The sequence below is a fragment of the Pongo abelii genome, chromosome 12 (genome assembly GCF_028885655.2).
Source record: "Pongo abelii isolate AG06213 chromosome 12, NHGRI_mPonAbe1-v2.0_pri, whole genome shotgun sequence".
NCBI classification, from domain to species: domain Eukaryota; kingdom Metazoa; phylum Chordata; class Mammalia; order Primates; family Hominidae; genus Pongo; species Pongo abelii.
In genome coordinates, this window is record NC_071997.2 from 119,001,969 (window position 1) to 119,074,057 (window position 72,089).

Sequence of the window (72,089 nt, forward strand, 5' to 3'; positions counted from 1 at the left end):
GGCATCCATACTTAGGTTAATCAGATTTCTATTGTCAAAAGTACCTCATGAGTCTCACAAAAGGCACAAGATAGGCACAGCCTGATATGTTTGACCAAGCATACAAATAGTTTGTATACAATGGTCAGCCACAAGCTTTCATACCGTCATGTTAGATGTGCAAATAAGTCATATTAAGAGAAAAGAGACTCAAGAAACACAACTTTGGTTTGTTTGGTGAAGAGGAATAATCTTGGTGTCTCATTATGTGATGTCACTAAAATTGACCTTTGTCTTAGTTTCTGGGAAACCTACACTAGTGTCACATAGTGAACTAAAAAAATTAATGATTGAGTAAAATGTTTAGACTTATATTGGTATGTAATCATAGTGATGGTGACCTTATAAGGTTTCATTCAACTGAAAGCATACCTGATAGGAAAAGAAGGCCATATTAAAAAATACTATTTGGAAAACAGGCATAAAACAGAATATTCTAATCTCTCCGACTTAGATTCACCCTAAAATAGGTAAGATTAACAGAGATGAGAAAAGATTCCGTTTATGCTGAGCATCATTCTTAGAGTAAATCTCTTTCCACACACCTACACACTTGAAGGTGACTACTTAGAAGAACATATATGCTTATAGCAATTAGAGAACAAGCAACTAGAAAGTCCCATATAGAGTGGCAACACTAACTGAAGGAATCTGATCCCACATTGCAGAAGGAGGAACACACTGGGTTATTTATAAACAATTGTTTCTTTAGGCATGGTTTATTTCTTATTTATGTTTGAATTACTATGGCACCTGGTATAAACTTTGGTCATGTTGGACTCAAACTGCACGTTTATTTTAAAAGTGTATATTGTCTAAATATCCACATTAGCTCTTGGGGGAAAAGTGATAAAGACTACTTGACATGAGGAACAGTGGGCCATTGGCTACATTGGTTATGGAGGCTAAGTGAGGAAAAACAAACTGATTCTGTTTGTTAATTTGATTCTATTATGTTATCTTCTCCTTTTAGTTTGTGTCATGGGTGGCAGTTTCAAAAGTAGTAATATGTGTTCTTGTGCAATATAAGTGATACCATTATTATTGCAACCAAACCATCATACTTACATTCACCCTGCACCTTAAGAACTGAAACCACATTTCACTGTCTACTTTAACATGATTTCTCTATTCCTCTGATTTCATTAGCATGACTTCATTGTTCTAGCAGTTTAAATCAGTACAAAAACTTCCCAAAAGATCAATCAACTTTGCAATGAAAAGCTTCATTAGTTTGCTGTGCTATAAGATTCACTGAATCCTTTGTGTCAAAATCCTCACCTTAGTGTTCCCAACAATTCTGTACTATTGTATCTTGATTTGAATCCACCTTAAATCAAACTTCCAATATCTCCATCTGATATACTGCCAAACTTTATGAGGTAACATTCCCCATGACCTAGGTCTGTAATACATGCAACTTTGACTTTTCAACAGATTGTGTTGGTAACATTTGGGGAGCCAATTTCTGACAATTTTTGAGGCCAATTTTTTTACAATTATTTACCACAACAAGCAATTCCAGTTGTGTTTCTTATTAACAATGTCACCTTTCCTTATCTTACCTAGAAACACTTGGCATTATTTGCTTTCATAGGACTAAAGTTTCCTGGTTCATATCATATAGACGAGATGCGTTTTCTTTTTTTTTCCTCTCGGGAAAGAAGAAAAACTTTTGAAAATGTAAATTTTGACAGTTAATCTTTTTTTCTCACAAGTTACAAAGGAGATATTACTGTTTGTCTGAAAAGTTAATTTCAGAACTTCTGGTTCCAAAATGGCAAAGTTCCTCTTGGATCTTCCCTCCCAGAGAGAAATATTGTAAACTTTGGGGAAAAATAATAGAATGCAAGTAAATCTGGACGGAAACAAACATTTATAAGAAGGGAAAGGCACAAGGTGAGTTTCTAGAACTAATAGCTTAAGCCTTAGAAGTGACCAAATTTAGCACCACATTGCATGGTTAGAATTTGAAAGAAAACACACAGTCTTTCTAACATGAAGAAATGTAAGTGTTTCAGGCAACCAACACCACTTAAAAGTGAGCGGGAATCTAGTAAAGGAGAAATCCAGAGTGGAAAGCACCACATGCTGTGTATGTAGATTATCTGCCAACACTTCTGACTGGCTCCTGAATCACTGCATACATGCGTGGTCCAGATTTCAAGAAATGTGCTGAAACTTGAACTGTTCTCCAAGAGAAAGGGCTTACATTTGAGTGGATCTAAGTTAATTGCCTACTAAAACAAACAAACAAACAACAATACCAATACTTTTCAGAGGACTACAACATAACCTGACTTCCATAACAAAATTTTCACAATCAACTGGATAAAATTCACAATTATCCAACAATAAAAAAGGAAACAGAAAAACATGAACCATTTTCAAAAGAAAGTAAATGGAAAGTTTGTGAATTTGTGACTATTTGAGGCTTAAAATATCTTTAAACTCTCAAAATTCTACAGGGACGAGAAGACTGAAGAAGCCACTCTGACACCAAAAAAGGGCAAATTATTTAATAGCCACATGTGATGAAACCAAGGAGGTAAAAACCTTACAAAGACACAGAGCTTTGTGTCTGATATTATAACTGGCTAGGAATTTTGAGTCCTTACTCTTGTGGAATGACATATACTCTATTTTTATTTAGGAAAACAAGTGAGCTAAATATTAGTAACCGAAAGAGTGAAATACAGTTTACTAATTATTTCCAGCTCTCTATTTTCTGAAGACATAATACAATTTCACCTCCTGGAACATTTTGTGGTTGGGTGGGACCATACACTGAATTAGTAAATGAGTGGTAGAAAAATTAGTAGCATGTCACTGAATAGATATTATTCACATATATATTGGCCAGCCCATTTAAATGCAATATAAGATCACCCAAGCAGATTTTTAGTTTTCTCTCTAGCATAGAAACTAGGAGCATCCAAATGAGTGGTTACTGTTTACTAGATTTCTAAAGGATTACAACAGAGCAGAAGCCTTCCTGTAACCAAATGGCTAAGAATTTATAGTGAGAAATGAATCTTTGTTGCTTAAGAATATAAAGTTTTTATCAAAATATCACACAGTATGTTTTTGAGGTTGCTGGTTATTTTAAAGAAACATGGATGGCCTATGCTGACCACTGAGGAAACTCAACTAACTACTTTAGTTTTCCCTGTTGGCTATTATGAGTCATTCAGCCAGGAGGCCTCTGGTGTGTGTGATGTACTTGATCTTCCATAGCTTTTACTACAACTTTGAACATCCTGCCAGTTCTCTGTCCCGCCTCATTTGCTACAGATAACCCCATCTCTATCATGACTGTCTATCAGATTTTCTTTTCCACTTTTAGTTTTTCTCATTCTAAATTTAAGAATCTACTGTCTAGATTTTTCTCGCAGTATTTCTAGCTGTGACAAATTTTCTTCATCTCTAAATAAGGGTAATAACCGATCATACATTAGGGAGTTGTTAGAGGGATTTAAAAAATAGATGTTAAGAATGTAGACATGTCTGTTGGCATTATGATCACCATCATCATCCCATCACTACCAGCATCTTTATCTCTGCGATCTTACGGCAGACATGGGGACGGTTAAAATGATTTCCTACATAATGTTAAGAACCATTGAATCACCTCAGCATTATTTCCTTAAGTATCTCACTCAGATATTGGGATTACTCTACCCTAATTTTATCAATTTTTCATTATCTGCAGGTCTTACCTTATAAACAAGGCATAAACCTTATCTGTTCAAAGATACCTTCATACTTACCTATGCATTTTCATTCACACTCCTGCTGATCTTTGTATTTAACCCAAATGAATCTAAGTAGGAAACTGTAACTGTAGAGACTCAACATGTCTACATTTTAGTCAAGGCCCATTTGAATTTTACTCCTTTGATACATGCTTGGTGATAAAACTCTTTTCTCCTTTGGATGAGAAGAAGATATTTAGCATTATCATGCATTCTCAGGTTTACAGTTTGAGGACTGTAAACTCTGAGGCCTTCCGACTTTCATTCTAATAAGTGATGCTCTGCTTTTTGAACTAAAATAAAATCTCAGTTATCCACCATAAATAAAGTTCTAGAGATCTGCTATACAACATTGTACCTATAGATATTAATACTTTATTGTACACTTAAAAATTTGTTAAGAATGCACTTATCTCATGTTGAGTGTTCTTACCACAATAACAATACTTTATCATAAATTTAAAAATCTGTAAAGAGGATAGATTCTCATGCTAAGCATTCTTACTACAATAAAATTTTTAAAATGCAGCAAATAACAACAGCATTTTAACAATACTCCTGCAGAAGGCTTAAAAATATGCATTGAAATTCACAACTCATTTTTTTTTTTAATCCGACTAGATTGTCTCTTTCTCTGGGGCAGTAAATGTACTGGTTTGTTAGGAGAAAGACCATGAAGACCATGGAAAAGGAAGGATCAATGTGAACGAGCAAAATTTCAGTTTCAAATCTTCACGTTATGTTTTGCAACACTAACAATATAATAAGGCTGAAATTTTTGGCTAAATAAAATATTCAATAATTTCAATTAACACTCTACATTTGACATTGCTAATTGGAAAACTTATGTGCTGATAAAAGCACTCTGTCCCCTACTCTTTCTATTTCCAACACACAGTGGTTCTATCACTTAAGCTCCGCACATATCAGCTACAGGCCAAAGCATTTCTTTTCTTTTTTTTTTTTTTTTTTTTGAGACAGAGTCTTGCTCTGTCGCCCAGGCTGGAGTGCAGTGGCACGATCTCCGCTCACTGCAAGCTCCGCTTCCCGGATTCACACCATTCTCCTGCCTCAGCCTCCCAAGTAGCTGGGACTACAGGCGGCCGCCACCACGCAGGCTAATTTTTTTTTTTTTTTTTTTTTTAAGTAGAGACAGGGTTTCACCATGTTAGCCAGGATGGTCTCAATCTCCTGACCTCGTGATCGGCCTTCCTTGGCCTCCCAAAATGCTGGCATTACAGGCGTGAGCCACCCCGCCCAGCCAGGCCGAAGCATTTCCGACACTCACAGACTCCCTTCCTTGTATTCCAGCCCCTTTCTCCCTTTTCTGAAAGAGAAAGGACATGCAGTTCTAAAGCTTCAAGTTTTGTTTTTCTTTCTTTGTCTTAATTTACCTTTTTTATTTTTTAATGACTACTGATATACTCTGGTTATGACCAACAATATTCTTCACCTCTGCTGTGTTTTTCTGCACTGATGTATGATTATTCTTTTTTCTATATAACCTATATTTTAAATGTGATTCAAGTTATATACCTTAAATATCATATTTATCAGTAAATTACTTATGGAACTCTTTACTTAGTATCCTTGAATGTAGAGATGGTGTCGTATAAGTTGTTAGCCCAAAAAGTGCCCAGATTCCTAAATTGACATAGAAGTATTCAAAAACGTTTATCATAAGAATTTTTCAATCAACTTGGGTGAAAAATGTTTAGAATATGGTAAATACCAATAGAAAGCTACTAACAAGAAGACTTATTCTTTTTCCCCACTCCTTTATGGTATAATATGAATATATTTTTAAAAACATATAAAAAATTCACACTTTTGTGTTTATCCTTTTGAGAATTTACAGTTTTCATATTACGGGTTTTCAAATTTCTCGATTCCCTTCAGCCAGTCTTCATATATAAATGCAGGATTTCCATAGATAGCTCCTATTACAACTAATGAAAGCTGCTTCTGTTGGCCTATCTTTTACAAGCCTTCCTTTTTAATGATAACACATTTTTTTCCTAATGGGAAACATGACAACAAAATGGCTTTGGCAATATACCTGTAGATTTTCCCCTCCGATGGCAATTTGTATAGTTTTAAGATTATAAGCAGAAGTAAGAGAAAAAAAATGGTATGCCAATGACTCAGTGGCTTTTCGTTTCATAAAAATGAATTGTGTTTGCTTCAGTATACATTAAAACAATAGCCCAGCTGTTATTTACACACATTTAAAAAATGGTGACAGGAAGTTTTAAAAATATGTAATTACCTGAGAGTTAAGAACAACCTTGTGAATCAATGATGAATAACAAGAAGTGTTTGGCAGGCCATCTAGAGTTTGAAAGAGTCATTCAACCAAGATAAAAAATGCACATCTATTATAGGAAAAAAATACAAGCTGATGAAAGCAGCTTGCATATTTTTTTTGCTAATAAACTAAATATTGCTTTAAGGAAAAAAGTGATCTTGTTCTTTATTTTGTGATAGATATTCCAAAAAGTGGTCATTTCTTACCTATTTAAGATATCCTTTTTTTGTTTTTGTTGTTGTTTTGAGATGGCGTCTCCTCTGCTGCACAGGCTGGAGTGCAAGTGCCGTGATCTTGGCTCACTGCAACCTCTGCCTCCCGGGTTCAAACAATTCTCTTGCCTTAGCCTCCCGAGTAGCTGAGATTACAGGGGCACACCACCACGCCTGGTTATTTTCTGTATTTTTAGTAGAACCGGGTTTGTGCCGTGTTGGTCAGGCTAGAATCGAACTCGTGACCTCAAGTGATCTGTTTGCCTCAGCCTCCCAAAGTGCAGGGATTACAGATGTGAGCCACCGCACCTGGCCATATGAATGATACCCTTTGATCAGCCTTCTCACAGAGCTCTTAGCAGGTCATGGACATGGGTCCGAATCCCTGGTTATGGGAACATATTTTGATGTCTCTTCAGCTAAACAGAGAAGCCACCTTTACATAGAACATGAATCTTCTATTTAGAGATCACCATGAAACTCTTAATTCCGCAAACTCACAGTTAATTATTTCTACTCTCCTCTTATTTGCATTAGTGTTTCAGAGTTGCCACTTGGAGCAAGTGAGGCGGAGTGGTAGACTCTGGGTCACACACCTGTTCCCTATTGAAGAGAACACTGGAAAAGCAAGAACAAGCTTTCTCATTTCCTATCAAGGAAGAAAAGGGAAAGGGTCTACTCCCACCAAAGTCTGTAATAACGTAAATTTTCCGTATATCAAGAGTTCAGATAGTCAATATAGCCCTTCACCAAAATGTCAAATATCAAGTATAGACATTAAGAAAATAAACAATGAATTTAATTAAACTTAGTTTCAAATCCCAGCTATGCCACCGCTTCTGTGTTGTTCTGGGAAAATTATGTGCCTTCCATGAGCATCAGTTTCAACTGTAAATATGGAGAAAAACATCTGCCCTAACTTATGAAAGTATTTTTGGGATTAAAATAATGTAAATAAAGTGCATAACACAGTATCTGACATAATTCATACTCAAATATTAATGTTAATTATGATACGTGAGGCTGTACGTTTCTCTGAAGATTTGAGGGAGGATATTGGGTATTGTGATGAAGGGTAACAGAATACTTGATGGCCAAGTTGCTAAAAGAAACACAGGTCATACCTTCAGATTTCATATGACCCAGCAATCTCACTTCTGGGTGTATATCTGATATGGTTTGACTGTGTCTCCACCCAAATATCATCTTGAATTATAGCTTCCATAATTCCAGTGTGTTGTAGGAGGGACCTGGTGGGAGATAACTGAATCATGGAGGTGGTTTCTCCCCTTCTGTTCTCATGGTAGTGAATACGTCTCACGAGATCTGATGATTTTATAAGGGGAAACCTCTTTCCCTTGGTTCTCATTCTGTCTTTGTCTGATGCCATGTAGGGCATAGCTTTGTTCTTCCCTCACCTTCCACCATGATTGTGAGGCCTCCCTAGCCACGTGAACCTGTGAGTCCATTAAACCTCTTTTTCTTTATAAATTACCCAGTCTCGGGTATGTCTTTATTAGTAGCATGAAAATGGACTAATACAATATCAAAAAAAAAAAGAAAATCAATATATCAAAGAGATATTTGCACTCCCATATTTATTATGACACTATTCACAATAACTAAGATATGAAATCAACATAAGTGTCCATCAATGGATGAATGGATAAAAAAAATGTGGTACATATACACAACAGAATGTTATTAACCCATGTGTTTGCAAGTGACAGGATCACATTCATTTTTATGGGCAAATAATACTCCATTGTGTATATGTACCACATTTCCTTTAATACATTCATCTGCTGATGGACACTTAGGTAGCTTCCAAATCTTGGCTACTGTGAAGAGTGCTGTAATAAACATGGGTGTGTAGATATCTCTTTGATATACTGATTTCCCTTTCTTAGGGTATATATCTTGCAATGGGATTGCTGAATCATGTGAAAGTTCTATTTTTAGTTTTTGAGGAACCTCTAAACGGTTCTCTACACTGGCTGTAATAATTTACATTGTCACCAACAGTGTACTTGGGTTCCCTATTCTCCATATCCTCACCAACATTTATTTTTTCCTCCAGCAAATTAAATATGTCATGCCACTCTCTCCTGGCCTATAAGGTTTCCACAGAGAAGTCTGCTGCCAGATATATTAGAGACCAATTGTTATATAACCTATTGTACTTATATTTTTCCTGATGCTTTTAAAATATTTTCCTTATCCTTGACCTTTAGGAGTTGATTATTAAATGTCTTCTGGTATTCTTACTTGGGCAAAATCTCCTTAGTGTTACACGACTTTTTGGAACTTGAATATTGATATCATTCTCTAGCTTTGGGATGTTCTCTGTTACAATCCCTTTGAATAAAATTTCTATCCCTCTCTCTCTACTTCCTCTTTAAGACCAATAACTCTTAGATTTGCCCTTTTGAGGCTGTGTTCTAGATTTTGTAGGCATGCTTCTTTCTCTTTTATTTCTTTTTCTTTTGTCTCATTTGTGTATTTTCAAATAGCCTGTCTTCAAGCTCAATAATTCTTTCTTCTGCCTGATGAATTCTGCAGTTAAGAAACTCTTATACATTCTTCAGTATTTTAGTTGTGTTTTCAACTCCGGAATTTCTTTTTAATTATTTTAATCTCTTTGTTAAATTTCTCTGATAAGATTTTGAATGCCTTCTCTGTATCATCTTGAATTCTTTTGAGATTCCTCAAAATAGCTCTTTTGAATTTTCTGTCCAATGAGTCACATATCTCTGTCTCTCCAAGATTAGTCACTCCAATCTTGGACACTCTTGAACAACTGCAAGCATCAAGACTATCCAGGAAAACATGGCTTCACCAAATGGACTAGTTTTCCTGGATGGTCTTGATGCTTGTGAATGTTCAAAAGTGTCTGGGCATTTAAGAGTTTGGTATTATTTTAGTCTTTGCCGCCTGGCTTTGGTTGTATCCATCCTTCTTGAGAAAGCTTTCCAGGTCTTCAAAGGGACTTGGGTGTTGTAATCTACATCTTTGGTCACTGCAGCCATATCTACTTCTACACAGCCAGTAGTGCTGCGGCTATTGCATATTTGTAGAGGTACCACCGTGGTGATCTTGAATAAGATCCAGGAGAATTCTCTGGATTACCAGGCAGAGACTCTTGTTCTCTTCCCTTACTTTTGCCCAAACCAACTCTCTCTCTGTCTCTCTCTCTCTCTCTTTCCTGATCTTGCTGGAGCTGGGGGATGAGTGACAGAAGCACCCTTGTGGCTACCACCCCTGGGACTGTGCTGGGTCAGATCTAAACCATCACAGCACTGGGTCTCACCCAAGGCTTGTGATAACCACTGCTTTGGTACTGCCTGTGTTCACTCAAGGTCTCAGAGCCCTACAATCAGCAGTTGGCAAAGCCAGCCAGGATCATGCCCTTTTCTTCAGGGCAGTGAGTTCTCTCCAGTTCCTGGTGGTCTCCAAGATGCCATCCGGAGCCAGGGCCTGAAGTCAGAAACCTTAGGAATCTACCTGGTGCTCTATTTTACTGTGGTTGAGGTGGCACCCAAACCATGAGGCAAAGTCCTTCCCACTCTTCCTTCCCCTTTATACAAGCAGAATAGTCTCTCCCTGTACCCACCACCACCCCAGGTTCATGGTGACTACTTCCTGGCTACAACTTGTATTCATTCCCTGGGCCTTCCCAGTTGGTGTCTCACTGGATTGCATGCCCCACAAGTCCGTGGGTCCAAGCCCAGAACAACTCCAGGACTTGTCTGAGATTGCAGTTCTGTGGCCTAGACTGCCTCTCGAGTTTATTCAGGAACCCAGAGCCCTTTATCTCATGATAGTGGGGCTAGCTAGAACTCAGGTCCCAACTGCTGAGATGAGTGATTGCCCCGTGGATAGGGCTGGTCTAATTCTCCCTCTGTGGGTGTCAGCTGAGATCTGCTTGGTGTTGCTTTCCCCTGTTACAGGGCAACACGGGGTTCCAATGCAAAGTCCCACAATTACTGTGCTCTCTCTTCTCAAAGCACTTAGATTCTCTCTCTGAGTAGCGTGGCCACTGCAAAAAGATGAGGGTGGAGTGATGCCAGCAATTCACACTGTCTTTTCTACCCTCTTCAGTGCCTCTTTCCTTGATACGATATTAAAACCAGGTACTATGATAGCTAACCTGATTTTCGGTTATTATGAAGGTGCTTTGTTGTGTGGATTGTAGTTCAATTTGGTATTCCTGCCAAGAGGACAATCTGTGGAGGCTTTTATTCACTCATGCTCTGCCTCCTCCGGGATTTTATTTTTTTTAATTTTACTTTAAGTTCTGGGATACATGTGCAGAATGTGCAGATTAGTTACATAGGTATACATGTGCCATGGTGGTTTGCTGCACCTATCAACCCATCATCTAGGTTTTAAGCCCCGCATACATTAGGTATTTGTCCTAATGCTCTCCCTCCTCTTGCCCCTAACCCCCAAACAGGCCCTGATGTGTGATGTTCCCCTCCCTGCGTCCATGTGTTCTCGTTGTTCAACTCCCACATACGAGTGAGAACATGTGGCGTTTGGCTTTCTGTTCCTTTGTTAGTTTGCTGAGAATGATGGTTTCCAGCATCATCCATGTCCCTGCAGAGGACATGAACTCATCCTTTTTTATGGCTGCATAGTATTGCATGGTGTGTATGTGCCACATTTTCTTTATCCAGTCTATCATTAATGGGCATTGGGTTGGTTCCAAGACTTTGCTATTGTAAATAGTGCTGCAATAAACATATGTGTGTATGTGTCTTTATGGTAGAATGATTTATAATCCTTTGGGTATATACCCAGTAATGGGATTGCTGGGTCAAATGGTATTTCTGTTTCTACATCCTTGAGGAATCGCCACATTGTCTTCCACAATGGTTGAACTAATTTACACTCACACCAGCAGTGTAAATGCGTTCCTATTTCTCCACAGCCTTGCAATCTACCCATCTGACAAAAGTCTAATATCCAGAATCTACAAGGAACTTGAACAAATTTACAAGAAAAAAAACCAAACAACACCATCAAAAAGTGAGCAAAGGATATGAACAGACACTTCTCAAAAGAAGACATTTATGCTGCCAACAAACATATGAAAAAAAGCTCATCATCACTGGTCATTAGAGAAATGCAAATCAAAACCAAAATGGGTATTCTTAACATGAAGAAATGATAAATGTTTAAGGTGATGCCTGCCCCAATTACCCTGATTTGATCATTATACATTGCATGCTTGCATCAAAATATCATATGTATCCCATTAATATGTATAACTATTATGCAGCCGTAATAATTAAAATTAAAAATTAAAAAAATGCTCATAATTTGGGAAAATCTTTCTCTAAACCAGGTTCCTTTCTCAATAATCATACTCTAATGAAACAAAAAGGCTATTCTATGCAAAGATTTGGAAAATCCCTTAGAGTTAAGAATAATTTTATCACATTCCCACAAGATAAGTTCCAGCCTTAAACTGAGAGCAAAACCAACTCCCCTGGTGTTGGAATGGTTTGTATTGTACCATAGCATATTATTTTGATTATTTCTAAAGTAGTTAGAATTTAAATGAATCATGAAAATGCAATTAAAACACACTATGGTTATAAAGATTTTTTTTTAATCTAAAACTTAGATCTTATATTTAATTGATGATTTGTCATTCTGTAATTTTTATATTTTCCTTGGCAAATTATTATAGATTATCAAAAATTTAAGTTATCCACAATTTGACATTTAGGAAATATATTTTATTATAAAGATATATTTTCTTAAGTTGCCAGCATTTTAAAAAACTGTCAGATGTTTACCATAATGGTAGCTCAATTATACATCTCTAATGACCGATATTCAGCCTACAGCTCCCATGAATTTCTCAATAAGCACTACCATTTAACTTTAGTTTGAAAGCCAAGAATGTTGTCTGCATGCTATTAGTTTCAAATTTTACAGGACAAAATGCAATATCAGCTGTCTCACTGAGATTAGTTTGCGTATCTCATTAACATTGTATTTCCACAGTGTACACTCTTAGTAAGGTGTAAAACAATGTGTTCTATTATTTTCATTAAGTTATTAGTATTATGTCAATTTTATTCAACTTTATTTGGCAAAGTTTGCTCTGACCTGGCAAAAGCAAATTTTGTCAGTATCTTCAAATACTTCATAAACTTTGTGATTTCCAAATAGCTGTATTTGAATTATTACAGTCAACTTATTTTCAGCAGGGAGATAATAGTATCACTAAATTCATTAATCAATATAAATCAAAATCTGTTTCACGTCATTGTTTTCAGAGCCTTTATTTGCACTTTCCATATTTATTTCTCTGTCCTTTCTCTCTACCCATATACATATTAAATGTGTATATAACTGTATCTGTGCAGGTATGCCATACCTATTTATATACTAAAACATACACACACAACTATGTGTAGGTGCACACAACTTACACATTCTATACATGCACACACTTATTATCAGCATTATCAGATGGGAATTGTAAATTGTTCAATATGTATAGCTTTGTTATCTTAAAAGGAACACATCCTCTTGAACATTTTTGTTGTAACTGTTGGTCTCTAAGCTACCTACGATGCATTTCAGCTTTATGTGAATTCAGATCAGTTCCTTAACCTCTCACGGCCTCAGTTTGATCATCTGTAAAAAGATCATAATTAAAATTTATGCCTCACATTCTTGTGAAAATTAAGGTAATTATCTTGCATAAACTACTTAGTTCCTTACTTGCCCCTTGCTTGGCAAATAGCATGTACTCAGTAAATACTATCAGTCATTTTCAAACTCTGTATTTCATAAATTTTATGACAGCAAATTCTTCATTTTCTCTCTGATTTCTGTATCAATTCTTAATTATTTTTCCCCATGGACAGCAGCCTCAAAATAACAGGCCCCTCTGCACTCCATCTACCAAGGTAGTAGTTATATTTTTAGATTCCATGAACAGTAAGTTAAAAATGAGAACTGTGGCATATTTTCCATATTTATGACTTTTTCAATTAATGTATTTTCCACATGTGCACATAAATGTACATATTTAAACTCCTGCTTCATCCCTGATGTTGAAAATAAGAATCAAGGAATAAAGGAAATCAATTTAATTTCTGTCCATATATGCAACATATATTATAGGTACATATAAAACATTTTATGTTTCCAGTTCTCTGGAGTGAAACTATCATTTTTATAAATATAATGATGGGTTCAATGCAAAAGAGACAATGGGTGGAATAGAGTCCAGTGTCCTTGAATTAACTGGAAAAAATAACAAATTAGTGATAGACATTCATACTGAAGATGGTCTGTCATAGTCAAGATTTGTTGAGTTTCATCCAGAAAAACTGCATGGTTACCCAGATGATAGCAGTCTTGTAGGAAGAAAAAACACACAGCCTGCTTATTTGACTTTCTTTGTTTTCTTTTTTACAAAATTAAATTCAAAGTTCTGATTGGCAAACCTCTGAAAAAATGAAAATAAAAAAGAGAAATAAATAAGAGTAAAGAAAAGAGCACCTGAAATTTTAGTAAATGCATTACATTTTGGGTCACTGGAAAATAAGTCAATATAGCTTCTCAATAAAATAACTGAAAATTGTCTGTAAACACTCTGGAAATCCATTAAAAATTTTATTGTTAAACAAAGTCTACTTATACTGGTAAAATAATATTAAAAGCACCCCCTAAAATATTAAATTCTGGTATGACCACATAAGGAGCTCTGCATACCCATTCTCCAGTGAAACTGGCAAAAGCTATCCATATCTCTTCTTTATAGAGTCTCTTAAAATCTTTGCCCATTTTGTATGTTGTTTTTATGTTATCATATTAAAAGAGGGCTTTATATATTTAGGATACAAGTCCTCTTAAATATGTGTTGCAAATATTTTTCCAAGTCTCTAGCTTGCCTTTTCATTTTTAATAGTGATTTTCAAAGAGCAAATCTTTTTCATTTGAAAAAATTTCAATGTATCTTTTTTATTTCAATATATGCTTATTTTTGCTAAAACATTTTGTTTTTATTTTATTATTATTATACTTTAAGTTTTAGGGTACATGTGCACAATGTGCAGGTTAGTTACATAGGTATACATGTGCCATGCTGGTGTGCTGCACCCATTAACTCGTCATTTAGCATTAGGTATATCTCCTACAGCTATCCCTCCCCCTTCCCCCCACCCCACAACAGTCCCCAGAGTGTGATGTTCGCCTTCCTGTGTCCATGTGTTCTCATTGTTCAATTCCCACCTATGAGTGAGAATATGTGGTGTTTGGTTTTTTGTTCTTGTGATAGTTTACTGAGAATGATGATTTCCAATTTCACCCATGTCCCTACAAAGGACATGAACTCATCATTTTTTATGGCTGCATAGTATTCCATGGTGTATATGTGCCACATTTTCTTAATCCAGTGTATCATTGTTGGACATTTGGGTTGGTTCCAAGTCTTTGCTATTGTGAATAGTGCCGCAAGGAGAACTACAAACCACTGCTCAAGGAAATAAAAGAGGATACAAACAAATGGAAGAACATTCCATGCTCATGGGTAGGAAGAATCAATATCGTGAAAATGGCCATACTGCCCAAGGTAATTTATAGATTCAATGCCATCCCCATCAAGCTACCAATGACTTTCTTCACAGAATTGGAAAAAACTACTTCAAAGTTCATATGGAACCAAAAAAGAGCCCGCATCGCCAAGTCAATCCTAAGCCAAAAGAACAAAGCTGGAGGCATCACACTACCTGACTTCAAACTATACTTCAAGGCTACAGTAACTAAAACAGCATGGTACTGGTACCAAAACAGAGATATAGATCAATGGAACAGAACAGAGCCCTCAGAAATAATACCGCGTATCTACAACCATCTGATCTTTGACAAACCTGAGGAAAACAAGCAATGGGGAAAGGTTTCCCTATTTAATAAATGGTGCTGGGAAAACTGGCTAGCCATATGTAGAAAGCTAAAACTTTTTTTATGCTTTACAACTGCAATAATTTTCACTGCATTTTCTTCTAGTCTATTAGTTTTTCTTTTACATTTGTTGATGTGGTCACAAGTGTAGCCACTAAATATAAATAATAGTAATTATTACTATTGACTATTTGTCTGCTAGATACTAGCACTCTGCAAAAGTACATAAGGTGCTAAAATACTATAGAGAAACCAATAAAATACATTTAAATGCTCAGAGATTTCTTCACTAGAAGGTAACTTCTGAGCTGAGTAATTAGGGAAGAATGAAATTTAACCAGGCAAAGATGAATAGGAGAGGTTTAAATATTCAACATAGAAAATGCCAAATGCATAAGCCAAGAGGGAACAGAGGGTGGTAAGTGTTGGCAAGAGCAGGTTTAGCTTGATTGAAACTTTGCATGTGAGGGAATACAAGCTGAGAGACAGATCTGAAATAATTAGGAAAGGTTAGATCATAAATGTCTTACACATCCTGTGCTATGGAGTAGAATTCACAATGAACACAATGGGAAACTATTGAAATGTCTTAATCAAGAAAGGGATCTAACACATTTTAACTTTGGGGGGAAAAAAGCAACACAGGCTGTCATGTTCCACATGGACTTGAGACAGAATAATATAAAGAGTTATATTAACATTCAATGATAGAAAACATAGGCATCTATAGATAATTTGAGGAGATGGGGTCTTGAGATAATTGGGAGAGATATTTGAGAACACCAAATTAACTGGATTTTGTCACTGACTCATTATTAGGCAAAGGGATGAATAAAGGTTGACCTGAGCAAATGTGTGAATACTTCTAACATTCACCAATATAAAAAATACATAATGAAACACAGATTTGAGAGGGAAAACATCATTGATTTATCATGTTTGAGGTAAAAATAAAATATCTTCGTGGTGTTGTATTCAGCAGGTAGCTGATAGCATAGGTACGAATCATACAGTAATACACTTATGTGTACACATAAATTTAGGAAGTATCAAACATATCAATGGTGTTTAATTATTTGAGAGAAGACTATCAGTATCCCTTTGCTTGAGTGCCAGAAAAACCTGCACTTACATGGATTACATTAATACGGTGATAGTATTTACATGTCTGTTCAGAGCTATTTTAACTGCATCAGGACAATCTGCTTCAACTTTTACATTACAAAATTATGAGTTGTTTTATAGTTGCCATGGACTCTCAGGTTGAAGGTCATGCAACCTGATCACACCCAGATGTAGCAAGTGTGCAACCACAGGGGGAACCTAAGTGCTCAGTCTGAGGAGTGCGGACTGAATTTAGAAATGGACACCCCATGGGAGGGTCCAGGATTCAGTCAGATCAAGCTCTGGTGTAATCTCATGGCAGGACCAGTCAGATCATGCCCCTCAGCACCATCTCATTATAAGATCCAACCAGATTACATTTCACTATCCTATGTTTATAAAAGCTGACCCAAACTCGAGCTTAGGGAGACAAATTTGAGCCTATCCTCTTGTCTGCTTGCCAGTTGACTGGAAATAAAGCTTTTCCTTGGTTGAAAGCCCATGCCATGGTATTGGCCTCTATGCACATCAGGCAAAGAGCCCGTTGATTGCTTGGTAATATTACGGCTCTTTCAACATCACAAAATGTAACAGATATTTGTTTGTGTTTGCTGCACAAATAAACAAATTAGTGAGTGAATGAATACATAAATAAATGAGACATAAAGAGTCAAAATGCCCGTTTTATGATATAGCCTCAAAGTCTCACAGCATGACTTTAACTGCAATCTATAAGTTCCTAACAGCCCAAATTCAAAGGGAGAATTAGACTCCACATTTTTATTAGAAGAGTCACATATATGTACATGGAAGGACAGCTGATATCAACCAACTATGATATAATATATTATACTAGTTTACTGTGGGTCCAAAAAATATAGGTCTTCAATAAATAGAAAAAAGGAAAACACACTTGCTGATATGCATTTCAGTAATCACTGAAAGTTGGTTCCTGGTCTCCTTGGCAGCTGATTCATGAAGATAAGTATGCTTGGCCATTATTCATCAACACACACTTCCAAAGTGATTACTTCAACTGAACAGAAATACTACAATGCATTTTTAAAATTCACTGTATCTTTGATCATTGATTTTATGTTACATGATAAACATACAATGTGGAGAGGTCTGAGGTCAATTGCTTTAGAATTAAATTTATATGCTAAAAATAAGTCTACAAAAGAAGATACTTCATTCAGAATTGATGCCTAAGAAAAGGATCCAGTACAGAGAATATATTATATTTAGAGGTTAATACATTTGTTTAAAATTAATAAACGAAAAATAAAAAATTGCATGTTTGAAGAAATCACATATATAATAGCTGGGACAGATCAGACCATACCAATAAAATAGTGGATAACTCTCCTTTAAATATTTTGTATGCAAGTAACAAAAAAATGTATACTAAGCTTATAAGATTTTTAACAATTCAATTTAATGTATGGTCTAACCTTCTCTACCAATCATGCCTAAAATGACTTTCGGTAGTTTGTGGAAAGTCTTAATCTATGCTACTTGAAGGGCAGTTGATGGGCTATGCCAGCCTAGGAAAGGGTCGTTTTCAGTCTACAGAGATGTTTAGAAACTTTTATAGCAGTTGACTTTCTCATAATAATAAAAGATGTAATCAGTTATTCATTTTAATCATATTTTATAAAAGGGTTGGCCTGCAAACTTTTAAAATTAAAAAATAAAGTGTGTGTCTTCATCAAAGACTAATTTGAAAAGCATTACATCTTGTCTACATTTTATACGTTAAATACACTCATACCTTTTTACTTTACATTAGTGGAACTTACTGTATTTATTGCTATGAAACAACTCTTACACTCACAATTAACCTTTTTATTCCATAAGTTATTGGGGTTCAGGTGGTATTTAGCTACATGAGTAAGTTCTTTAGTGGTGATTTGTGAGATTTTTGTGCACCCATCACCCGAGTAGTATACACTGCATCATATTTGTAGTCTTCTATCTCTCACCTCCGTACTCTTACCCCAAGTCCCCAAAGTCCATTGTATCATTCTGATGCCTTTGCGTCCTCATAGCCGAGCTCCGACATATCAATGAGAACATACTATATTTGGTTTTTCATTCCTGAGTTACCTCACTTAGGATAATAGTCTCCAATCTCATCCAGGTCACTGAAAATGCCTTTAATTCATTCCTTTTTATGGCTGAGTAATATTCCATCATATCAATATACTACAATTTCTTTATCCACTCATTGATTAATGGGCATTTTGGTTGGTTCCACGATTTTGTAATTGCGAATTGTGCTACTGTACGCATGTGCGTTCAAATATCTTTTCGGTATAATGACTTTTTTTTCCTCTGGCTAGATACCCAGAAGTGGAATTGCTGAATCAAATGGTAGATTTACTTTTAGATCTTTAAGGAAACTCCACACTGTTTTCCATAGTGGTTGTACTAGTTTACATCCCCACCAGCAGTGTAGAAGCATTCCCTGATCACCACATCCACGCCAACATCTAGCTTTTTTTGAGTTTTCAATTATGGCCATTCTTTTAGAAGTAAGGTGGTATCACATTGTGGTTTTGATTTGCATTTCCCTGATCATCAGTGATGTTGAGCATTTTTTCACGTTTGTTGGCCATTTGTATATCTTCTTTCGAGAATTGTCTATTCATGTCCTTAACCCACTTTTTGATGGGATTGTTTGTTTTTTTCTTACTGATTTGCTTGAGTTTGTTATAGATTTTGGATGTTAGTCCTTTGTCAGAGGTATAGCTTGTGAATATTTTCTTCCATTCTGTGGGTTGGCCCTGTGCTCTGCTGACTGTTCCTTTTGCTGTGCAAAAGCTCTTTAGTTTAATTAAGTCCCAACCATTTATCTTTGTTTTTGTTGAATTTCCCTTTGGCTTCTTGGTCATGTAATTCTTGCCTAAGCCAATGTTTAGAATGGTTTTTCCAATGTTATCTTCTAGAATTTTTATAGTTTCAGTTCTTAGATTTAAGTCTTTAATCCATTTTGAGTTGATTTTCGTGTAAGGTAAGAAATAAGGATCCCTTTATGACTTGCCAATGTTAATATAATGTAATTTTATTTCCATTCTTTATAATTGGTGCATAATATTCCATTGACTAAATATACTATCATGTATATAATACAACTCTTCTATTGAAATAATTTAAATATTTTCCAATTTTTTTATTGTGGAAAAATACAGTAAAAACTTTCCACATTTGTTTTCATACATATATGTGAGTTGTGTTTAGGACAGATTTTAGAAGTGTATGTACTAGCTTAATATATGCACATAATTAAAAGTCAGTCAGATAATGGCCAATTTCCTCCTAAAAATTGTTTATCTTTCAATTCTGACTATGATTAACTAGTTTGCAGCACAGCAAACTTCACAGCAGGAAGAACTAGAAAACTAGACATGATTTTAAAAATCTATTTAAAGGCATTGGAGAGAAGTCAAGGTGGCCAGAGATGTGGCAGTTACTTCCAATCTCTGGGAACACCCAGAGGATAGAATATTCATTGAAGTGATTTCCTGAATTCTACAATTGTGTTTTCTTTTGAAGCATTATCTTATTCATAAACAAAACTGAGTATAATATAATGTATGTTATTCTTATTCTTTTCTATTGATTATGGTTTTAAGTCAAAATAAGGGCCATGTCTACTCATAGCCCATTAGAGAAGAGAATGTTGTGTGACTCCAGGGTCTGACACTTATTAGTTCTTGAAAAATTGGTCAATTTCCTTCAACTCCAGGAGCCTCGCCTTTTTCTCTTGTAAAATGAGGATAATAAAATGTAACTCACAAAATTGTTAGGAGGAAATGCAGTATGAAATGTAAAGTTATAAAAGTTCTTAACTCACGAATAAGGGTCACTCAGATAACATTAACCCACTTCCTTGTCAATTTTTGGATTTCCTTTGACTTTGTTCAAACTGATTTTAGGTCTTCTTTCTCTCTGCAGGACAGTGAGCTGGACAACATTGCCTCATTATTTCAGCTGCTTGTGAAGGAGGTAAGTTAAAAGCCTTCCAGGCTCGGTTGCTTTCTCTACAAGGAGCCTGCTTACTCAGTCTTAGTGGGAAGTCTGTTTCATGGGTCAATAATGGATTCTGTTTTCCTGGAGTTTAGTCAATTGCCACAGGTGCGAGGCAGTTTGGACCTTGATGTCAGTGCTTTTATGCTCTGATTCTAGCTGGTGAGCTTGCCTGTTTCTTACTTTGTAATCTTAGATTGTGGAGTTAAGAGATAACACATATCTCTAGGAGGCTCAAGAAAACACTCATGCTTGTTTGTGACCAGTTGGTAGTACACGACAGACATTTCTCCAGCCCCCACAAGTATCAAGACACTAGGGAACTGCATGGGTCCTTACAAAATCTTCTTACCCAGCTCGACCCAGAAAAGCATGTTGCTTACTTGTCTTGCCACTCTGCGTCTTCTGCTAAGCCCTCTAAGTAGCCAGTGGTTTGCTAGTTTCCTGCAGCAGCGTTCATGTGTTCTCAAGGAACCTGAGAGTCCACGATCAATGCCACTAGCCCAACCCCAGGTAAGATACTGTCTATTGACTTTCCAGTCCCATTTCAAAAAACACATGTATGGTTGTCCTTTGTGCAGAACCTTGTTGGGGAGTACTGGAATTATTCACTGATTGGAAGAGTCAATGACATTGCCCCAAGGAATGAAATTAATTAGGGTCATTTTTAGTTACTGCATTTCTGAAGCATGTCACCTTCTTTAATATGAAGGAGGTAAAATGTGATATGATGTCACATTCTTTAATATATCCCCATGACGTAATTTCTCCAAGCCTTAGTTCTGCACTGTCAACTGGCTCTTGCAATGTGTGTGGCTTTTCCAGCATTCACCTCCTGCAGCACCCACAGCTTCCTCAGTGCCAAGTGTCTGTAACATGGGCAAAGTTCCGGCGCCAGGCTCTAGTAGTGTGTGCGGTTTCTCCAGTGCTCAGCGTCTGCAGTGCTCAGCAGCCACAAGCTCCTAGGGGCCAGAAGCTGTTATCAGAAATCCAGATGACCAACCATACTGGTTTGCTCAAGACTGAGGGTGTTTGTTGCATATGGGACTTTATACTTTAAAATTAGGCATTTTTGGACAATCCAGGACAAGTTAGTCGCCCTATGGAAAACACTCCAGCCCTTGGTAGTTTAGTAGCTTCTGGTGAGACAGGGATACCCCATCCCCCACACCATGAAACCTTCCCCAGAACCTTAGAAAACATGTTTAATTTCTGCTAGCACAGTGACTTTTCTGCTATACAGTGGGCCTTGTTTATGACCTCCAGACTTTGGGGTTGGGGGCCCAGGCTTCTTGGGCACACTATCTCAGCCCAAGATAGAGTGATGGCTTCTTATATCTGCTAGCCCCACACTGCTTAGGGTTCTCCTTACTTCTTCTAGCCAATACCTCATTACTCCAGTTTTCTATTATGGTTAAAAACACTTTGTATGAAATCTTCTCTGTTCAAATTTCTGTTTCATTTCTGTTCACTGTTTGTACCCTGACTGATACAGATAGTATATTCATTTTTCCCTCGCTGTATTGAAGAATACTTGGCAAATAAAAATTATATATATTTAATGTATACAATGTTTTGCTATTTTATATATAAATGTATTATTAAATGATTATAACATTCAAGCTAATTAAACATATTCATTCACCTCATATAGTTAGGAGTTTGTGTGCATCAAAACCACTTTTTAACTAGCACTGAGAATATTTCCTGGCACATAAGAGGTGCCAAATACACATTTCTAACTAAATATATTAACCTGTATGTGATGTTGGTATCAAGTTTACCCATACCTCTCACATAATTGGACAATAAGAATACATTTAAAAAATTGCATGAAAATATAGAACTTTTTGTAATCAGATGATACTACACTAAACAGAAGAATATAAAAAAGCAAGAATCGTGCATTATTTTTTTTCCATCTTGTTGCATTCCAGGTGATAAAATTTTTGTCAGAATCTGAGACAATAAAATATCCTGCTTAAATATTGGGGGGGGAATAAAGACTTTTAAAAATGTACAGTTGTTGACTTAATACATTGGGCGATAAAATGAAGGATAAGTTTCCTAACTGTTAGACCTTATAGCCTTCTTGATGTAGATCAGGTTCACAAGAGCTGAAATAGGACTTGGCATTATCAAACCTTAAGGCTTAAATTTAGGACTTGGAGCATCATCAGAGTGAGGACTAATAACAATATCACCTCATGGTCATCAGAATAGGAAACATCACTCTAGCAGTTTAAGTCATAGAATTAGAATATTGTCACAGAAATAGGTTATACTGCTCAAGGAAATTTAATGTTCCCATTGAAGTATTAAGTTGGCGCAAAAGTTATTGCGGTCCTTGCCATTAAAAGTAATGTCAAAAAATCACAATTATGTTTGCACCAACCTAATATTTGCTACATGGAGAATACAGTAACTCCTTCAGCACTCATACAGACCTTGCATTCCTTAACAAAGTAACACATTGATTTGTCCTCAGGATTTATGATAGAGGATACCCTTTTTTAAGGTATTGTAAAAGTGTGCTGTTTATTTTGAGAACCTCTTTTGGCTTACAACCATATTCATGTTCTCTCTTCTTGTATTTCAGTCTATGCTTCTTTTCTCATCATCTATTTCCTGTCTCAGATGTTGCCATCTTTTGTTGACTGATGGCTTGAAACCATTGTTTCCTTAGTTTTGTCCGTTTTTTTTTTTCTTTTTTGTATCAAGTAGGAAGGTAAATCTGCTCTCTATTCTTCAACCTTATCCAGAAGCTACTCAAAATTTTGTCATTATTATATTATTGGGGGAACTAAACTAGGGGTGTGATTTTTAATTTATTAAAATTTATTCATTTTAAACCACACTTTCACAGATATGGAGCAATGCAGTACAACACACATGGCTAGTAACCCAGGATGCAAATCAGTTATAAGATTTGGTTAGTGAAACATTTTTCCAAGTTAGTTTAAAAAGACTGTACTGATGCTAAATATGCGGGTAGGTAAATATGCACTGAAGTTTCAAATGCCCAGCTCAAGAGGGCCTTGCAGTCCCTATTAGATGAGTAAACAACTCAGCTCAGCCTTGAGACTTGTGAAGCTCAGCATCATGTTTTCAGAAGTTTCTTGTTTGGTGTGAATCAGACTTTCTTGTCCTATCTTAGAAATCAAAGAAAGTTGGGTGTTGGGGGGAGGAACCTGCTTGTCTTCCTGTGTTCTTTATTTGTCAAGAATTGTATGGACAGTGTAATGTTGTTAGAAAATTAGTTATAGTGACAGTATTGAGATAAGACTAAACGGCTAAAAGAAAAAAAAAAACAGCAAGATCTCTAGTGGCTTGAAAGATTTAAAGAAGTTTTGCTTTATTATTTTAATATTGAGGACTCACTGAAATCATCTGAAGACAGTAATTAAAACATCTGACTTGTATTTTGAAAGATAAATTTGGCAACAATCTCTTTAAGCATAGCAATTTTCCAAGACAAAATGAAACATGTTAAAGTTACTTTTATTCTGTGTATTAATCCGTTTTCACACTGCTGATAAAGATATACCAGAGACTGGGCAATTTACAAAAGAAAGAAGTTTATTGGACTTACTGTTCCACGTGGCTGGGAAAGCTTCACAATCACGGCAGAAGGCAAGGAGCAGCAAGTCATGTCTTACATGGGTGGCAGCAGGCAAAGAGATCTTGTGCAGGAAAATTCCCCCTTGTAAAAACCATCAGATTTCTTGAGAATTACTCACTATCATGAGCCCAGGAAAGACCTGCCCCCATGATTCAGTTACCTCCCATCAGGTCCCTTTCACAGCACGTAGGAACTCAAGGTGAGATTTAGGTGGGGACACAGCCAAACCATATCACTCTGGAAAAAAAAACAAAATAAAAACATCATAAGTCTTAGCAAACCAATCTTTGTAAAGAAAGACATTTGAGGTTAGGTGCGGTGGCTCATGTCTGCAATCCCAGTGTTATGGGATGCCAAGGTGGGATGGGAGGATCATTTGAGGCCAGGAGTTCAAGACCAGCCTGGGCAATAAAGTGAGACCTTCATCTATAAAAAAAGAAGCATTTGATAAATACTTCTGCTCATGTGTTTAGAAATGTTTTCCACTGTATAGGTATTTTTTTTTTAGAAATGTCACAAATGGCATGCAGTGCAAGAGAGTATTCTCTTTCTGGCCTGAATTCTTCCCAAGTTCACAGCTATAGTATGGCATTTGATTTGCAAAGTTTTCAAATCTGCTTTCCTAAGTGTGGCTAATTTTCAAGTGGCAAACAAACATGAGTGAAGCAACAGCAATAATAATAATAACAACAACAATAGATTTTGAGAATTCAAAGTTGTATTTTTTAAATTTTGCTATCAAAAAATGAATTGGTAGAAGGTTATTAGGAAGTGAGTACTAAGAACTATATTATCAAGGCCTAAGTTAATTCCATTTAAAATATTATACTTTCTAAGAGACAGGATGTTTCTGAGAAATAATTTGTATGTATATGAACGGTGTTGAACTCATAAATCATTTGACTTTAATTTCAGTTCATGAAATGTGATAGAATCCTTAGTCTACCCGGTATATGGCTGTGCTTATCGTATCCATATGTTTGGGGAACATTCTGTATTCATCATATATTACTACACAGGATTCTTCCAGGGAAGGTGGATTCATGCATAAGAAATAATGTTATAGCTATTTCCACAGGGGAAGGGAAAATTTGGCAAACTAAACCAAGATACTACATTCAGACTTATATTCTTTATAATTAACTTTGAAATAGGAAATTTTATTCTACTTTTTCACCTTTACTTTCTGGATCTCCTTTAGGAAAGATGAAAGTGGACATACAGGACATAGCATCTGATAATTTTGGAATTAGATTTCTACTCTGTAAGCTCGACAAGTCACTTAATTAATTTTATATAATCATTTTTGTACAAATTAAGAATCATAATTATCAGCAATAGCTGTTTTGTGAAGTAAAGCAGATAATAATATAACAATTGCCTAGCATGTCTTATAATAGATTTTAAAATATGTGGTTGGATTATATTCCACTTGAATCTTAGGTATAATTAGGTCTAAAACATTAGTTTTACAAACTTAATTTTTTAAATTTAGATTTCTGAGGTATTTTGCTCCTCAGTAACAATAGGACAGAATAATGGGTGTGAAAATGATTTGAGGAAGCCTATACATAACATATATAGTACATACCACATTATACTAGGTGTGTTTTAAGCTCCACACTTATAATTACTAAAGTAAAATGATAAGAAAAACCATAATAATATAGTAATAATTGTTTTACAAGAATTTAGGGAGAGAATTCAGGCATGAATGCACACATTTTTATACCAGTTTTCCTAGGAGGAAATATGGGTTGCTTCTTTGGCAAATAATAGTAATAATGCTTTACATTCTTAGAGCTCGCACTGTCCTAAGAGCTTCCTGCAGTGTGCTGAAGAAAGATCAGGAGACGTCATCTGAGGTGAAGTTTTTGAAGGAAGAATGGTTTTTCAGTTATGAAAGGGGAGAGCTACAAAATGTCACAGAACGCAACAAGCAAGGATAGATGTAAAGCTGTGAGAGATAATGACATTTTAGGAAAACTGTAATCAGTTTTATAGCATTGTTTTCATTCAAAAAATACTCTTCAAATTATTCTATAATCTAGGCATTCCAGGAGGCAACATCATAGGACATCATAGTTAATGTGTGGTTAAGAACTAAAGCATGAAAGTGGTTACCCACCCCCTAACAAACTGAAGTGTCTGTAACTGTATCTATATTGATCTAGATATTTAAAAATTAATTTCAGTTCATCTTTCTTTCTCTAGTAATTGCAACTATTTGTAAAAATTGCTACTTTGATAAAGGATGTGGTCACAGGTATTTTTCTTATTAAAATGAGACCTTTTTTTTAGTCATTTCTCACAATGGAAGTAGTATGCACGTATAATCCACAAGTTTTCGTGTAATATTTTTATTATTATTCAGTTCAAAACATTTTTCAATTTACATTTTGATTTCTTATTTTACCAATGAGAAGTTAATTCCCTTATTTCCCAGTGGCTACATATTTTATAGTTATCTTTGTATTATTGATTTCTAGTTTATTTTGAACTGTTCAGAAAAGACATTTTCCTGGATAAAAATATATGGTATTTATCGTTTAAAATAGGTTAAGTCTTTATAGCCTGGCATATAGTTAATTTTCGTAAATTTTAATGAATGTCTTTAAATAATAAGCATTCTATAGTTATTGGGTACAGTGTTCTCTATGTGCCAATTAGGATAAGTATCTTAATCTTTTATTGTTCAGATAATATATACCTTTTTTTTAATTCGTATCTTAAATCTTTTATTGTTCAGATAATACACAACTTTTTTTTTAATTCAATATGCCCAGAAGTTCTTTTGCATGACATCTTTCCTTTATTTCCTAAAGGACTTGAAAGAAATTTTATAACCATTTACGTATATTAAAATTCTTTTTTATAATACTTATGATTACTTCAGTTGTCAGACTAGCCCTAACTGGTATGAAAATAAAGTAATAACAGTGGAACATTTCCGTATGTGTTCAAGAGTAGATGTAAACTGAAGGAAGTTTGTCAGGACAGAAAGAGATTTATGCTGAATACCCCTTTCATAATTGTATTATCTTTTTAAATATAAATAAATTACAATTTTGAATACAGTAAGCCTAAATTATAATATCTATACTTTTAATAAAACCACCTTAGTTAAAATGAAAAACTAGGTTGTAAGAAAAAGATAGGTTTCTGGCAATGTGAGTCATTATTAGCATTTATCATAATTTCTAATAAGATGGCAAACTGCTTTCAATAAATAAAGTAAGAGATAAATTTCTATAGAAATGTGTATGTCCAACAACATTACATACAATGTTACAGGCTGTTGAAATTGCATGAATGTAATCATTCTGACAAATTTTTAGTTGAATATTATGTTATCAAATGTAGTACTGTGATATTTTTATGTATTTGTTCATAAACTATTTACTTTGTGATTTGCCTGAGCATATACATTATAGTAAAGTAAAAATTCAATATTTGCCTTTCAGATAATATATTATTTAAGGGTAAAATTATATGATGTTTCTGTGTTACGCATTTTATTGAATTAAAAATAGGTAAAGCAAATATTTTTTAAAATATTAATTGGCCAATCTAAGTGACAAGCATATGAGTATGCAAAACACTACTCTTTTATTTCTACATGATAAACATTTTTCAAAATACAAAGAAAGAAAAAAGTAATTAATTTTATTTTAAAGTACCCATCACAACTATCACAATTTTTTAACTGCAATTCCTCATTAGATATTTTAAAACATGTAAAATCATTCATGTTTACTCTTCCAATATGTAGAAAGTTGCAATAATTTATCTTGAGATTTTGAAAACAAAGACAATAAAACCTGAGAGTCTTATTGGGGTTTTATAAAACCAGGTGTTTTATTTGATTATTTTATTACTAGTCAAAGATCTGACTACATATATATATATATAGAACACTGTAACTAGTCATATGAGCTACCATTTATTAGTAATTTTTCTGTGCCAAACACTATTCTTAGGTATACTACAAGTATCAAATTGTTTAGTATTCACAGCTAGGTCTTGAGGAAAAACAGTATCAATACCTCCATCTTACAGATGACAAAACTGAGGATCAGAGCATTTAGGCTGTTTCTTGGAGATTGTGTGCACAATAATGGCAGAGTACCCTTACCTGCCACACTGCTACCGAAACAGTAAACAAAATATTATTCTAATATGCACATCCTTGCTAACAATATGGAACAATGTGAGAAAACTCTGTCTAAATATAATAATTATTGGTCCTATTTTAATTGTACCTTGATATAATTATGTATTCAATGACTAAAATATACATTTCAGACATATTTAAATAAATTGTTTTACTTTTTGCTACAAATACGGCAGTAATATTGTAAATGAAGATTTTTTCAAATGATGCTTTAGTTAAAACCCTGTTGCCAATGCATCTTTTGAAAACAGAGCGTAGAAACAATACCGACCATCACAGAAATATTCCATTAACCATATAGGATTAAGGAATTTTTAAAGAACTTCTTTTTAAATGACAAATAACACTAAAATTTTACTTTAGTTATAGCTGTACTAGTAAACGCTGTCTCTAATAAAATTTGTTTTAGTTAACCATTTAATCAAATGTACGTCATTTATTTTGGATTTATTTTCAGTTTTCCACAATTGATATTTTAATACCTCAAACATCTTATTAAAAAAATTTATAAATAAGAGATTACAAATTTATGGTCTTAATGCAGAATCTGTCAAGCAGATATGTGGTATTGGCCTACATAGGTTTTTTTTGTTTTGTTTTGTTTTTTTACTTCAACTTTTATTTTAAGTTCCATGGTACACGTGCATGAAGTGCAGGTTTGTTACACAGGTAAAGGTGTACCATGGTGATTTGCTGCACAGATCAACCTATCACCTGGGTATTCAGCCAAGCATCCATTAGCTATTCTTCCTCATGCTGTCCCTCCCCCAACCCGTGCCCCAACAGGCCCCACTGTGTGTTTTTCCCTGCCATGTGTCCAAGTGTTCTCATGGTTCAGCTCCCACTTATAAGCGAGAACATATGGTGTTTGGTTTTCTGTTCTTGCATTAGTTTGCTGAGGATAATGGCTTCCAGCTCCATCCATATCCCTGCCAAAAACATGATCTCATTCCTTTTCATGGCTGCATAGTATTCCATGGTGCATATGTAACATATTTTCTTTATCTATTCTATCATTGATGTGTATTTGGGTTGATTCCGTGTCTTAGCTATTGTAAATAGTGCTGCAATGAACATATATGTGCATGTATCTTTGTAATAGAATGATTTATATTCCTTTGGGAATATACCCAATAATGGGATTACTGGTTCAAATGGTATTTCTTTTTCTAGGTCTTTGAGGAATCGCCACACTGTCTTCCACAATGGTTGAACTAATTTATGCTCCCACCAACAGTGTAAAAGCATTCCTTTTTCTCCACAACCTTGCCAGCATTTGTTGTTTCTAGAACTTTTAATAATCACCATTCTGACCCGCATGAGATGGTATCTCATTAGTGGTTGTGATTTGCATTTCCCTAATGATTAGTGATGTTTTTAGCTTTTGAGAAGTATCTGTTCATGTCCTTTGCTCACTTTTTAATGGGGTTGTGTGTTTTTTTCCTGTAAATTTGTTTAAGTTACTTGTATACTCTGAATATTAGAACTTTGTCAGATGAATAGGTTGCTAAAATTTTCTCTCATTCTGTAGGTTGTCAGTTCACTCTGAGGATAGCTTATTTTGCTGTGCAGAAGCTCTTTAGTTTAATTAGATCTCATTTGTCAATTTTTTATTTTGTTGCAATTACTTTTGATGTTTTTATTATTAAATCTTTGCCCAAGTCTATGTCCCAAATGATATTGCCTAGATTTTCTTATAGGGTTTTTATAGTTTTGGGTTTTACATTTAAGTCTTTAATCCATCTTGAGTTAATTTCTGTATAAGGTGTAAGGAAGAGTTCTAGATTCATTGTTCTGCATATGACTAGCCAGTTATCCCAACACTGTTTATTAAATAGGGAATCCTTTTCCCATTGCTTGTTTTTGTCAGTTGTGTTGAAAATCAGATTGTTGTTGGTGTGTAGTCTTATTTCTGAGTTCTTATTCTGTTCCATTGGTCTATGTGTCTGTTTTTGTACCAGTACCATGCTGTTTTGGTTACTGTACCCTTGTAGTATAGTTTGAAGTCAGGTAGCATGATACCTCCAGCTTTGTACTTTTGCTTAGCATTTTCTTGGCTATTCTGGCTCTTTTTGGGTTCCATATGAATTTTAAAATAATTTCTTCTAATTCTGCAAAAATGTCAATGGTAGTTTAATGGAAAAAGCAATGAATCTATAAATTACTTTGGGTAGTATGGCCATTTCCACAATATTGATGCTTCCTATCCATGAGCATGGAATATTTTTCCATTTTTTGTGTGTGTCCTCTCTGACTTCCTTGAGCAGTAGCTTGTAATTCTCTTTGAAGAGTTTCTTCACTTCCCTTGTTGGCCATATTTTTAGGTATTTTATTCTTTTTGTAGCAATGGGAGCTCATTCATGATTTGGCTCTCAGCCTGCCTGTTGTTGGTGTATAGAAATGCTGGAGATTTTTGCACATTGATTTTGTATCCTGAGACTGCTGAAGTTGCTTATTAGCTTAAGAAGCTTTTGGGCTGAAACAATAGGGTTTTCTAGATATAAGATCATGTCAGCTGCTAACAAAGATATTTAGTCTTCCTTTCTCTGTATTTGAATATCCTTTATTTATTTATCTTGCCTGATTGCCCTGGCCAGAAGTTGCAATATTGTGTTGAGCAGGAGTGTTGAGAGAGGGCATCCTTGTCTTGTGTCAGTTTTCACTGGGACTCCTTCCACCTTTTGCCCATTCAGTATGATATTGGCTGTGGGTTTTTTATACATGGCTCTTACTATTTTGAGGTATGTTCCTCCAGTATCTAGTTTACTGAGAGTTTTTAACATGAAGCAATGTGGAATTTTATCCAAGGCGTTTTCTACATCTATTGAGATAATTATGTGGTTTTTATCTTTAGTTCTGTTTATGTGATGACTTGTGTTTATTGATTTGCATGTGTTGAACCAACCTGGCATCCTGGCAATGAAGCCAACTCAATCATGACGGATAAGCTTTTTGATGTGCTGCTGGATTCGGTTTGCCGGTATTTTATTGAGGATTTCTGCACTGATGTTCATTGGGGATATTGGCCTGAAGTTTTCTTTTTTTGTTGTATGTCTGCCAGGTTTTGGTATCAGGGCGATGCTGGCCTAATACGATGAGTTAGCAAAGAGATCTTCCTTTTCCATTTTTTGGAGCAGTTTCAGTACAAATGGTAACAGCTCTTCTTCATACCTCTGGTAGAATTCAGCTGTACATCAATCTAGTCCTGGGCTTTTTTTCAGTTGGTAGGCTATTCATTATTACCTCAGTTTCCTAACTCATTATTGGTCAATTCGGGGATCCAATATCTTCCTGGTTAAGTCTTGGGAAGGTGTATGTGTCCAGGAATTTACAAACAACCATCAGAGAATACTATAAACACCTTATGCATATAAACTAGAAAATCTAGAAGAAATGGCCTGTATAGTTTTTATACTTGCTTGTGTTTTGTTGGAGTTTTAAAATAGAAAGATATTCCATCAAAATAAAAATGTCTTCATCTCTATGAGAAAAATAAAATGTAAAGACTGATAATGATGCAACAGAGCTTTAGACAGAAGCCGATTGGTGTTGTCTGCATAGAAAATACAAAATTTCCAGTTGTCACTAATTTCCAATATCCCTTTTCCAAAACCAGGCTCAATATTTTTCCTCATTTTACTATTGGGTTTTCTGTGTTTTATGTATATGGATTATTTATATATTTTTGTATGTACATAACTTTATATAAATTTGTTTGAAAATATATATGTAATATGCTTTTTGCAAATACTATCTATACAGGACTGCCTTTTCATTATTCTCATTTTTATGAACTAAAGATCATCATTTTAGTGTGTTCTAATTTATCAATGAGATATATTCCTATTTAGAGATGTCAACAAATATTTGCTTTAAGAAAATGTAATTAAAGTATAACACAAATAGAGACTTATGCACACATCGCAAATGGAAGTTCAATGGCTCTTCACAAGGTGAGCAATGTGGAATGGCCAGTACCAAGGTCAAGGACTAGGACATTACCTGTACCCACGAGCCCCTTGTGCCTTCTTGTCATTACCTCTTGTTCCCCAAACTACCACTGTCCTGACCTGTAACACCAGAAATTAGTTTTATTATGTTTTTGAACTACATATATATATGTATATATATATGTATATGTACTCACACAAATGTATATATAACTATATATACATATATATGGTTAATATATATTTTGCAAATATTTTCCTTACCGGATTTCCTGTTCATTCTCATTTTTATGAAAAAATATCATTTTAATATATTCCAATTTACCAATATTTTCCTTTATTGTTAGTGCTTTCTATGTTCTATATAAAAATTTTACTTACACCAAGTTATAAAGATATGCTTCTTGGTATTTTCAAAAGTTAATTATCTTGTTTTTTAAAATTGAATAAAAAAATATTTTGGATTTGATTCTGGGTAATATGTCAGGTATAAATCCAAATAATTTTTTATTTTTTGCTAGTAGGTGTTATCTAATTGTTTCCATACATTATACTTTAATATGAAATATTTTATTCCATTTATTTCTCACCACAATCCTATATGATAAGAATGTTGTAGTTTCTATTATGTTGGTGCAAAAGTTATTGCCATTTTTGCACCAACCTATGTATTGGATATACAAGGACTCAATGGATAAGTGCAGGGAGAATTAATGTTATACCCATCTGAAGTTAAGTGACTAGTAAGTGAATTTGTTAAAATTTCATTGGTGTGTGCATTTCTTCATAGTTATAAATATTCAGAAACAAATCATGTAGTAATCATGAAGAAAATAGAACATGAAGAAAAATTCTCCCATGATAATTCTAAATAGCCAACTGATTCTCACATGTGTTTGAGACCAGAATGTATAAAATCTGCTTGGAATTAATTACACTTAAGAATAATCTTCTAGCAGAATCTAGCTAAACCCATGTTGAAGGATTCTGGCAAGTAAATCTCCAAGAATTATGAACTATAAATGGATGAACAATACAATAAAAACCTCCATAAAATGAGAGTTAGGCCCACCCATATAGCAGATATGGGAATTACTAAATAAAAAATAAAAATTTATTAGGTTGCCATTATTTAATGAAATAAAATAGAGTATTAAAATGTACAACCAAGGAATGAGAGTCCACCAAGAAACATCAGAGCGACTGGTAAATAAATATTAAGGTAGCAAATAACACTCTAAGAAAAAAATATATATACTTGTGTATGTATGAGTATGTGTGTGTGTATATATATGTATTTAATCATTGATATAAATATAATAAAATTACTCAGAATAAAAAATAGAGGGAAAAGAGATTAATAATAAGGAAAGGCAGCACAATTAATAGAATAAGTTGTCATTAAATATCTAAATAAAATAATAAATGAACACAGTGCAGAAAAATTGGATTGAAAAATATTTAAAAATATATTGACATAATATTTTCTAGAACTAATAGATAACATATATCTTCAGATCCTAAAATTTCAAGGAGCCACAAATTACATAATTAGTAAACAAAGATCCCTGAATGCTTAATAATAAAAAATGCTAAATACCAAAGCAAATAGATGTTTAAAATACAGATAAAGAACAATAAGCTAGCTACCAGAAAAGCAATAATAAGACCGACAGAATAGGTCTCATAATTAACAATATAAAACAGCTTACACTGGTGTAATATGTTCAAAGGGATGATCAAAAATGTATCATCCTAAAATACTGCATGATGGTAAAAACAAATCAATGTCCAAAAAATATAAAACTTAAGAGAGGCCAGGTGCTATGGCTCACACCTGTAATCCCAGACCTTTAGGAAGCTGAGACAGGAGGATCGCTTGAAGCCAAGAGTTTGAGACCAGTCTGGACAAAAGAGACCCCGTCTCTACAAAAAATAAAATATACATGTAAAAAATATTAGATGAGGAATGACAGGGTGCACCTTTAGTCCTAGCTACTCAGGAAGCTCAGGTGGGAAGATCGCTTGAGCCAGGAGTTTGAGGCTGCAGTGAGCTATGGTTGTGCCACTGCACTCCAGCCTGGGCAACAGATTGAGACCTTGTCTCTTAATTAAAACAAAAACAAAAACAAGATTAAGAGAATATTTTATCAATAAACACTCATTAAAATAAATCCTAAAGAATTTAATTCAAGAAAGAGTTGAAAAGTTTCCAAAAATAAATAGTACTACTATTAATAAATAATATCAGTTACAAAATGGGTAATTGAAATTAAAGATGTTTAAATTCCTTAAATTGAAATGCAGAGGATTTATAATATTGATTAGTTTAGGTATTATTATCTATTGTGTAAGTATTATGTGAACACATGCAAATGTTAGAATATTTGTGCTAAGCACTGAAATACCAGATATGAGTGTATAACTTTCTATCTAGTACAAAGAAAATGTAATAAATACACTAAAAAGTAAAAATTAAAATAATAAAAAATACAAAATACAAGAACTAGCCAAATATTAAACACATGAAAATTATTCTTGAGTTAAACATGCCTATTTCAGAGGAAGTGTTGTAATATTGACTTCATTAAATCTATTTGTTGAGTTTATCAAATTTTGGAAAATATTAAAGATAGTCCTAGTAGTTCAGAGAATTATTTGTCTTTAAAATTTCACACTCAAGTTAAAATTTTCACTTTACCTTAGTAATTAGGCATGCACACAATTACTGCTCCAAGTCTGCTCAGGGAAATCTATCTCTTTTTATATATTCTATGTATTTATTACATAGCAGGAAATAGATATTCTCTCAGATTTCCCTTTACCTAAAATCTTGACTGAAATATTTATTTCATAAGATTAATCAGTTCTACTTTTTAACCCAGTTATTTTTTATTTTATATCTCTCCTTTCATTTTGGGGAAGAGACATCTTGATATTGGTTGCTTTCAATCTGTATTAACACAAGGTCAAATAAAATGCACAAGATGGCATTTAGTGCCTTGAATTTATAGTAAAATCCAACAAGAATCCATCACCTAAAGCCTAAGAGAGTGACAAAATTTATTATCACTCTCTCTCAAACTCCAGCTTTATTTATTTTGTGAGCAGTCTAAAGAAAATAGCACAGTTAATGGGCAATTCGGTGAAGAATCACTTTTCAATTTTGCAGGAAACAATTTGTTAGTGTCAGAATCTGGAAGTAGAGCAAGTGCGGTCTGTTCTAAACAATCACTTTTAAAAATTAGATGACGAAAAATTATCGTGGTTGCTATTTTAAAATCTTAGCTTACCATATGCCCATTGAGGCTGCACTAGTTTCAGGAGCCAGGGTTGCTGGTTCATGTAACAGAATATAGTCACAAAGAAACACGATGTACCAGATACAACAATCATTCCACTAATAGGTGCTTCACATGCATTCTATCATTTAATCTTCATTTTGAAGATGAAATATTCACAATTGCACCCATTTTTATATATACAGGGAGTAGGAGTCCAAATCAACCTTCATAGTCGAAAAAATCTCAAGTGATGGAGCTAGAATTCAGAAAATCTTTACCTGACTCACAGATTATACCAATGATAGTACATCATCCTGAGTCTCTGTCTTCAAGGAAGTTGTATTTAACAGAAAAGATAAAATGAAGATAGGAAGCTTTGCCTAACACAGCTATTGTATTACATACAAATTCAGAAACCATTAAAATATTTTGAATTAACCAGTGAGTTCTTCAAATTTCTTTATTAGGTTCAGGAGTACGTGTGCAGTTTTATTATATAGGTAATCTCATATCATGGGGAATTGTACAGATTGTCACCTGGGTACTAAACTTAGTACCCAGCAGTTACTTTTTCCGATTCTCTCCCACCTCCCACCTTCCACCCTCCAGAAGGCCTCAGTGTCTCTTGTTCCTGTTTCTGTGTCCATATGTTCTCATCATTTAGCTCTCATTTATAAATGAGAACATGCAGTATTTAGTTTTCCATTCATGTGTTAGTTTGCTAAGGATAATGTCCACCATCTCCATTCATTTTCCTGAAAAGGACGTGATCTCGTTCTTCTTTATCACTGCATAGTATACCATGGTGTTTGTGTACCACATTTTCTTTATCCGTTCTACCATTAATACGCATTTAGATTGATCCCATGTCTTTGCCATAGTGAATAGTGCTGCAGTGAACACACATGTGCATATGTCTTTATGGTAGCACAATTTATGTTCCTTTGGGTACATACCCAGTAATGGATTGTTGAGTGGCACGGCACTTTTGTCTTTAGCTGTACGAAGAATCATCACACTGCTTTCCACAATGGTTGAACTAATTTACACTTACACCAGAAGTGCTCCCTTTTCTCTAACCAGTGAATTTTTGTACGGATGGATTTGGGAATCTGATGTATTTGTTTTCTATTGTTGCCGTAACTAATCTCCACAAATTCAGTTGTTTAAAACAACACAAGTTTATTATATGACAATTCTGCAAGTTAAAATTCAAATATGCACAAGATGGCATTTAGTGCCTTGAATTTATAGTAAAATCCAACAAGAATCCATCACCTAGATCACTGAGCCTTAACTTCCTCATCTGTGAAATGAGAATAACACAGTTACTCAACTACATTGCCATGTGAATTAAATAAAATCATGTGTGTGAAATTATCTGGCACAAAACACTACCAGGGGCTTACCAGGTTAAAATCAAGGTGTTAGCAGAACTTGTTATTAATGGGAGGCTCTGGGGGGTTGGGGAATAATCTGCTTCTAAGATCGTTCAGATTGTTGGCATTTGTAGGACAGAGTTTTCTCACTGGCTGTCAACCAGAAATCCTTCTTTGCTTCTAAAAACTGCATGCATTTCTTCTCATATTGTGCATTAGCTCCAATAGGCTTCTCTCTGATCTTTATACAGGCGACCCTACATCTCAAAGCAGTAACAGTTTGTCTAACCCACTACATGCTTGAAATCCCTCCGACTTCCTTTCCTGTATCATCTCTCTTGCCATTCTCTTTTGCAGCATCTTTCTCCAGGAAGCCTGAGAAAATGTACTTTAAGTGGCTCATGTAATTAGATCAGGTGTACCTAGATAAGCTAGGATTATCTTATTTTAAGGTCTGTCACCTTAGTTACATCTGCAAAGTCCCTTTTGCCATGTAACATAACACATTCACATGTTCCAAGATTGGGACTGAGAATTTCAGGAATAATCAGCCACACGTGCTTAAGATAGCAAATATATATATATATAGAATGGAGTGAGCATTGGACGATGTAGGTGATCAAAGACAGCTTCTCAGAAAGAATGCCTACTGGATGACATGACTTTGAAATCCAGCCAGTGTACTCATCAACCTCTTCTCTTTACTAATCTTTCTGTTTTTGAAGACATTTTTCATGAGGTAGTGGGCTGGCTGACAATACCTTGGAATTCATCTGGTTTGAGCCCCTTTGTTTTTGAAGGAGAAAACTTTTCACAGAAGAGTACTGAGTTATTCAAGTTTAAACAAGCACTGAATAACTGGCAGATTGCTTAATTAAAAAGATTAAAAAATAATACAAAAATATAACGGACACAACATTACAAAAAGGACAGCTGAGCTTCTCTTTGGTCTAGTGTGTTCTAGGAAAGGCCTACATTCTTCCTGAGTCCCCACTCTTCCTCACATGGTAAGGGAGCCTGAGACTTTACAAATTCCTACTGTTGAATCTCTTCTCTCTCCATTTCTCCAAGATGTGAACTTTCCCCCAACTGAGTCCCAAATTGCCTGTTGTCTAATCCAGTACTGTAGCATCCTTTACTTGGTTACTTCATGGTGATCTTGATGTTTGTTTGTTTTTTTGTTGTTGTTATTGTTGTTTTTTAAGAATTATACTACTTCTTTCAAAATGGAATGGCAAACAATTTCAGGGCCTAGGACGTGGTCTTTCTATGTTTTGTCATCTGTTTCCTTTACAGAAATGTAAATACCTCCTAACTCCCACAAACAAAGATTATATTACCTTTTTCAGTGAGATTCCTGACCCATCAGATGAGGAGATATTTATTTTGATTTTTATGTGGAATTTTATGGTCCATTTTTTTAACTATTATTTATGCCAAGTAGAAATGTATATTCTAATATTAAATATGATTTTCCAAAATCACTCACAAAGTACCCTTCCGAGCCTATCTTTTATTGACAAGGATAAATACATGAAAGTTACAGACCACAGACCAGAGGCAAGGATTTAATTCTTTGTTCATTTACTAGATCAGTGAATTTGGTTAGGTTATTTAATATCATTGATCCTTAACTTCCTTATCTGTGAAATGAGAATAACACAGTTACTCAACTACATTGCCACGTGAATTAAATAAAATCATGTATGTGAAAGCATCTGGCACAAAACACTAGCTCAGAGTTCTGGTTCTCTATCCCAATGCTTCTATTTTAATTCTGTTACATGTTTTCTAGGAATCTCTGTTGCTGAATTTAAAAGACAAAATGGAAGGCAAACTCTAGATTCTAATTCACAGAGAAAGTGTTAAGAACAATTTATTAATGAAGTTTTGAGAACAATGGTGTAAAGAAAATATTAGGGTAGATTTCAAAACCTTCTTGCAATTTCCCATGTTGTCTTTGTAATTAGATGTGTTCTCAGAATGCAGTTATACATTTTGTAAATGACTTGTGAATGTCAGCTAATCTTGTTTTAATTAGAGCAAATAAGCCTGATGTGAAGGAAAGTTTTAAACTTTAATGTTGAATTCCTTTCAAGTGTAAAGTGCAGTGAAAAAGTTCCTTTTTTACGTGAGAAAGAAGACAATATAATGAATCATGGACCTCAAGAGGAAAAAAGCATTTCTTTTATGAAGCAGAAGAAAAATAACTATTTTTAAATAGTAAAAAAATTTTCTTTGAGAAACTGTATAAAGCCGAATTCCAAATTTAAAAGCTTGATGTACAAATCATGATGATTACACTAATTATAAGAGCTAAAGTGTACTGAAGATGTTCTGTGTTCTTGGCATCGACCAAGAAGGCCTTAATGTTTTCCCTCAGCTTGGACTAAACTTCAGACAGGATTCTAAGCCCTAACCTTTCTTTCCTTAGAGCATTTACTTTAGAAAACCTGTAATTGCAAATTCATTCTCTGCCCCTTTGAGATGTAAATCTTTTTTAAAAGCCTCTTCCCAGTTTTACATACAATTCAGCACTGCCTTTCTGGACATGGATGAAATTGGAAATCATCATTCTCAGTAAACTATCACAAGAACAAAAAACCAAACACCGCATATTCTCACTCATAGGTGGGAATTGAACAATGAGAACACATGGACACAGGAAGGGGAACATCACACTCTGGGGACTGTTGTGGGGTGGGGGGAGGGGGGAGGGATAGCATTGGGAGATATACCTAATGCTAGATGACGAGTTGGTGGGTGCAGCGCACCAGCATGGCACATGTATACATATGTAACTTACCTGCACATTGCGCACATGTACCATAAAACCTAAAGTATAATAATAATAATAATAATAATAAAAGAAAAAAAAATTTAAAAAAAAAAAAAAAAAAAAAAGAAAGGAAGATAACACCCCTATCTCCTCTTCCCATGGCAGGGTAGGAACCTAACTTCAGCTGGCACCTTGCTTCAAGTTGGATAATCACCTCCTTTCATAAAGACTTGAGAAAGTTCACTTTTCCTTTTAGTAAGGACAATTAGCAAGGGTAGATGGTCTGTGATCCTCCAATCCAAGCTCTTAAAACGCTCCCACCTTTTGTTTCAGCAGAGGTGAGCTCAGACTGAATTCTGGAGTCTCTTCCTTACAGGTTGAACTTTGTCCGGTTCAATTTTTGCTTTGAAAAGATCTATTCTTTGTAATTGGCTAAGGGGGCATATAGCGCATTCTCTCCCTCAAAAATGTAATAGTAGTAACAGTAATATACCTATACCTGGTGCAGGCAGCATTGTATGTGAGAATTGCAATATAATAATAATAATAATAATAATAATAATAATAATAATACAGATACCTGGTGCAGGCAGCATTTTATATGAGAACTGCTCTGGACCCTGATCACTAGAATCCTGGCTCGTATAATCAGGTGGTGCCACGTGATCCATCAATTTAGCCTCAACTATCTAAGAGAACCTTAGACTCAGTGTTTTGTGATGATGAAAAATAAATGTGTTGACAATGACTGAAACCTCTTCTTGAAAAAAAAATACAATTAAACATACACATGCATATAAAAATAAACATTAAGGATTTGTAGCGGGTAAGAATGACTCCTCAGACTTTCCTCCTAATTGCTTTCTTGAAGCACCTGGTCAGATGTCTCTGTTTAGTCCAAAGAGTCCCTGTGGGTGTCCAGCTGTCCATCTTGTTCAAGCCTATCACAATCAGAGAAAATCTTGGATTTCACAACTTCTTAAAGAATTGTCCTGAAGGGCAATGTTCTAGCAAATGATTTCTAGGATGCGATGGCCATCATCCAAATAAGCCTTCAGTGTGTGGACCAGCCGGTGAAGGGCCACACCTCTCTGTGTCACCCACCTGGATGTGTTATGTGCATATATGCCTGCTCTTGGTGTATGTACTCTGTGAGGGCCCTTCACTCTTAAGATGATGTGAGGAATACTTTGAACTCTGTTTTGTAAAAAGACTCATTTCCTGCTTAGCACAGACTTGGAAAACAACCCACATTTCTTGCACAGAGTTGTCATGACATTTTCTAGATAGTGATATGAAGTATCCCTCATGAATGTGAAGTGACTCAAGAGTGGTTCAGATGTGTTTGTGATTATCCCAGGCCAAGCTGCCTGCAGAACCACACTTCATTGGCAAAATAATACAGTGAGGCTAAAGAATTTATAAATAAATGTTTTGTTATAGATGAGAAAAGTAATAGGTAAAAAACTGATTAGAGACACATGACTGGTAAATTAACAACCCTGAATTCAAACTATGTCTTTGAATCTAAATCATGCCTTTCTTCCACTTAAATTTGCTCTTTCATAGCTGTAAGAGATGTCAATTCCCCACAGCACATAAATTACAGATGAGCTGCTTCCTCACTTTACCACTGAAAGCCAAAGAGGTTGATGGATTTTGCCCAAGGTCTTCCAGTTACTGAATGGCAGAACTTAAACAAGAACCCAGGTCTTCTGACTCTAAGCCAGTATTCACATCATAATTAATAGAGGGATCAAAATGTATCAAAATAGAGGTGTTCCTAGGGAGGGCAGGGGTTGGGGTGTCATTAGGAGGTTAATTGCTTTCTTTGAAAAAGTAATTCCTAATAAAAAGTACCCTATACTAACCATCAGCACTTCTATGAGTGTAACTTGTGACGCTTACTTAGTTTTACATAGCCTTTATATATGAACAGAAGAAGGACAACCAAAGGAAAAAAAATCTATCATTTAAAAAAATATTAATTTAGCATTGTATTAATCAAGGTTATTCAGAGAAAAAGAACCAATAGGATGAGTGTGTGTGTGTGTGTGTGTGTGTGTGTGTGTGTGTGAGAGAGAGAGGGAGAGATTGAGATTAAGATTAAGATTTTAAATTATTGGTTTAAGCAATTGTGGAGACTGACAAGTTCAAAATTTATAGGATAGGCAATAGGCCATCAGGCTGGAGACCAATGGATAACTGATATTGCGGTTTGAGTCAGCTGCAATCTGTTGGCAGAATTATTTCTTCTTCGGGCAGATCCATTTATTTTTTTTTCTTCAATTGATTGGATGAAACTGACCCACATTTTGTAAGAAAATCTGCTTTTCTCAAAGTCTACTGATTTAAATGTTAACCTTATCTCTAAAATACATACAAAGAAACATCTAAAAATATGTTTGGGAAAAAGCTGGTACTGTGTCCCAGTCAAGTTGACCAATACAATTAACAATCACAAACATGTGTCATGAGTCACTCTTTGCATTGATGGTGAATATTTAAAGATGAAAATAATAAAACAAAACATAGGCTCACATAGCCTAGTATAGAAACAAACAACAAATGATTTCAACATACAATTTTTGTGCTAATGGAGATACTTGCAAGGAAGAGACCAGGAAAGGGATTCACTTAATTGTTGCTTAGGAGATAAGCAGGGAAGCTTTCCTAATAGGCGGAGAGTTTAGCCTGGAACCTCAAAGATGGGTGGGGACTTCCCAAGCAAACAAACAGAAAACAGGACTTCCCAGTCAGAGGAAATGTTTGTGGAGAAATAGAGATTTGACGGAATGCTTCCTACTGGGGGAGCTACAGATAATTTTATATATATATATAAATATATGTAATATATATAAATATATATATTATATATAAATAGATATAATATATAAATATGTATATTATATATAAATATATATATTATATATAAATAGATATATTTATATATATATATAAATATATAAATATATACAAATATATTTATAAATATAATATAATATATATTTATATTTATATATATTATATATAATTATATATATTTATATATATATTATATATAATTATATATATTTATATATATATTATATATATTTATATATTATATATATTTATATATAATATATATATTTAGATATATATATAAAATTATCTGTAGCTCCCCCAGTAGGAAGCATTCCATCAAATCTCTATTTCTCCACAAACATTTCCTCTGACTGGGAAGTCCTGTTTTCTGTTTGTATTATATATTATATATGTTGATGTTTGTAATATATATTATATATTATATTATATAATATATAATATATATTATATAATATATATTATATATTTATATATATATATATATTCTCTGAGAATGTAAAGTACTTTGTTGACCTTGAGGAATATGATGGGCTTCTGTGACTAGAAGAATAGTGGTGGGAAAGCAGCCAAATTGCTGCCACCCTGTGAGAGTGTGTGAGTGGGACATGAGGACTGATTCACACAGTACTCAGAAGAGGGAGACAGCACCCTGACAAGTTTGAAGAAAGAGATGCTTTATATATATATAGTGGAGGGGGCAAAAGACAGGAGATGGAGATCAAAGGCCAGGTAGGATCTAGATTGTGGAGGGCTTTGTGAGCCATGCAGTAGCTTCTGCACCACATCCTGTAGTCCCCTGGGAGAAATGGAAGAATTTGATGCGAGTGTTCTCATGGCCAGATGTTTGTTTTAGAATTCACAAGACGGGAAAAGCAAAGACAAATGAAAAACCTGGATACACATAGCCATTAGAATCAGACTGGCATGATGGGATTATTACAGACACAGCAGAACTTCATTAGGTAATTGTCCAACATTTGCCAGCCACACAGATATTTTCTAATATTAAAGATCTCAATAGCAGGCTGATCCCCAAAATATTCTTCTCTTCTTTCTTTGAAGTTAGTGGTGTTCAGATACTTCTCTCTCCTTTGGACCTGATTGTTTTCCTGAAGTTCTTATGAGCTGAGATCAAGTGACCAAAACTAACAGTGCCAAGGAATTCAGATAACCCTCAGGGGCTGCTGGGGTGAGGTGGGACAGGTTTTCGTCTCAGCGTGACCCAGTTCCTCTCAGGGTCAGAAGCCATTTAGAAATCATATCGGATTGTATAGGTTTGAGTTGCTTTGACACTTCAGAATCTTGAGCAAGTCACTTTAGATCTTAGGTTTCAGTTTTCTCACCTTTAACGTGGAGATAGAACTCTCCATCTGGTCGATTACTGTGGGAAATAAAAAGAATTTATAAAAAGTGCTTAGCCTGGTGTTTGTTGAATAATACTTGACCTAAAAGTTCCTCCTGCTTGGCCAGGTTTCTGACAGCCTGTCTGTGCTTACCCCTCTCTGACCCGAGAGAGTGTTTCCTTCCTAAATATTGAACTATTTGCTACTCTGAGTTCAGCCTAATATTTTATCCTTTAATTCTTCTGCCTGGAATATCTGTTTTCTGCTGTCTGGTGGGTTAAGTCTTCCTATCAGTAAACTCTTAGGGGAAGTGTTACGTCTTCCAGGAAGCCTTCCATGTTAAGTTCCTTCCAGGCTTCCCAGAGCCACTTCTTCACTTCCCCATAGCTATTAGCCCTACATCAGTGGGGGCTGTGAGCTTTAAAACTATGTATTCACTTTTATTTCCCCAGAAATTTCTGAAGATCAGCACAAGTAGTGGAAAATAAATATTTATATTAAAAGAAACAAAACAAAGAGCTGAAATAGCAAATCAAATATCCACCCACTGCATGAGGGAAATGATATTTCCTACAAAAAATTATGTCTCATGTTGCTTAAATACGCTTTCCCCTTCCACATTTTTCAGTGAATTTTGGCACTGTGTTTCTCTTTCCTGGTGTCCATTCCCTTGTCTGTAGCAAAAGACTGAAGTTTCTGAATTACTGGATAAGGCTCCCTGTAGTTTGGAATCTGTGTTTCTTCAAAACAACCCAATAGTAACAAGTAAATATTTTCTTATAAAAAAAATGCCTGGCATTTCAAAGGAGTCAGAAAACAACTGCACACATTGAAATCCAAGTCCTAGCTAGATCACACTCATGTGTACTTGTGCTTCTGGCTGTGAAAATTTTACAGAGCATCTCTTTCTTCAAACTTGTCAGGGTGCTGTCTCCCTCTCCTGAGTACTGTGTGAATCAGTCCTCATGTCCCACTCACGCACTCTCAGAGGGTGGCAGCAATTTGGCTTGTTTCCCACCACTATTCTCCTAGTCACAGGAGCCCTTCATATTCTTCAAGGTCAACAAAGTACTTTACATTCTCAGAGAAAAAGAGCTATTATAATGTGGTATGCTTTTTTTCAAAATAGAAGAAATCTCTGACTTTAAAAATGCTCTCTTATATAGGATCTGCACACTTAGACAATATATACATGATTAACCTGATGTATTTTATATCAATCTTTAATAGCTGCATATTTAATAATTCTTCATAGCAATATAACCTCATATTCCCACCACCAAAAACATGACTGATATAGTTTGCCTAAACTATCCAAACTTTATGTTTTCCACACACAGTTGGTATCCATATAGGCATCAATGTGTTTGATTTTGAGTATAGTAAACACAATTTTGTATAGTTTTTTTTTAATTAAAACAGTCCATTTTTCTCATAGATTTTCCGAATTATTTACATTTTAACTGATTGCGTCAACGGCCTCTTAAACTTCTTCTGTGATTTAGTGTAAAAAATTTTTTTGTGATTTAGTGTAAAAAGCAAAATGTTTGTAATTACACAGATGTGAATTAGAATTCAAGCTCTGATACCAGCATGTTGGGTTTCCTCAGACACCTTTTTATTTATTTATTTATTTATTTGAGATGGAGTCTCTCTATGTCACCCAGGCTGGAGTGCAATGGCGCGATCTCGGCTCACTGCAACCTCTGCCTCCCAAATTCAAGCAATTCTCCTGCCTCAGCCTCCTGAGTAGCTGGGATTACATGGTGAGCCACCATGCCCGGGTAATTTTTGTATTTTTAGTAGAAACGCGGTTTCATCATGTTGACCAGGGTGATCTTGAACTCCTGACCTTGTGATCTGCCCATCTTGGCCTCCCAAAGTGCTGGGATTACAGGCATGAGCCACCGTGCCTGGCCCGACACCTTATTATTAATAATAATGGTGAGCCATGTTTATCTTAATTATAAAATAGAGAAAATAATTCATCAATGTTAGGGTGCTTATGAAAATTAAATGTGTTAACACATGTGACAATGTCAAATATATTGTCGAGCACATACTGAATGTTTGAGATATTGATTGTTTTCTTTCCTTCTTTTAGAAAGTTGAAATTATTATTATTTTTTTTGTTAGTGCTCATGCTGTTACAAATAATGCTGTAAATATAAGGTTATCCTCTATTTATTCTCATACACATATGGGCATAGAAAATTACACATAAAATGTTTCTAATTATATGTATTCCTAGGTAAACGTATGTGTAGTGCAAGAATTGTCTAATTAATCCTTGTATATCTGAAGTCAGTGGTTCCCACCTGGGGATAATTTTGTCCCCCTGGGGACGTGACAATGTTTGCAGACATTTTTGATTGTCACAACTGGAGGATAGGGTGAAACTGCCATTACCCATTTAGTGGGTAAAGATGATGGATGATGATAGACATTCTACAATGGACGGGACAACCACCCATAACCAAGAACTACTTGGCTCAAAATTCTAATAGTGATAAGGTTGAGAAAACACACTCTAAATCTACCATAGTACCTGGCATATCATACATGGCTAATAAATATTTTCTGACTGTATGGGAAATTCTCGGGTCGTCACTGAAAGTAAACAGCTGGGTGCATGAATTCACAATGTCTAGTATGCTATTTGTCATATTATTAAGAAAGAGCAAGGGATGCCAAAAATATTACAATGTCAAGAGGATTTATTCTGAAAACATGTTTACTTATTTGAAAATAAAGTGGTTTCTCCAAATAGCACATTGTCCTCATGAAGGCACTTTTTTTCAGATACAAAATAGATAAGCACCCATTCTTGCCTACTTTATCAAAAGCTGTAAAGAAGTTAAAATTAATAGAAGGGAATGACCTCCATTATAAATGTTGCTCATAACCTGTCAGATCAATGAGTACTTAGATAGGCTGAGCAAAATAACACTGTCAGATCAAAAGCCCACTAACGGCTGAAATATACTTCAGATTAAGTTAATTGCAACCCACGAGGGATAACGTTAGCCAGTATTGTTCTGTGCAATCTAATTAAAGAAAGCCAGGTAAAATCAAGAACTTTTGGGGAGCTTTATCAGGTTTTACCAAGTCACAGACTCAACATATTTGATGAAATAGAATGTGTTTACAAAGAACAACAGCACTAACAAAAGAGCCATGTGAAATAAAATAAAGGAAACAAGTATCTTCCTAGAGAGATATGATATGAAGACCTGAATTGCAATCCTGGATTTATTATCATGTTCTTCAAAGAAACTATTACTTTCTCTGTGTTTTTATTTTCTACATCTATGCAATAAAGATTGTTGAAAGATTTTATTACTATTATTTCTTGGAAAAATTAAATAAAATGAAATAAGATGAATAAAAGAAGGAACAGTAAAGATACGGTATGTCTTGTTCTAATAAATAAAATGTATAGCTAAACTTTCACATACCAAGTACAGATTGTGTTAAAACTCAATTTTCATCATCTCATTCAACTCTTGGAACATATGATGAGGGACATATTATTATTAGAATTTTATAGATAAAGAAACCAAGGCACATACAGGTTAACTGGATGGGCTAAGATCATGCAGGTAGTAAGTAACAGAGATGAGATTCAGGTTTCTAAACCCTACATTATACAACTTCTCAAAGTTGGTAAGGAGAATAACTGTGTTTAACACCAAATCTTCTGATACCAAAGGCCTTTTCTTTGTACCCTAGTTAGTTGAAGCCTGGAGATTAAACAACGATAACAAGTTCAAAAACTTCTCAGAAAGGAAAGTACTGCCTAACTTTAGTAGGAATCTGATATTAGCACCTGTGTCTTTAGTCAAATTTCCTTGAAATACTATGAGATATTTAATCATGTGTAGAAAAAGTTCAGGAGTAAGTTTACATCATGGAAATATGGTAGTTGGAATTTGGGTGCTCATGGAGAGTAAAGAAGGTGTAGAGTATCATTACGAATAGTGCTTTTGGGTGCAAGCTTTACTTTATTGGCTCTAAGAAATCATATAGCCTGCTCTCATGGCCATTTGAGGTCAAATAGCAAAAAAAACAACAACTCTGAATTGATATAATACTTTCAGGTAACATCTTCACTCTGTTAGCCCAAGTAGTCGTATGGGTAGAATAAGACTTCCTTTTTATTTGTTCGACAAATACTTACTAGTCTATTTCTACGTTCGAGGAACAAGATGCTAGTGGGTGAAGATGAGATTAAACATGCAGATAAGATTCTTGCTCTCACTAAGCTTCTATTGAAGTCAGAGAGACAGAAAATAGATAAACAATAAACTAGTAGCATAACTAGAGATAGTGGCAGGTACCAGTTGGGGAATAAAATAGAGTAATGGATGAGAGAATGAACTGGAAGAAGCTGCTTTCATCCAGAAAGTCCCATCTGTGGGGTAAGGATTAAATTAAATTAAAATATATCTTCTGTGATAACTAGCACATGGCAGGGACTTAGAGCAGGGAACAAATTATTAATATTTACTTTAAAATTGTAAGTCTTCAGGAAACATTCCTTCAACTTTGGTAGATGAGACTGACCATGTGTAATAATTAAAACCACAAAATTCAAAGGTGGTAGTTACACATACAGTCATCCAACTCTATTCCCTATGGTAATAAGCTGGAGAAGAATGTGAGAGGGGTTAAAACTTGGAAACTGGCCAGTTCTGAGTTTGAATCTAGCAGGTTATTTACTGGCTGTAAAGTCATGGATAATTTAAATAAATTCTGAGTTTCTGCTTCCTTCTTTGTTGAAATGATTGGCAAGCACTACATAGTCATCAGTTTCCTTTCCTTTCTACTCATTTAAATATGAATAAATTGACTAGAAGAGAAAGGAAGGGACTTGCCCATGATGATATAGCTATTTGACATAGTTATTTATTAGGCAAACCTGAAGAAATACCTACTATATTAGTCTGTTTTCACACTGTTATAAAGAACAACCTGAGACTAGGTATATAAAGAAAAGAGGTTTAATTGACTCACAGTTCCACAGGCTGTAAAGAAGCATGGTTGGGAGGCCTCAGGAAACTTGCAATTATGGCAGAAGGTAAAGGGGAAGCAAGCACGTCTTACCATGGTGGTACACGAGAGAGAGAGAGAAGGGGGAAGTGTTATACACTTTTAGACCATGGGATCTCATGGGAACGCACCCACTATCACAAGAGCAGCAAGGAGGTAATCTGCCCCATGATCCAGTCACCTCTCACCAGGCTCCTCCTCCAATTTGACATGAAATTTGGGTGGGGACATAAATCCAAACCATATCACCTACTCTCCATTTTATCGTCTTTCCTGAGCTCCATTTTGCTATTCCCATGATAAATTTAATTGGTAATGTGCAATACGACATCAAGGAAGGGAGATATTTAAAAGGACAGGAAAAAATGAGAAAAATATCTTTGTGAAAAAAGTGGGTTAGAGGGTCTTGAGAGTGGTCCCAGGAACAGCAGCATTATTATCTCTTGGGAACTTGTTAGAAATGCAAATTATTGAGCCCCACCCTAGACCTACTGAGTTAAAAACTCTGGGGGAGGTCCTAGAAACCTGTGCTTTAACAAGCTTTTTAAGTGATTCTTACGCAGCACATCACAGTTGGAGAGCCAGCCACTGTTTTAGATCAGCTTTAGGAAAAGGAAAGGTATCTACTATAAAAGAAGTGAGCTTCTTTGCAACATAATACTGCAAGAATGAAATTGCCACCTTAAAGGATGTTTTGTGAATGGAAAATTAAGTATAGATTGATAGATTAGATAGATTAGATGAATAGAAAGATAGGTAGATAGATATGACAGATATGCATATAAATATAGATTTTATTCATCCTAACTGTATCACCAATCACTTTCACATTCTACCTGACTCTGCCTGAATCTACTCATTTGGCAATATTCTATTTAGTAAGGAATTGGTAATACTAATCATATTGGTTTTTTATTCACTTTAAATTTACCTAATTGCAGAAAAATAAACTAACAGATTTTATCTATAGCATAATTTATAGATGTTAATGCAGTGCCCTCAGACCTTGCCCAAAGTTATTGTATTATGCTGAGTGATGTTATCCAAGGTCTGAAGTTTCCCTGGTGGATGATACCTTAATTTTGGCTCATCTATCATCAATTTCCACTCATTTGGATTCTTTGTAAAATGTAAAATACTTTTCAAATATTAATTATTGATCTTTTTGCAGGAGACTCTTACATGTGCTCAAGTTATTTCAGATAGATTCTTAGGTCTAATTTACATTACAATGATTTTACGCTATATTTGTACATAAAATATGTGCTATTTTGCTCAGAATTGGAGGAGTATCCCAGAGAGTCAGCATTACAGGTCAATAAGAAAAAGGATAGAATGTGCCTCAAGTGGTGGATCAGTCAAGAATAAAAAGAACCGCTTACTGAATTCCATATGTGGATATTGCTGTTGTGGATTTACAGACATTCTATGGATTCCTCACAACTTTAAGGCTAGTATCATTTTGCCATTTTAGGTAAAAAAAAAAAAAAAAAAAAAAATTGAGGCTTGAGTTTAGATGAGGTTCAATCTAAATCTAAATTTCTTAAAATTAAGAAACCAGTGATTGAGACCCAAATTCTGGTTGACTAAAAGCTCTTATTTTCAACTCTCAATTGCAGACCAGTCAAGCATAAAAAAGGACCATTTACTGAATTCCATATGTGGATATTGCTGTTGTGGATTTACACACATTCTATGGACTCCTCACAACTCTAAGACTAGTATCATTTTGCCATTTTATGTCGAAGAAATTGAAGTCCGAGCTTAAATTAAATATAATACGTTAAAATTAAGAAATCAGTGATTGAGACCCAAATTCTAGTTGACTAAAAGGTTTTATTTTCAACTCTCTGGGGTCACATTTCCAGAACCGTGAAAACAGTTTAGCATTAACTTATCAAACACTTGCTGCGCACCTACCATGCCATACAATGCTTTGTAGAGTATTAGAATGAACAATGGGCAGGTCTATCCTACTTGCCAACCTGCTGCAGCTTCCATGTCACCTTAGAGAAGCCTGTGTTCACCCATTCCATGGGTTGAACCCATTCTTGTTTCTTTTCTCATCTATAAAACAGAGTGAAAATGCATAATTTCTAAAGATTAAAATGTATTCAAAGATCTAATTAGTAAAACAATAGGTGATTTTTAAAGGCCCTGTCATGTCCCAATGTTTCTTAAAGAGTATATCTTATTTAAATACTGGTAAGTAAATTTATCGTCTAAAGAGAGGTATTTTCCACTACTGTTCTGGAAAATGTATTCAGTGCCTACTCATCTAAAGAATTCCTATTTTGCTCCCCACTGAAGTTGTAGGTTGCTGTCCTTTACTGGATCAGACAGAGGCAGGAATGAAACAGCAGGGAATGAATATTTTATTTCTCAAGTCTTAAAATGATGAAAATATTAGAGAGAGAAAAAAAAGTATATGCAAACGAATCTTCTCTATCAAGTTTGGAATCTGAGTCCCTTGACAGGTTTCTTTGACAAATTTTTATAGAACACTGACTTGGAATTTTGTATATACCTGTATTGTCAATCCCTGTAGAAATATTCTCAAACTATCAACACCTATGCATATGCAAATCTCACCTTTCCTTCAAACTACAGCATAAAAGCCATTAAGCCTCCCTTTGTTCTTTGAAGCTGGAAATTCTAATAACTTGTCTGAACTCAGTGGGTTCTTCATCTGTGTGTCTCCCAGGAGAACATACCTAAGAAGATGTTGGCAAGAAGAAAACAGACATTATTATACCATTAAAACAGAGTGTAGGGAGGAAAGATAAAATTACCTATATGCTTGTCCTAAAACATTAGCTGTTAATATTTTGGTTTATTCTGTTCACTATGTTTTCAATGTTTTATTGATATATATTATTTTACACAATTAAAATTAACTTGTAAAAATATAAGATCAATTTTTTAAAAATCATATAATTTTTCATATTAAATGTGACATTACAGTATCAGAGTTTACCTAGCTGCTAAAGATTTTTTAGGATATATTGCTTTCTAACATGAAGTCTAAGTTTTCATTGACTGTTTCCTATTACACTAGACTGCAAACTGGATGACACCATAAATCGTATCTGAATTGTGCATTTCCCCCAGGGCCTTACTCAGAGTAGATACGCAACAAATATTTGTATACTGAATAGCTTTCGCTGTATTGCATTTGCAATCCATGAAATACATTTTATCATTTAACAATGTCTGCTCCTCAGGAAAGACTAGACCTTTTTACTTATTTCATGGGTAATTTAACTCTGAGGAGTGAGAGGTCAAATAGACGTGACCATCCATCCTGAGCCTTTTGTCTCAGCGCTGGTGTTCCTTCTACCATAGCCAGCTGCCTTAAGTTTAAAAAATGAATGGATTCTAGGATGATCTTTTAACTTGAATTTATACTCTATATGATAGGCAACAAACTCTTCCCAGTAATATTCAGGATATGAATACTCAGACAGATTTGAGGTATTTCTAATGAATTGGTCTTCAAATCTTCAGAGCATGTATAATGCCAAAAACATTATTTTGATGAATACGCCCTAAACTTTTAAAAAATGAAGCTATGATGGCAAATATCAAATCTTTTAAACAAAATCAAATTCAGGAGTTCAATTTAAATCTTGGCAAAGCCCCAGCACATTAAAAGAGAATTAAATCAGTTTTAGGAAGCAGAACATTCATATTTTACCTTTATTTTTAAACAACTGTTAAAACCTCTACCTTTTTATTTCTTAACCTCAGAGAAAAAATGGCCCTGAAGCAGCAACATCTTGTCTAACCCTGGACACCATAATTGAAATAAATGGAGGAAAAAGATGTTTTTATTGTAAAAGCTCTTTCAATATTAAAGGAAGTGTATTACTGTGAAGAAGCAATTAGAACAATTTACAATTGTATTTTTTAATGTATTTTCATTTTTATAAATTTAGCCATGTACAATCCTACTCCAAACAGGAATTTAAAGAATAATAATGTCTACTATTTTTAAGCACCTACTATGTGACAGGTATTGTCCTAGGCTTTTTACTACATTACATCACCAATCTTTCAAGACAGCTGTTAGTATGTCTATTATTACAGACGGGAACATTGTTCCTGAAACTGTAAGAAATCTTGCCATATTTGCATGCCTATTATCTGATGGATTGAGGTTGTTGACTTCAAAATTCCTTTTCTCTGTGTACTACCCAGCTATTACAAAAATCCATAAGTCACTGTGCTTAAAGATGAATAAAACATTTTTGAACATGCCTAATAGATTTGTATCATGTTCTTTATCTGCTAAGCAAGGCACTAGAGCCTTTTGCTGACGTGGAATTTATATAATTATTTAAAATTTCATGTAGGTAGAATTTGTGAATACAAATTTAATATAAACCAGTAACAATTCTGATAATTTTGCAAAAGGAATTTTGAATGGCAGAAGACAGAAAATAATAGCAGTTAGTAGTAAGAGTTCCTAGAAATGATTGGGCTGGGGTCAAGCACCACCCAAGGAAGCCTACGCTGATAGAAGCAGAAAAGCCCTTTAAAATCTAATAGTTACATGTATATAATTATATATGTATGTAATTTTATGTATTTATAAATAATTTCTGCTACAGTATACAATGTGGCCATTTATTTTAATGTAAAGGTAATATTGTATATTTCCTACTATGAAGAAAAATTGAAATTCTAAGAAGAAATGGCATATTTTCCCTTGAGCATTCTATGCACCAGATATGCAATTGTGGACCCCAGGAGTACAAGCACCAAGTTTGAGAAGAACTATTAAATGTTTTACCATGTATTTGATGTTTATTGTAAGAAATGATTATATATACATGATTTTTAAGGACTTTCAGTATAAGATTTTATTTAATCCTCACCAAAATCACTGAGACAGAATTCTTTAGTTTGTATTTATATAAAATACCCTATGGCTTATCATTTAACATCATCATCAATTCCCCTTCAACTGAAGTGTTTGATAAGTCACATCAAGTTTGAAATGTTCGAAGCTACAGATAGTGTTTAATTGATTGCTTTGTTTTCCTAAATTTTAGAAGTAGTGGCAGAGGGAAAAATAAGGGATGAGTAGTTATAGGCAATGGGTGGGAGCCCAGAACTTTTTTGAGGAAGATCATGCTTTTAGGTGATTCTGTAAACACTGTGTTCATCAGATTAAATTACTTTTCATGGAACTTGTAAACTTCCTGCTAGGTTAAATTTTTGTGAAACCCATCCTATCATTAAACAGTTAACTCAAGTAATAGGCTAAATTTATACATGGGAGTATCTGCAAAAAATTAATGGGAACACTGTGTGGTTAATTGGCTGCACTAGCTTAGAAAAAAATACAATGTTTTTCCATTTAGGCCACATTTTTTTTTTTCACTATCCTTAAGTGAAAGGTGTCCCACACCTTAAGATTTCTTTGCAACTATTAAATACACAGATTCCATTCAGTTAACACAGAAGTAAACACCCGGAAGGAGCTTACCCTTCTTACTACCAAGGGATGTGCACAGCAATCCTGGGAGAAAGGGAGGTCAGTTCTTAGCATCTCCATCCTACCAAGGTAAACACTGTGGTCCTGAGGGCTTAAAGGCTATTTTTTAGGTCAAAAATTAAATGGCGGACATTGTGCTTAAATAATTTGACCTTTAAGGATTTCAGTTCCCTAAAGAACTTAGAATTCTCGGTTTCAAAATTAACACAACAAATGTGTTAATTTTATAAGTGGGCATAGATTAAGGCATTCAGGAACACATTGCAATTGTAGCTGGAAAAAAGACACAGATGTGGTCAGGGAAACTAGTCTCTAATGACTATTATTATTCTGAAGCTAATTGGTGAACTTTTGGTTCTTCTATAGCTATGCCTTGTTTCAGGGAAACTCGACTGTAAATAGGGACAAGTTACAGGAAATGAAGATCATTTTTGTTCAAAAGTATTCAACATAACATTGCCTTCTACAGCCAGCTTCCCAGTAATGTTTTCAAATCTATTTTTAAATGGCTTAATTTATTTTTTTTTCTTTTATTATTATTATTATTATTATTATTATTATACTTTAGGTTTTATGGTACATGTGCACAATGTGCAGGTAAGTTACATATGTATACATGTGCCATGCTGGTGCGCTGCACCCACCAACTCGTCATCTAGCATTAGGTATATCTCCCAATGCTATCCCTCCCCCCTCCCCCCACCCCACAACAGTCCCCAGAGTGTAATGTTCCCCTTCCTGTGTCCATGTGTTCTCATTGTTCAATTCCCACCTATGAGTGAGAATATGCGGTGTTTGGTTTTTTGTTCTTGCGATAGTTTACTGAGAATGATGATTTCCAATTTCATCCATGTCCCTACAAAGGACGTGAACTCATCATTTTTTATGGCTGCATAGTATTCCATGGTGTATATGTGCCACATTTTCTTTATCCAGTCTATCATTGTTGGACATTTGGGTTGGTTCCAAGTCTTTGCTATTGTGAATAATGCCACAATAAACATACGTGTGCATGTGTCTTTATAGCAGCATGATTTATAGTCCTTTGGGTATATACCCAGTAATGGGATGGCTGGGTCGAATGGAATTTCTAGTTTTAGATCCCTGAGGAATCGCCACACTGACTTCCACAAGGGTTGAACTAGTTTACAGTCCCACCAACAGTGTAAAAGTGTTCCTATTTCTCCACATCCTCTCCAGCACCTGTTGTTTCCTGACTTTTTAATGATTGCCATTCTAACTGGTGTGAGATGGTATCTCATTGTGGTTTTGATTTGCATTTCTCTGATGGCCAGTGATGGTGAGCATTTTTTCATGTGTTTTTTGGCTGCATAAATGTCTTCTTTTGAGAAGTGTCTGTTCATGTCCTTCGCCCACTTTTTGATGGGGTTGTTTTTTTCTTGTAAATTTGTTGGAGTTCATTGTAGATTCTGGATATTAGCCCTTTGTCAGATGAGTAGGTTGCGAAAATTTTCTCCCATTTTGTAGGTTGCCTGTTCACTCTGATGGTGGTTTCTTTTGCTGTGCAGAAGCTCTTGAGTTTAATTAGATCCCATTTGTCAATTTTGGCTTTTGTTGCCATTGCTTTTGGTGTTTTAGACATGAAGTCCTTGCCCATGCCTATGTCCTGAATGGTAATGCCTAGGTTTTCTTCTAGGGTTTTTATGGTTTTAGGTCTAACATTTAAGTCTTTAATCCATCTTGAATTGATTTTTGTATAAGGTGTAAGGAAGGGATCCAGTTTCAGCTTTCTACATATGGCTAGCCAGTTTTCCCAGCACCATTTATTAAATAGGGAATCCTTTCCCCATTTCTTGTTTTTGTCAGGTTTGTCAAAGATCAGATACTTGTAGATATGTGGCATTATTTCTGACGGCTCTGTTCTGTTCCATTGATCTATATCTCTGTTTTGGTACCAGTACCATGCTGTTTTGGTTACTGTAGCCTTGTAGTATAGTTTGAAGTCAGGTAGCGTGATGCCTCCAGCTTTGTTCTTTTGGCTTAGGACTGACTTGGCGATGCGGGCTCTTTTTTGGTTCCATATGAACTTTAAAGTAGTTTTTTCCAATTCTGAGAAGAAAGTCATTGGTAGCTTGATGGGGATGGCATTGAATCTGTAAATTACCTTGGGAAGGATGGCCATTTTCATGATATTGATTCTTCCTACCCATGAGCATGGAATGTTCTTCCATTTGTTTGTATCCTCTTTTATTTCCTTGAGCAGTGGTTTGTAGTTCTCCTTGAAGAGGTCTTTCACATCCCTTGTAAGTTGGATTCCTAGGTATTTTATTCTCTTTGAAGCAATTGTGAATGGGAGTTCACTCATGATTTGGCTCTCTGTTTGTCTGTTATTGATGTATAAGAATGCTTGTGATTTTTGCACGTTGATTTTGTATCCTGAGACTTTGCTGAAGTTGCTTATCAATTAGGAAAAGAGGAAATCAAATTGTCCCTGTTTGCAGATGACATGATAGTATATCTAGAAAACCCCATTGTCTCAGCCCAAAATGGCTTAATTTATTTTTGTTTATTACTCAGTTGATCAAAGACTATTTTCCAGGTGCTGTGCTAGGTGCTTGTCTCATGGGGTCACAGTTTCTTTCTTCATCGAACAAATATGTTAATGAAAAAGATATTCAAATGATAGATCATTGTTTGATTGCAAAATGAGTTCCTCTATCAAAACAGTTAAGAGAGTAATGTAGATCTTTCTGAAGAGGTGACATTGAAGGTGACATCTGCTGGAGTCCAAGAGTGAGAGAGGAGCATATGGGATGGGGTGGGCAGCCAAAGTACCCTGAGATGGACAATGGCCTTAAATAAAGCCACCATAGCTAAAGCCAATGGAGAGAAGGAGAGTAATGCAAGGTAAGGTTTGAAAAGGAAGGCTGAAACTCAGTTTTGAAGAATCTTAAGCCATTATATAGTATTAGCTTTCCTAGATTTCCCATAAAAAAAAAACTGGATGGTTTTTGAGAATTATTTTCTTATAAACCTGGAGGCCAGAATTCCAAAATCAGGGTGTCATCGGTGGTGGTCCCTTCCAAAGGCTCTGAGGGAGAATCTGTTCCTTAACTTTCTCCAGCTGTCAGTACTGGGTATTCCTTGGCTTGCAGATATGATCGACCTTCTATCTCCAAGGGTTCCGCATCTGCAGAGAAAAGTATTTCCTTAGCATTTATACTGTATTGGGTATTATTTGTCATCTAGAGATGATTTTAAATATACAGCAGGGCCAGGCGCAGTGGCTCAGGGCCATAATCCTAGAACTTGGGAGGCCAAGGCAGGCAGATAACCTGAGCTCAGGAGTTTGAGACCAGCTGGGGCAACACGGTGAAACCCCGTCTCTACTAAAAATACAAAAAATTAGCAGGGCGTGGTGGCACGTGCCTGTAATCCAAGCTACTCCGGAGGCTGAGGCACACAAATTACTTAAGCCCGGGAGGCGGAGGTTGCAGTGAGCCGATATCGCATCACTGCACACTGCACTCCAGCTTGGGTGACAGAGTAAGAATCTGTCTCAAAAAAAAAAAAAAAATATATATATATATATATATATATATATATATAAAATATGTAAATTGTATGCAAATACTATGCCGTTTTATATAAGGAAATTGAGCAGATTTTGGTACCACAAGAGGTCCTGAAATGAATCCTCTGAGGATACTGAGGGTAAACAGTACATTTTTACAAGCTCTGTGCATGGCATTCTCCTCTGTGTGATTTTGTCTCTTCACATGGCTATCTTTTCCTAAAGACATCAGTCATATTGGATTAGGAGCCCATCCTACTCCAGTCTGACCTCAACTAATTACATTTGTAATGATCCTATTTCTAAATATGGTTACACTTTTAGGTACTGAGGATTTGGACTTTAACATATCTTCTTTTGGGGGACACAATGCAACCCTTAAGTCATATTAGGAGATTTTTATTTCTCTTAAGATCAAACAGAAATCACTGAACAAGTTTATACCTCCTTCTGACAGTTCTTTGAAGAAAATAAAAGGGCAGGAGGAGAAAAAGCTAATGAATTAGCCAGCTCCTGCAGATACATTAGGATGATAAGAAGTAATCGTGGCTTAAACTAAGATGCCAGCACTAAAGGTAGAGAGAAATGACACATTTGGCAAAATGTCATAAGAAGAAGTTGATCTGAGAACACCGGCAAATCAATAAATCATTATGGACTTGTTGAGTTTGGCATGCCACCGAGACACTAAGGAAAAATGGAAGGAGGAAGTTGGCCACATAGGAGTACCATTCAAAAGAGAGGCTGGAGTTACAATTTTAGGACTCATAAACACACAGATGGCTCTAAAGACAGGAGTGTGGATGTCTCATAGAAAGAACATAAGGAGAACAGAATAGGAGAATAGGGCTCTGGACTAAGCCCGGTCCAGGTATAGGGTAAGAAAAGAAAACTGAGCAGTAGGGGCCTGAGAGGCAAAAAGAAAAACAAAGAGACAGATAATAACAAAAGACCATAAATAAAGCCTTTAGAATGAGCCTGAAGAATGAGGTCACATAAATGAAGAGAAGAAAATGTTTCCAGAAAGGGGACTGAATAGTATTCAATGCTGCTGAGTTTAATGAAACATGAAGGACCCAAATAGCAAAAAGGGATAATACAAATGCCATTTTTGATTACATAAGAGAATGTCACATCTCCCAGAATGATTTTGAGAGGTGAGGCCAGCTGGACTTCCTGGGTCAAGTGAGGACTTGAGGAACTTTCCTGTCTTACAAGAGGATTGCAAAATGCACCAATCAGTGCTCTGTAAAATGCACCTATCAGCACTCTGTAAAATGCACCAATCTGCAGGATTCTAAAAGTAGCCAATTGTGGGGAGGATTGAAAAAAGCGCCCTCTGATAGGACAGAAATGGAACATAGGCGGGGACAATAAGGGAATAAAAGCTGGCCACCCCAGTCAGCAGTGGCAACCCACTTGGGTCTCCTTTCACGTTATGGAAGCTTTGTCCATTAGCTCTTCACAATAAACCTTGCTACCTCTTACTCTCTTGGTCTGTGCCATCTTTAAGAGCTGTAACACTCAGCGTGAAGGTCCGCAGCTTCATTCTTGATGTCAGCAAGACCATGAACCCACTGGCAGGAACCAACTCCAGACACAATTTTAAATATAAGATATAGTATACCTGTATATGGGAAGTTTTACAACGTTGACCAACAACCTTTGACTTATTCTATTCTTGCCACAAACAACTGTCAAAATCATAAATTGATAGGGTAAAAATAATATAGACTTGAATAGATCCCAATCTCTTTTTAAAAACTTCTTTGAATGATATTAAATCAATGAGTCCTGAAAATTTGCAATCGTGTTTTACTAGAATAATTGAGGGCAGTTACTTTGTATACTTTTGGACAGAAACTACTGATACGTTTCCCAATTTTAGGAATCATCAGGTAATCTTTACATAGTCCTACCTTTAATTTTTAATAATGCAGTCTCCATATTGTAATATTCAAATGATATTACAGGGACTTTTTATTACTTTATTTTTCGTACAATTCCCCCTCCTCTTCCTCTCTTAGTGAAGACTCTACAAAGGAGTCAAGAAGGCTAGGTGTAAAAAAGTAGTCAATCACATGACTATAACCAGCAACAAAGTGCCATACCTGAAAATCATTTATGTTCATTTTCTGAAACAGTTTGGAGACCCCCAAATCAAAACAAAACAAACAAGAAATGCTTCCCCAATGTCTTGGTGTTATATCCTTATAATTTGAAGTTATATTTTCAAAACAGCAGGCATATAAAAGTCTAAAAAATGCAAGAAACTTGAATGAGTTTTTGAGTATTCCATAGACTCTTAATTCTTTCTGCACTTCAATTTATTGAATTAACCTGGCAGTACAACATTTTCCTCTCCTTCTATAGACTTGCCTACCTGCTGTTAAGAATTGGACAAGATTTACTGATCTGGCTACCTACTGGTGTGGTATCTTTAAGTGGTGAATATAAATCTTTAAATCACAGTGCTTACAGTGACTTCACTTCCTCCTAGTATTTCATCCACAAATAAGAAAAAAAAAAAAGCAATGGAGAACATATTACTGACATTTGCAACACCATTTTTTCCTCTTTAAATTTATTTTTAACACCTCTGGGGAAGATGTAACTTGTTTTTCTAATAGACTTTAAGAAGAAAACATCTACTCTGCAATATGTACATAAATGCTAAAGGGAATGCTAAAATACAAGGATGAAAAGTTTGGGAGAGGACATCTGGCAACCCAGATACTCTTTCAATCCCTGGTAAATAGATGTAATTTAAATCAGTGTGGTTTTTTTTGTTGTTTTTTTGTTTTTTTGGGTTTTTTTTATTTGTTTTTTTTTTTAACCTAACTTCATTGTTCAGGTTTGTTATTGCATCAAATGAGTCATTAAGAATTTGGTATTGCTAAAGATTCTGAAAAATTACTTGAATAGCTAAGCATCCTAAAGACTAACTTTTTAAAATACACTTAACTTTTCCCACCTTAAACATATCACCCCACTTCCCTCTCCTGACTCCTCTACTCCCCAACCACACTTATTCTTTGACTCTGCTATAAATTTTTTGATGAGTATAATTTATCATAACTTTATTTGTGGTTGAACATGTATCATTTTTGCCTGATTATGAAGTATATATTGCTTAGTTTTAGTGTTTTTTTTCAGATTTAATGATTTCAAAAATGCTAAGAAAAAATAAATGTCAATATCTCTTTCTTTGTGTTTTATTTATTTATTTATTTATTTATTTATTTATTTTTTGAGACAGAGTCTCAAAAAATGCCACCAGTAAGCAGATTAGCAAACCCATGCACTATTTTTTTGCTACTATTTACTTATTGCTATTTTACCATTTTAAATGAAATATAATATTTATAACTTTAAAAAAGGACACAAGGTTGCCATCAGAGCAAATGCTATATTCATTTACCTCATTTTTTTTGTATACACATAGAAAAGGTTGTTTTCCCCCATAAATCTTCCGTGAAATCTAGGGGAAGATACAGTCGTAATGGTGGCAGCCACAGGGGTCCTTGTGTCATTTCACCCCCAGCTTTAGATGGCTCAGAATGGAGATTTTGTTTGTTTGGGAGAAAGTAAGGAAATAGAATAAGAGTCTCTGCCTGATAATCCAGAGAATTCTCCTGGAGCATGTCCAAAACCATCAAGGCAGTACCTCTATGAGTCTGCAAGAACCATGGCATTACTGGGTTTGAGGTTCCCCCTACTAGAGTTACAGTTTAGATCACAGAAACAAGTCTTTTCAAATATCTGGAAAGCCATTCCAAGAAGGATGGCTACAAATAATCCCAGACAGTGAAGACTAAAATAAATACCTAATTCTAAATTCCCAGACACCAAATAATATCTATTAGCATCAACACCATCCAGGAAAACATGACCTCACCAAATGAACTAAATAAGCCCCCAAGGATCAATCCTGGAGAAACAGAGCTGTGTGACCTTTCAGACAGAGAATTCAAAATAACCATGGGAAAAAAAAAAACTCAGAATTTCAAGACAACAGAGAGAAAGAATTCAGACTTCTATCAGAGAAATTTAACAAAGAGATTGAAGTAATTAAAAAGAATCAAGAAGAAATTCTGGAGCTGAAAAATGCAATTGGCATACTGAAGAATGCAGCAGAGTTCTTTAATAGCATAATCAATCAAGCAGAAGAAAGAATTAGTGAGTATGAAGACAGGTTAGTTGAAAATACACAGTCAGTGGGCAGGAAAAAAAAGAATAAAAACAATGAAGTATACCTACAGGATCTAAAATATAGCCTCACAAGGGCAAATCTAAGCATTATTGGCCTTAAAGAGGAAGTAGAAAGAGGTAGGGTTAGAAAGCATATTCAAAGAGATAATAACAGACAACTTTCCAAACCAAAAGCAAGATATCAATATCCAATTACAAGAAGGTTATACAACACCAAGCAGATTTAACCCAAGGGAAACTATCCCAAGGCATTTAAAAATCAGACTCCCCAAGTCAAGGATAAAGAAAGGATCCCAAAAGCAGCAAGAGAAAAGAAACAAATAACATAAAATGGAGCTCCAATATGGTCAATGGAGACTTTTTAGTGGAAATCTTACAGGTCAGGAGAAAGCGGCATGACATATTTAAAGTGCTGAAGGGAAAAAACATTCACCCTAGAATAGTATGTCTGGTGAAAATATCCTTCAAACTACAGGGAGAAATAAAGACTTTCCCCAGACAAACAAAAACTGAGAAATTTCATCAACACCAGGCCTGTCCTACAAGAAATGCTAAAGAGAGTACTTCAGTCAGAAAGACAAGGACATTAATGAGCAAAAAGTAATCACCTGAAGGTAGAAAACTCACTAATAATAGTAAGTACACAAACTAACTCAGAATCTTATATTACTGAAACTGTGGTGTGTAAGCTACTCTTGTCCTGACTAGAAAGACTAAGTGATGACCAATCAAAAGTAATAACTACAACAATTTTTCAAGACACAGTACAATAAGATATAAATTGAAACTACAAAAAGTTAAAAAGTAGGGGGAATGAATTTAAGGCATAGAGTTTTTACTAGTTTTCTTTGTGTTTCTTTATGTGAACAGTGCTAAGTTTTTATCAAGTGAAAATAATGGGTTACAAGATAGTATTTGTAAGCCTTATGGTAACCTCAAACCAAAAAACATACAAGGGATACACAAAAAAATAAAAAGCAAAAAGCTAAATCATATCACCAGAGAAAATCACCTTTACTAAAGAAAGACAAGAAGAAAAGAAAGAAGTGAAGACCACAAAACAACCAGAATACAAATAACAAAATGGCAGAAGTAAGCACTTACTTATTAATTAACGTTGAATATAAATGGACTAAACTCTCCAATCAAAAGACATGGACTGGCTGAACGGATGAAAAAACAAGACCCTTTGATCTGTTGCCCAGAAGATACACACTTCACTTATAAAGACACACATAGACTGAAAATGAAGAAATGAAAAAAAATACTCTATACCAATGGAAACAAAAAAAGAGCAAGAGTCATTATACTTACATCAGACAAATAGATTTTATGACAAAAACTATTAAGAAGAGACTAAGAATGTCAGTATAAAATGATAAAGTTGTCAATTAAGCAAGAGACATAACAATTTTAAATGTATATGCATCCAACATGGGAGCACCCAGATATATAAAGCAAATATTATTTGAGCTAAACAGAGATATATGTCCTAATAAAATAATAACTGAAAACTTCAACATCCCACTTTCAGCATTAGACAGATCTTCCAGATAGAAAATCAACAAAGAATCATCAGACTTAATCTACACTGTAGAACAAATGGATCTAATACATATTTACAGAAAATTTTATCCAATGGCTGCAGAATATTCATTCTTTTCCTCAGCACATGATCATTCTCAAGGATAGACCATATGTTTGTTCACAAAACAAATCTTAAAACATTAAAAAATGTAAAGTAATATCAAGCATCTTGTCTGACCATGATGAAATAGAAATTAATAACAAAATGAATTTTGGAAACTATACAAATATATGGAAATTAAGCAATACGCTCCTGAATGACCAATATAGGTCAATGAAGAAATTAAGAAGGAAACTGAAAAATTGGTTTCATTATATTGAAACAAATGATAATGGAAACACAACATACGAAGACCTATAAGATACAGCAAAAACATTACTAAGAGGGAAGATTATAGCTGTAAGTGCCTGTATCAGAAGAAGAGGAAAAATTTCAAATAAACCATCTAGTGATGCACCTTAAAGAACTAGAAAAGCAAGAGCAAATCAAACCCCCAATTAGTAGAAGAAAAGAAATAATAAAGATCAGACAAGAAATAAATAAAACTATATTTTATTTATATAAAAAATAATAAATACAAAATATAAATGAAGCAAAAGTGTTTTTCTTATTAAAAAAAAAAAGATAAATGAAATTGACAAACCTTTAGCCACACTAAGGAAAAAAGAGAGAGGCTGGGGGCTGTGGGTCACGCCTGTAATCCCAGAACTTTGGGAGACCAAGGCAGGTGGACCACAAGGTCAAGAGATTGAGACCATCCTGGCCAACATGATGAAACCCTGCCTCAACTAAAAATACAAAAATTAGCTGGGCATGGTGGTGTGCGCCTATAGTCCCAGCTACCCTGGAGGCTAAGGCAGGAGAATGGATTGAACCCGGAAGGCAGAGGTTGCAGTGAGCCAAGATTGCACTACTGCACTCCAGCCTGGCAACAGAGCTAGACTCTGAATCCAAAAAAATAAATAAGTAAATGAAATAAAAAAAAGAATAATGAATAAGGAAAAAAGAGAGAAGATCCAAGTACATAAAATCAAAAATGAAAAAGTAGACATTATTACAACTGATACTGCAGAAATTCAAAGGATCATTAGTAGCTACCATGAGCAACTATATGCCAATACATTGGAAATTCTAGAAGAAATGGACAAATTTGTAGACACATACAACCAACCAAGATTGAACCATGAAGAAATCCAAAACCTGAGTTGACCAATAACAAGTAATGAGGATTGAAGCTGTAATAAAAAGTCTCAAAGGTGACCAAAGTGTTTGAAGATACTTAACCATGTTCATGTATTGGAAGTCTCAACATAGTGAAGATGGCAAGTAGTTACAGATAGCTAATAGTTAGGGATTGGCGGAGGGGGTAGCAAGTGAATGTGGCTATACATGGGTGACAAGAGAGAGCCTTGAAGTGATGGCACAGTTCTGTATGTCAATTGTGGTTGTTGTCATTACATGAAGCTGCATATATGATAGAACTTTATAGAATTATACACACACATAAAGAGGTGCTTGTGAAAATGGTAAGATCTGAATAAACTTTGTGAATTGTACTATGTCAATTTCTTGGCATTAATATTTTACAATCATTATACAAGATGTTACTATTGTGGGTGCTGTTGAAGGGGGATTGTGGAATCTTGCAACTTCCTACAATGTTCTTATTATCTTAAAATAAGCTTAAAATTGTAATTAATTCTATCACACTTTTATAATAACAAATAATTTCATATTACACATAAAAATAATTCTTAGCAGTTTTCTCAAAAGTTACTCCAGTTATCTATCTCATTTACTTTTAAATATTTTATAGTGTCCTAAGTCTAGCTATTATCACCAGCTGTCTGATGGCTTCCCCAAACTCACAGATAGAGAAAGTTACTAGTGAACCCTGAATAGGACATAAGAGAAACAATTAATGAACGTGGAAGTGTTGTAGTAAACCTTGAACTATAGTAAAATGACTAAATATCACTTAACTTATGTTTTCTGATTTCTATCCTGATATTCTATTATATTTTTTATAGTGGCCTTAACTTTAACTTTCAGACAAAGAGAATTATGATCTGTCCTGTCATTGAACCTACATACTTAATCTTGAAAAACCTTCACTCAAGGGATTTTTTAAAAATTCAATCTGGAAGCTTAACTATCGCCTAACATAACCTTTCTGAAGAAAGATTTTTCTCTGCAATTTGTTCCTTTGAATATTTTCAAACTTTCCTTTAGGTTCATTTGACGTCATTTTCGGTAAGTTAAAGAGAAATTTTGTTTCGTTTGGTCCCAGAAAAATGTGCCTTCAATCTTATTTTAATAAATAAGCTCTTGTCTCTTCATTTAAATTACTCTGAGGTACATGAAGAGTTTCAGTCTTGCAAGAGTAGTATAGTTGCTGAAAGTAACCATGTTGTCATATAATGCTTTCACCATGCTTTAGTGAACTTGAAAGTATTATATTGTTAGATGACAAAAATGATGAAAGAACATGTAGAGAGTTCATGCAGAAAATCATCTTTGCTGATAAAATAAACAGGAAGCAATCTAACATGCTAGGTAAATACCTAACCACGGCTGAGTAAGCCTGGCTCCAGGAGTGGGCATAGTGCAGCAAATTAATTTTGCTGATTCAGTGGACAAATGTGAGCCAGTGCCAAATGAGAGTCACTTAGTGTAGATCTATGATTGTTTTCCAGGCAGAAGTTACAGAAGATTTTTAATTTTCTCTTCCTACTTACTCCAGAACAAAGCAAAACAAAACAAACAAAAAAATTTCAAAGACAAATTTTATAAAGCCTCTAATATATAGAAAAAAATAGTTTATTTTTACAAAATTAGAGTTAAGTTGAAAATTTTATATTTAAAGATACGGAAGTCAAATATCTAGGGTCTTAAAGGCATCTTGATCTTTTACGTCTATCTAAAGAGAGTTATAATAACAGTGTGGCTTATGGAAAATAAATGTTAGTTTTGGCTGTCTCATTGGAGATCCCCATGGTTTACAAGGAGGGTAATCTTTAATATTTTATCTCTCTTCTGTATAATTTTTACTTCTCAGGATTTTGGTTTTAAAAAAGTTGAATGGTATCCAAATAAATAATTGTGTGATTTCCAATTTACACAATGTAAAATTACATCTACTTTATTATTTTGTCTGAATCTGAGGTAAGTGTTCTATGAGACCATTATTCTCATCACCATTTCATAAATAGTAAAATTAAGAGCCACCAGAAGAAATATATCCTATGTCCCTTCACTAACGTAGGACAGAGTTGAAGTTCTAACTCTTAGACTTGTCTGAAACCATAGCCCATGCTGTTTCTCTTCTATTCTGCTGCATAAATGAATACTGTATTCCTTGTAACAGAAATGTCTCTGAGTACACCAGGGAGAAGGTTCTCTCTACCTAGAAGCCCTAAAAAGTCCTTGAAAGCCGTTTTTTCCTTTATCTAATTAATCTCAGTAGTCTCGGAAGAGGACTAAATATAAAAAAGAAGAATTGAAAATTAAATAAATCTTTCAAAATCTAGGAATGCAGTGTATTGCTTCTCCTCTACCACTGATACTTACTTTAAACAGTGTTGTTATGCCATACTAAGTAGGTATAAAAAATCAGAAGGCTTATTAAAAAGTAAGCCAGGGATTTCTGTCATGGATTTTACATGACATAAAGTATCACTTCTTTATTTGAAGGGAGGGTAGAAGTTTGATTCATCTGGCTTATCTTCTCAGTCAATACTTGCCCTTAATAACAACACCGACTTCCAGTGAAGTACGTGATATTTAGCTTTCACATTATTTAATTTTTGGAAATAAAATAAATAATATAGTTTGGTTATTATCCATACTTTAAGAGGTATCATTATCCATACTTTTAGATAAGGACCCTAAAACTCTGAGAGGTTAAGCAATTTAACCAACAGCATCAGCTTGGAGTTGATAATGCTAAGATTTATGTTCAGGTTTCTCTAATTCTAAGCCTAGGTTCTAAAAAATCATGCTTAGATGCCCAGTTTACCTCTTGGGTGGTGGTTTAAGGTTTTAACTCAAGGAGTTAAGGCTTAGAGGGCACAGACCAGTGGGTGAGACTGCCTGCTCCTTATTCCAGTGAGCTAGGCTCAAGGCCAAGGGTTCAGGGTGCCCTGGGTTGAGGAAATGGGCTTCTACCACAGTCTGCCTGGAAGGCAGGGCTACCACCCTGGTGAGTGGGAAGGACAGATAATCCAGCCAAAGGGGGATTGTTCTCTAGCTTTAAAATATAATGGAATTTGACCTGCTAGGTTTTGGACTTGTTGGGAACCTTGACCCCTTTCTTAGTCCTCACTTCTCTCTTTTGGAATGGCAATGATTATGACTATCCTATGCCTGTCTCACCGTTGCATGAAGCAGATAACTTGTCTGCTTTTATAGATTCACAGCTGAATGGGCCTTTTGCCTCAGTATGACTCATACCTCCAGCTCCACCCATACTTGCATTAGATGATATTTAGGTGACATTTTGGACTTAGAGTTTGTGTGGGAACGGGTTAAGACTTTGGGGACAGTTGGGATGGGGTTAATGTATTTTTTATACGAGAAAGACATGAATTTGGGAGAACCAGACAGTGGAGTGTTATGGGCTGAATTGTGTTCCCCTGCAAATTTGTATGTTGAAGTCTTATCCCCCCAGTGTTTCATAATGTGGCCGCATTTGAAGATAGAGTCTTTATAGAGACAACAGAATTAAAATGAGGTGATATAGGTGGGCCCTAATCCAATACTACTGGTGTCCTTGTAAGCAAAAGAAATTTGGACACAGATACAGAGAGGACTCATGGAGAATAACACCATCTAAAAGCCAAAATAAGAAGACTGGAACAAATCTTTTCTTTGTGGCTCTCAGAAACAACCAACTCCGCTGACAACTTGATCTCGCACTCCCAGCTTCCAACACTGTGAGACAACACATTTCTATTGTTTAAGCACACAGTCTGTGGTGTTTTGTCACGACAGTCCTAATAAACTAACACACCACTCAAAATGATAAATCTTCTTTCTCTGCACCTGATTTCACACAAGATGCGTGAGGTTAAAAATAGTCTCAAACACGTGATTATCTGTCCATTTCTGAGAACATGCAGTTATGTTAGTGTTCCTTTTTGAAGCCAATAAAATGTCAAAATGACTTTAGCTGTATACTTTTCTTTTTTAGAGTGTCTGAAAGTTAAGCAGAAACAATTATAAAGGCATGCATAATATGGGTAATAAAAAAAAACCTATCTGTCTTTGAAGCTGGTGGATCAGAATTATAGATTTTTAGATCTAGAAAACATTTGAGAATTTCATTCCAAACTGATATTATACAATGTTCTTGGCTCAAATCTTTACTTTAGTAACAAGTAAATGTTAATTTCTGCTATTATAAAAATAAAATACTACTTATAACTTTATTCCATTTTTCATCATTAAAAACCCTCTTCCTAAATTCCATTCAGTAAATGCTTCTGTTCATCAATAAGATAGAAATAAATCTCTTCAAAATACAATACACTAAACATGAGCAGCACATCGTGAGGAAGCTTTTTTGGGTGAAAGGGTAGGTGGCCACAAAAGAGTTCATAATTCCAGAACTTTATGAGGGAACCAAACTACTTTTTAAAGCCTAACTCACTATATAGAAAAAATTTCTACATTTTCTATTATTTGGTTATTTTAAACATAATCATTTATGGTAAACTCAATTGGTATAAAGTGTTTTAACTTTAAAAATAATACAACTTTTTTAACTAAGGAACTGAAAAACATCTTTAGGATGGACAAGTTAACAGAATAGTGTCTGTACAGAATAAGCTACACTTGAAAATGAAAAATCCTCCACGTTGGTGCAGTATGTCCTGCAGGCACACTTCTGGAGGGTGGAACCTTTCAGGGCTCCTAAGCATACTCACTCTGCACCCAGAATCTTTGGTGATGGGAACAATCTGCCTACTGTGGGTAGCGGCCCTCTTTTTGAATTGTTTCATTCTAGATTCCTGTACATTTTGAAATGTACAAGATCTGTTGCTCCCAAATTGTGCATCTTGTGGTACTCTTTCTCCATGCATGCTGTCTACTTTTAAATTTAGAGTGGTTATCATGAGTCGGCTCTAAAACTCTGCCCTAGCCCTCTCCCTTGGTTTCTATACCCATGTGTTCTGTAACCCACTTGATATTTCTATTTGAATATGTAATATATAGCTACATTAGTGCAATATGTCAAAAATTGAACTTTACTATTCCCCCATAACTCCTGTTTCCCTATTCAAAAAAAAAATATTCTGCTCCTACTCCTCTAGTGTTTTATATACCAGGGAATATCATTGTAACTCAGGAAGCTTTTCATACTGTAAACATGTATATCACCTAATTTCCCCTCCTCTCTACTCCCATATCCATCCACCTCCATTTTTATTATATTACCAAAATATTGAAGAGGATTTTTTTTTCCTTTTCTTCCTTCTCAAATTCCACCTCCACAGTTTCGGTCATTAGCATCTATTCCCAGAATTATTGTGATATCTTTGAAAGTGTGTTCTAGCTTTTCATTTTGGTTTCCTTCCTTCTATTTTTCATATTGAATTCATGTTGATATTCCCAAATAGAAAATCTTCTTTGTAAAAATGTCTTTGCTTCAAGTCCTTGAACTTGCTATCCTCAAGATGAGTTCCAGTGTTCTGAATGAACACAACACAGTCATTCATTATTTGCCCCTACCCTTTCTTTCATTTTTTACTACTTCCTCTCGAGTAAAGGTAACTGAAGCTATTAGATTTTTGTACACACTTGTGTATCTTTAAAAGACTTCATGTTTTCTCTCTCCTCAATACCTATTACTTCTCTAGAATATTTCCCTCTCCTCTCCCTCATCAGCAGCAACTTCATCTGAATAACTTTTACATACTCTTTGGAAATCATATTTGAAGTGTGATTAGAAATAAAATTTTTCCTGATTCTCTAACTCAGAATTTAGTATACCAGCAAGGTGCTCCACTAAGGACCTTGCAGTTACTTCAAATACAACACTTGTGAGATATAGTGCTATTTTTGGTTTACTTCCATAAGGTCTTTGCTGGAAAAGAATATTATTTTGCTTAATTCATATATTCAGAAACTGTTGTGCTCTTTGGCACCTAGTAGATACTCAAAAATATTTGTTCAAAAGTTAGAAAATAATTGTCCTTCATCTAGCTTAAATCCCTTCCGGTTCACTTGACCTTAATCTAGTCTTCAGCATTAGATAAAATATTTTCTTGGAGCTTTTGGAATTGTTTGCTAATATATTACAACAAACATGAATGCCTGAAAAGCTGTGACCTAGGAATTCAGATATCCTAGTATTCACAGTGTGTATGTATTTATTCATTCAATTGTCAGATATCACTGAGCTTTAACATGTACAAAACCTAAGTTGGGAGTAGACATACAGGGTAATACAGATAAAATTGGATCAATCATCAAAGTGTGTATAGCAGCTTCAGTCTAGATATTAATGTAGATGACTCCATTAATAAATACTGAAAAATATTTGATATATTTATCTGAATTATACTAAATTGTTGATGGTTGCTAAAATTGCTGATTACTTTTTGTTCTAAACATAATACTTTTAATGGTTTCAACCTAATGTAGTGCCTGTAAATTTGAGAACTGTTATAAAATATTTGTCTACATATATTCCTCTGTAAATAAATTTCAGAATATATAATGTTAGCATAAGTAGAAGTAAGGAATCATAATTTTCCGTCAGGTTATTATCTCATATATATACGCAAGTAAGTGAACATTTATTTATCACATAACATGTGCTTGCCACATAGGTAAAATACATGAATTTCTGAATTTCGCCTGTCGTCTTCAGTGCAAATATATTTATGAAAATATACAAACTCAAACAACATACTTGTATTTGTACTTTATTTTAGTCACACATTAGCTGTATTATTTTGGATAGTAACCCTAAAAGCTTATTTCAAATACTCAATTCATGCACACATAGAAATTCCTTTCATCCATCGCTCAACCAGGGTCTGCGGGACAGACCCAGCACTGTCATTACATTCTTCTTGCATTACGTATTTGTCCCACTCTTTGCCCCAGCATAGGTAAAACTTTGTAACCAGGGCATTGAACATGTTTCTCAATCCAAATGAATATTGAGATGTTGTCTCAGAAAATAATTTAAAAATGAATTACTTCCTTAAAAACTATGTTATTTTATAAACTCGATTCTCAGATGCCATGCTCATTTGGCAGCAGCTCTCATCTCAGACTCTGATGCCTGAGCTTCAAGTAATGGTTAATTCCATTTTCTCCTTATTTTTTGCTAGTAACTGGAGGAGCACATTTCACACAACTTATGACAAGCAAGTCATCAAAGGGCAACATTCCTGTTCCAGAGGAA